Below are 52,094 nucleotides of genomic sequence, written 5' to 3' on the forward strand. Positions count from 1 at the left end.
CAAGGAAGGACTGGTCTAGGAAGCTTGATGATGCTCTCTGGGCATACCGGACAGCATTTAAGACTCCTATTGGTATGTCCCCTTATCAGTTGGTCTATGGTAAAGCCTGTCACTTGCCAGTTGAGCTGGAGCATAGAGCTTACTGGGCAATCAAGTTTCTGAACTTTGATGCTCAAGCTATAGGAATAAAGAGGATGCTTCAGTTGAATGAGCTTGATGAATTCAGATATTCGGCCTATGAGAATGCCAAGCTTTATAAGGAGAGAACTAAGATATGGCATGATAAGAAGATTGCCATCAGAGTCATTGAGTCAGGTCAAAGAGTGCTTCTGTTCAATTCAAGGCTCAAACTCTTTCGCGGGAAGCTGAAATCCCGGTGGTCAGGACCATTTGTGGTAACCAGAGCATCACCGTATGGTCATGTGGAGATTCATGAAGAGAATTCTGATAGAAGGTTTACAGTTAATGGCCAGCGGTTGAAGCACTATCTTGGAGGCAAGATTGATCGCCAAAGGTCCACTCATCTGCTGAACTAGTAGAACTGACCGTCAAGCTAGTGACGTTAAAGAAGCGCTTGTCGGGGAGGCAACCCGATGTTTTTGTATCCTTTAGCTTGATTTCTTTTACTTTTATTTTGTTATTTGTTTGGTTTTATTTGAGTTTCTACTATTTTTTCTTTGTTTTACGTATGTTTGGATCATGTAGAGTAATTAGAACAGAAACAGGTACCTGAAGACAGAGTTTCGGACACTCTGGAGAAGCTAGGTTCAGACTGGGTGGCACCTAACTTCAAAACCTCAAGTTAGGCACCACATTCATGCCAAATTTAAAGATGCTTACTGGAGGGGTGGCGCCTAACTTCACCACTTGAAGTTAGGCGCAAATGCTGCGTACAAGTTTGGTGTTACTCTCGGGAAGGGTGGCGCCTAACTTGGCTCCATCAAGTTAGGCGCCACACCAAGCCATAGAATCATATTACATACTGGAGGTGTGAAGTTAGGCGTAAGGTTCACAAAGTTAGGCGCCGTGTGGTGTACAAGCATGAAGCTAGGCGCCAAGGTTGAGATGCCAAGGGAAGCTAGGCGCCACATGCTTCAAGTTAAGTGCCCGGTTGGAGGTTGCACTCAAGTTATGCCCCATACCATTGCCCCCACTATTACCTAACCAAATCACCAAATTTTGCACCAAATCCCTTCCAATCAATTCCAAGATACCTCCTCCTAACTCTACTTTCCCCTTTTCCAAGCCTTTCCCAACCATTAACCTAAACCCCGTGAACCCAGCCCCTCCTCCCCATAAATTCTTTGTCCGAATCCCTTGTCCCCTTCCTCATCCTTCCCCAAGACTAGCCCGTGATCCCTGCCTATACCCCCCCTTCACGCTTATTTCCTGTTTCCTTTATCCCTTCCCCATACACGTCCGGAGCCCACCCCTTCCCCAAAGATTCATGCCATTCCCAATGCATTCCCATTACTCCAACCAACGGAACCCAACCCCAACTCCTCTATATAAGCCTTCCTCCATCCCACTTCAAGTCACGCAACCACAATACTTCCCCAACTCCTCATACAAAGGCAGCCTTCGTCTTGCACCCCTCTCTCTACACCACAACCCTCCAACCCCCCCACTATAAGCCACATACGTTACACCCCTTCCACCAACCCCATTCTGTCCATCCCCTTTTCTTTTCTTCATCCTTTTTCGTTTTCATTCAGTCCAAAAGAAAAAAGGAAACTAAAAGAAATTTTCTCTCAAGGACACTACTTTTCACTTCAAGAATACTGACAACAGTTCACTTCCTCTATTAAGCAGATGAGAATCACGCAGGATAGCTGCTGGCAGCAGTACATTGCGTCTATTGAGGAGATGAGGGTGACACAAAATAATCGTTGGGAGTATCTCACTACCACCCTTGATCAGATGAGAGCTGCTCAGGACTCTCAGCGCCAGGAGATTTCCCAGCTGAGACAGGATTATAGCCGCCTGAGAGGATCATATAGATCACAGCCAGAGGAGAGAGATCCCCACCATGGAAACTGAGGTGGTTGAGTTCCTTTCATTCTATATTTTCTTCCGTTCTTATTATGTTATATTCTTGTTTTCTGCTATTTTGTCTTAGTGTCTACATGATCTTTGGTTAGTTCAATTCCCAGGTTCTAGTTTAATTTTGCTAATTTTAATTCTGTTATTTGCTTTTAATTCTAAAAAGTTTTCTCATGTACCGCTCATTGAGCTTGAATCTAAAAAAAAAAGAAAAGAAGTGATGTATTGCATGAGAAATTGAGTTTATATTAAAAGTAGTCTTATTTACTTAAATGTGGTGGTATTATCTGTGATTCTGAATGCATGATATGAACAGTGCATATTTGAGTTTAAATCAAAGGATGTTGATGCATAAGGAACAGGAATTTAGAGAACTATTATAAATTCTTTGAATTAAATAAAAGCTTAATCATTGAAGTAAAAGAAACAACAAAAGAAAAATAAAAGCAAGGTCCAAGGCTCTGAGCATCAATGACTAGGGAGGTCAGACATGATTAAAAGCTCAAAGAGTTGTTTCCCTAGTCATATGCTTGTGGTATAAATGTGTCAAGTAATCCTTGAGATAGAGCACTAAGAGTCGAGATCAAGTACATTTAACAGAGTATGCCAAAGGCTTTGAACACCACTTTCTCGGAGTAACTGAAAGAAAAATCAGAACCAAAAGAAAGTTCCCCAGTTAAGTGCTTGTGGTGTTTTGTGTCAAGTAAAGCTTGAGACAAAACATTTAAAGTCACGGCTAGGCTCAAGGTAAAAAGCACCAAAGAAAAGAGAATGAAAGAAATTTTACTGTGTTCAAGGATTAAACCAAGTATAAAGGCCAAAGAATTCATAATATTATCCGAATTCTCGTTCCAAATGACAACGACATTCCTCTGATTCAAAGGATAGTGAGATGCCAAAACTATTCAGGATTGCAATGTATAAACCCCACTTTAAGAAGAGACATGAGCTTAATTGAACACTCACTTCTCATGCAAATTCAAATCCGGAGCCTATATTAGTTTTGGTTGCTTGAGGACAAGCAACAATTCAAGTTTGGTGTTGTGATGCGTGAGCATCTTTTCTATCTTTTCCTAGTGAATTTGCATTCAAATTGTTGAGTTTAATCAAGATTTAAATATCTTTTAGACACTATGGATGCTACTTTGAGTTGTGTGCAATTCTTTTTATTTCAGGTAGCATTCAAATGGATTTGATGGAGTTTCTGTAGAAAAAGAGAAGAAAGTGAATGATGCTATCAACCCTAACCTCCCTGCACTCCAACAGAAATAACTCGAGTTACAAAAGTCCAATGGACGTTATTCCACTGGCATTGGAAAGCTAACGTCTAGATCTTTCCAACAATGTATAATAGTGCACACTTCTTCTCCAGAAATTCGGCCTTGGTAGCGCCTAATTTGGAAAATCCCAAGTTAGGCACCAAAGGAGACTCCACACGCCAAAACCATGCTACAAGGGTGGCGCCTAACTTGGCTTTTCCCAAGTTAGGCACCAAGACAAACTCAAGGCATCCAAACCATGCTGCAAGGGTGGCGCCTAATTTGGAATTTTCCAAGTTAGGTGCCAGTTCAATGAATCAAGGTGGTCCTAGTGCTCAATCAAAGAAATGCTACGAAGATCTTTATTTATTTTGATTAAAACCTTTATTTTATTTACAAATAGGAAAAGATATTATTTAGTTTTAGAAAATATATTTTACATTAACTAGGATTAGATATAAAAGGGAAAAGAATCAGCCCTTCGGGCTCTCCTTTTTCTCTCATACCTCATTTCGCACTTTACAGTTTTTCAGAACCCTAGTTTTCTCTCTGAACCATGAGCAACCAAACATCCACTGTTAAGGTTAGGAGCTCTGTTTATTCTATGGATTAATACTATTACTTTTCTATTTTAATTCATGTATTGATTTCAATTTCAAGAATTATTTTCGTTCTTTATCTTATGAATCTGGGTGGAACGAAAGTATGACCCTTATTCTATTTGAGTTTTTGTAAAACTTGGAAAAGCTCTTTACTTGAACAACAGCTTGAAAATAATTTCTCCAGAATTTCTAATTATCTGGACTTAACGGGATACGTGACATATAATCCTCTTATATTTGGGTAATTAGGATTTTATGTGGCATATAAACTAGAATTGAACTTAACCCTCTAATTGGAATCAAGTGACCGAAGAATTGGCGGTTGATGAAGGTTATAAGAGACTAAAAAGGTCTAAGAAATTAGGGTTTAGTCACATATAGTATTGAATCTTGCATGATTAAAGTAGTTGGTAAGAAAAGTTAATCCGGAAAATAAATATCTCTGAAGCCTTAACTATTTTACTCATATATTTCACAACCCGTTTACTGCTTGCTTTCTAATATTCTGAATTTACTGTTAATACTTTTGAACTCTCAAAACACCATTTTCTGTTTGTCTAACAAAGTAAATCACGCAATCATTATTACTTAGTCCATCAATCCTTGTGGGATCGACCTTCATTCACTTGAAGTACGACTTGGTACGGCCCGGTGCACTTGCCGGTTAGATTGTGGGTTATAAATTCCGCACCAAACACCACAGACAAGGTCAGATCTTTTGAATTGGAGAATGAAGCTCAGTATTCTAGTTTTAGCACCACAAAACCTCAATCACCGCAAACCTAACTGGATTTCATGTCACATATCCAATTAGACCAGGCAATTTACAGTTTAGGAGATGTATTCTCAAGCTGTAGTTCAATACTATCCGATGAGGGACTCGCAAGAACTCATGTAGAAAAAGGGGTTATACTTCCATTCCACCCCATATTCATCTAGATGAAGAATGACAAAACATCATAGAATAGAATCAAACATATATTAAAATAGAAAAGTAATCATATTAATCCATGGGAATAAGCAGAGCTCCTAACCTTAACCAGGAGGTTTAGTTACTCATGCTTTACGGAGAAAACAAAAGAAATGTTAAAAGGATTTCTCTGTGAATGCCTCCCTGTATCTGAGTGATCTCCTCTTTAAATAGGAAAATACTAACCCTAAAAATGTTAATTTTAATTTAAAAGTTACAAAAAATAAGACTAGATAAGCTAAGAAGTGCTAAAATCCACTTTGGGCCCACTTTGGTCATGTGCTTCGGTCAAGCCTGGCGTTCAACTTGGAGAATGGGCGTTAAACGCCCCTTATGGGGTTAGCTTGCTGTCTTCTGCTCCCTGGCTGGCATTGAACGCTAGTTTTGGGCGTTCAACTTGGGAGGTTAGTCTTTCTTGGGCATTAAACACAGAGATGGACGTTTAACGCCAGTTTTGGCAGTCATTCTGGAAAAGAAGTATAAACTATCATATATTGCTGGAAAGCTCTGAAAGTTAGCTTTCCAACGCTGTTAAGACTGCATCAATTAGACCTCTATACCTCAAGATATGCTCATTTGAATGCACAGAGGTCGGGATTGACAGCATCTGCTATTCTTTCTTCGTCTCTGAACAAGATTCTACCAAATTCATCCAAAAACCACCTAAAATCATAGAAATAATACAAAAACTCAAAGCAGCATCCAAAAGATGAATTTTGTACTAAAACATACTAAAAATGAATAAAATATAACCAAAAACACTAAGAAAATGCTATGAAATAGGGTATAAGATGCTCACACATCAAGGTGGCTCAAAATTTGTTGAGATATACGACAAACTTCATGAATTTCGTGAAGTTTGTAGAGGGAGCGGTGAACCTTGTGAGAATGTCAAGGTTCGCCAAGGTGAATGGTAAACCCATGCCAAAAGCTAAAAGAAAATAAATCTAAAAAAATAAAGTGAGAATTATATTTTTGGTTAAATAATTTTTTTATATTTTATCCTAAAAAATCCTAGAAAAAGAGGAGGGAGAGAGATGCGATAGTGAGGTGCGAAAGTATTATTTTGATAACTGTACAAGAAGTCTCTGGTATGGGTTGTGAGATGGATCGGGAACTGGCAGGTTGAGGAGGTTGACGGATCATCTGACTGGAGCAATTAGGGGGCGGTACCTGCAAAGATACTCCGACGCCCAAGTCAGAATGGATCTAAGAGGTATAAAGTGTGTAGGATGAATGACGTACCTGAGGGGGCCTTTGGCTCCCCTTTATATAGCTAGTGAAAGTTATCTCATCTTATCTTATTTAGCTAAGATAAGGGAGGTATTTGAATTTGAATATTGGTTAGAACATGAGGAGGCTAGTTTGGGCATTCTAGAGAGAGGGAGTGGGACCAACCCTGGGTATCCGGGCCAGAGGCCGTTTTGGGTGCGGGACCCGAGGGTCGGGTCCATAACAGTTACCCCCACAGCGGGAGAGCGAGCAAGGTCGATTTCGTCGCTGGAGGATTTGTGTTTGTCGTTTGTGGCTTTATGTCATACTGCTAGAACAGGAGCCTGGGTCCAGAAAGTTGGTCAAGAGGCCGTTCCATTGTGGGGCTTAGGAACTGGGCCCGTAAGCTAGGGAGCGAGCGGGCTTGGGGTCATCGCTCTCCATAGTCGTGATTTGGGAGGCTCATAATCCAGTTTTACCGGTCAAGGTCGGGAGTCGTGGGAGTTTTCTGGTTGTTCCGTGGTTCAGTGTTAGAGACCGGTTTGACTTTTGGTCGGTTTGGGCATCTTATGATATGCCCGTTGTTGTTCCTAAAGGGGAGTTTGTCAGTTACATTTTTCCAAGCGTCATGTGGCATTTAATGCGAGGGGACGTTTTGGCCTTCCCTTCCATTTTTGCCTTTTGTCTTTTCCTTTTTTGAAAGCATTTGGAAAACCGTTTCTCTTCTTTGCTCTCTCTTGCTTCACATGCTCTCTAGATATTTTTTGAATTTTACTATTTCACTTGAATACTCCAGGCGTTCGTTCTGTGCTTTGCGCCATTTTTCGACTCTCTGTTTTTATTAGGTTGGTGCTCTTCTCTTTATCTTTTGGTTTTTGCTTTGTTTGTTCGACTTGTGCTTTGCATTTTGCTCTTATGTTAGGATCGAGTTTCAGATAGGGGTAGTAGGTTTGTTTGGAGGGGATGAGAACCACTGTTTTTAGGCGTAGTTTTAGATTATGGTAGATGGTAGATTTGATGTTTTGTGTTTTCCCACCGTTTTTCACTGTATGATTCTGGTAGGTTGACGGTGGTGCTCCCTCCTTTTTTAGATATGTCTCGGCAGAAGAGTGAGGGTGTTGGTGCTCAGTAGTCCCAGCCAGTGGCGTCCCCTCGACGTACTACTGGATGACGTCCAATGTTTGGGGGACGCCGTCTCAGATAACGGAGGCGGATCTCCAGTGGCTCCGTGACCAGGGAGCGATATGTGTCGTTTACGACTCAACCTAATCGATGCATATTTGGCTTGTTTGAGGACTCTTTTCACGGGATCAAGAGGGAGTATTTTAAGGTGTACTCTGCTGGGGGGCACCATCCTTTCTGGTTGACTTTGGAAGGAGAGCGTCGGTTTGCACCGTATTAGAACTTTGGTGCCGGGGCGTCGTATTTGACGCGGGTCACCTATGAGGGGTTCGTTGATGTCCTTTGTCACATTTTTGGGGAGCGTCCTTTGAATCCTCAGAATGTCATGGGAGATCTGACAACGTGCCAAACTTATATCGGTGTATAACTCTTCTTTTATTCTTCTTTATTTTTCTGGGATTGAGACTTACGTTTTTCCTTTTGATTTTTTCAGTTCAAATGGCCAGTAGTCTGAGTACCTTGGCGAGATTGAAGGCCATAATGGACCAGGAGGCGGGTTTGGATGCTTCCCATTCCACTTCTTCTACCCGACCTTAGGAGGACTCCCAGACTATCTTTCAGGAGGTGGTCTCGTTTGGGGGTCCAGCTTCCGCTGGTCTGATGGTTGAGGGGACCGAGGAGTAAGTCATTATGGTTTCAGCTGCCGAAGCATCTTGAAAGCCGAAGAGGCCGGTGGAGGGTAGCAGTGAGAACTTCGAGGAGGAGGTTCAGTGCCCTCTGTGATGGATCGGAGCTTTGATGCTCTGGCTTTCATTGATCAGCATCTCCTCCCGGGTAGTGACGAATTTTTTGTGGATTGCAACGTCGCCGGGCAGGCGAAGTCAGTAATGGCCTAAGTGAGCTTTCTAGACGCGAAGCTGCGTCAGGCCCACGTTGACATTGGCAAGCTAAAGAAGGAGCTAGAAGTGTTGGAGATAGCTCGGCTGAAGGCTGTCAAGGATGCTGAGGGTGCCAGGGCCGAGTTGCTTCGTCTTTCCGAGCTAGAGACTTCGCTTTTGACCCAGCTGGGAGGAGTAAGTGGAAGCAGGCTTCAGATGCTGAATCCCAGGTTACCATTTTTCTTGCCAAAGGGAGGCTCTGCGGGCTGAGGTGGCGAGCTTGAGGAAGGAGAAGGGGGAGCTGCTAGCCGATGTGAAAGGTGCAATATCTGCTACCGATGAGATAATGAGGGCCCAAGCTTTGGTTCTTGCGCCGAAAGCGGATGTGTCCGTGATGGGGGCGTTCAAAACCTTCTGAGATGACCAGATCGTCGATTTGGAGTAGAGCATTTTCTTATTTTCTAATGTTTGTAAGTTTGTAGACCATTTTCTTGGCTCAACAATTTCATGTTGTAAGACTTCGTTTATGGTGGGCTGCTTTGGCCATTTGTATGATACTTGCCTTTTTAATGTTTTTAAGCCAATTTCATGACTCGTGTATTTCGCTTTAGGGCCGTCTGGGCCATGTTTTGTGACTTGTTTATATTGATAGGGCCGTTCGGGCCACGTGAAGCCAGTTTTGTGATTTGTTTGTTTTGATGGGGCTGTCCAAGCTGTGTTAAGCCGGTTTTGAGACTTGTTTATTTTGATAGGGCCATTTAGGCCATGTTTAAGCCTTTTTGTGACTTGTTTATTTTCATGGATATCTGTGTTTGTTTGGCCTTGAGGGTGATCGATTCCTGGGGGTAGCTGTGTGGGGTTCATGCTGTCGATTAGGGTAGTATTTAAAGAAAAGGGGAAATGAGTTTTTTTATTAAGATGTTGGGCCTCGTTAAAACCTCCCAAGATGGGTAGGAAATAGTATCCGATAATGAGAAAAAATGAACAAGAAATAAAAGAAAAACAAGGAGAAATTAAAATACGATTTTTTCCAGTTTGAGATTGATGTTCCTAGGTGAAGTAGTGTCGTAGATTGGTGGCATTCCAGGTTCTCGGTATCTAGGTTTTGTCAAGTCGTTCGAGCTTGTAGGCTCTTTTTTCGATTACCGTTTTTATCCGGTAGGGGCCTTCCCAGTTGGGGATGAGTTTCCCTTCCCCAGGAGTGGGGGGGATCGATGTTGTTTCGTCGTAAGACGAGGTTGTCGGGTTTGAAATCCCGTCGGATTAGGCCGCGATTGTACCTTATGCTTATTCTTTGCTTTAAGGCTAGCTCTCACAGGTGGGCTATGCTTCTGACCTCATCTGTGAGGTCCTGCTCTGCTTCTTCATCATTTCTCCTTATGGTTCTTCGTGGGCTGGGGTCCCTAACTTTAGCCGGGATGACGGCTTCCAGGCCGTAAGTTAGCTGGAAGGGAGTTTCTCAGGTTGAAGTTTGGGGGGAGGTTCGGTACAATTTGAGGACCGATTTGAGCTCGTCGGCCCAAAGTTCTTTTTCTTAGTCGAGCCACTTCTTAAGGCCTTTTACTATTATTTTGTTGGCGGATTCGACTTGCCTGTTTGTCTGTGGATGTACCACTGAACTGATCGGTGGGAGATGTGGAGTCCTTCTAGGAATTCTCTGAATTACTTGTCCGCAAATTAGGTTTCATTGTCTGAAATTACATCCTCGGGAATCCCAAATCGGGTAATGACATGTCTCAAGAAGAACTTTTGGCATTGGGCAGCCATGATGGAGGCCAGAGGTTCGGCTTTGATCCACTTAGTGTAGTAGTCAATGGCAACGATGAGGTGTCGGAGTTGTCCGGGAGCCGTGGGGAAGGGGCTGACGAGGTTGATTCCCCATGTTCCAAAGGGCCGATCCGCCGTTATGGTGCTTAGCTGGTGTGGGGCGGCTTGGTGGAAATCGGAATGGATTTCGCACTTGCCGCATCTTTTGACTAGTTAGAGGGAGTCCTTTATGATGGAAGGCTAAAAGTAGCCTGCTCAGATGACTTTTTGGGCCAAGGTTTTCCTTCCTATATGGTGGCCACAACATCCTTCGTGGATTTAACGAAGTATGTAGTCTGTGTCGCCGAGTTCTACGAATATTAGGAGAGGTTGCGAGAGTTCGCGCTTATAAAGCTGTCCCGCTATTGTGGTGTAGTTCTCGAATTTTCGTTTCAAGTGTTTTACTTCCTTGGGATCCTCGGGTAATGTTCCGTTCATGAGGTATTGAAGAATTGGGGAGGTCCACGAGTTTTGGCTTAAGATCGAGAGGTCGACCGTGGTCGTGACCGAAATGGACGGTGTTTTGACGACCTCCTGGATCAGTGACCGGTTTCCCTGGCCTGGCTTGGTGCTTGCTAACTTTGAGAGTAAGTTCGCCCTTGTGTTCTATTCTCTGAAAATGGGTTGGATGGTTACTCGCTCGAACTTGGCGATTAGCTCTTTTACTTTTACTAGGTATTGTTGTAGCAAGGAGTCCCATGTTTGGTAGTCTTTGATAATTTGGGAGCTGACTACCTGGGAGTCGCTGCGGATTTCTAATGCTATCAACCCGACTTCTTTTGCTAATGTCAGTCCGGCTGGGAGGGCCTCGTATTCGGCTTGATTGTTAGATATCGAGAATTTGTATCGAATGGACTTTTCGATGACGATTTTGGTTTTATTTTCCAGTAACACTCTTGCTCCTCTCGAACTGGTGTTGGATGAGCTATCCACATGTAGTTTCCAGAGTTTTGTGGGTTCGTTTCTCGGGGTAATTTCGGCAATGAAGTCGACCATAGCTTGTGCTTTGATGGCGTTTTGGGATTTGAATCCAATCTGGTATTGTGATAGTTCAAAGGACCACGCGAGCATCCTTCCTGCTAAGTCTGAATTTTGTAGCACCTGCCTAACTGCCTGGTCGGTTTGGTCCGTGATAGGATGGGCCTGGAAGTATTGTCGGAGGCATCGCAAGGTCGTGAGTAGTGCAAAGGCAAGTTTTTCATGCCGAGAATAGCGTGTCTCCGTGCTTTGGAGGACCTTGCTTATGAAGTATATTGGCTCTTGTACCTTATAGTCGTTTTCTCGGACGAGTGCCGTAGCTAGTGTCTCTGCCATTATGGATAGGTAGAGGTAAAGTGTTTCCCCCATTTTGGATTTGGAGAGTACGGGGGGTTCTGCCAGTACTTTTTTGAAGTGTCGAAAGGCTTCTTCGCGCTCAATTTTCCACTTAAAATTGATGCCCTTTTTCATGAGTTTGAAGAAAGGAATGGCCCTTTGTGCCGAGGATCCGAGGAATCGGGAGAGGGCGGTTAGTCGTCCAGTTAGTCTTTGGATGTCCTTGAGATTTGGGATGTTCATCTCAAGGATGGCTCTGCACTTTTTTGGGTTTGCTTTGACCCCCGTTGGGTGATCACGAAGCCCAGAAATTTTCCAGCTTCAATCCCGAACGTGCACTTTGTCGGATTGAGGCGCATTCGATGTTTCCTTAAGGTATTTAACATGAGTTCGAGGTTACAGATGATTTCTTCGCCGGTTAATGTTTTGGCAAGCATGTTATCAATGTAGACCTCCAACTTATTTTCGGAGAGGGCTTGGAAAATCTTGGGGACAAGCCTTTGGTAAGTGACTCCCGCGTTCTTTAGTCCGAATTGCATGACTGTGTAGCAGTACGTGCCGTCAGGAGTTACCAAGGTTGTTTTGTCTTCATTGGGACAATGCATAGGTATTTGATTATACCCCGAGTAGGCATCTATAAAGTTGAGATATTGATGCCCTGAAGTGGCGTTGACGATTCCGTTGATGTTCAAGAGGGGAAAGGTGTCTTTGGGGAAAGATTTGTTCAAGTCGGTGTAATCGACACACGTTCGCCATTTGCACTTTGCTTTTATGACTAATACGACATTGGCTAGTCAGGTCGCGTAAGGTAATTCTCGGATGAAGCCTACTTCAAGCAGGGCTTTGACTTGTTTCCTGACTTTGGCTGCCCGGTCTGGTAACATTTTCCTTCTTCTTTAGATCACGGGCTTGGCCTTTGGATCCACGGCCAAATGATGGGACATTAGGTTGGGATTTATACCCGGCATGTCGGCCGAAGTGAACGCGAACAGGTCCCTGTTCTGCTTTAGGAGTTCGATTAGGTCCCCTTTCAGGTCATAGGGTAAATTCTTGTTGATGAATTCCTTGGTTTGCCCTATTTGTAATTTTTTCAAGTCTCCTTCATGGGACTTCTTGCAAAAGGCCAGGCTGGTGTTGTTGCACTCTACCACGACTTTTCGGTCCCCATGAATTGTTCCGATGGTGCCATTATCGGCTGGAAACTTCATGAGGAGAAATTTGGTAAAAAATAACGGCAGAAAGGTCATTGATTGTTTTCCTTCCGAGAATGATATTGTAGGCAGCAGAATCTTTGAAGACTATGAACTCGGAAAGGATGATTTTCCTTTGGTTCCCGATTCTGATAGTGAGTGGTAACACTATGGATCCGTCCGGTTTCAGGAAGTTGTCCCCGAGTCCGGTTACTCCGTTGCGGTGAGTTTGCAAATATTTTATTCGGAGGCCTAGCTTGTCGAAGACTGCTCTAAAGAGGATGTTGGAGTCCACTCCAGTGTCAACCAGTATTCTCTTTACGAGTCCGGTCCCGACCCTGGCCGAGATGACGAATGGGGCTTCTTCTGCTGAGGTGCCGTGTTGGCAGTCATCGGGGGAGAAGGTAATTGCCTCTACGGCCGGGGGTGTTGGAGCTTGGTTTCTTACGGCCAGGACTTTAAGGTCCTTTTTCAGTGCCGATTTTAGCTTTTTTGGCGCGTGCTTTCCGGTGATGATGTTTACGATTATGGTAGGGTTGGACTCGGGACTTTTCTGTGGTGTTTGTCGTAATGTCCTCCGGTTGCGGCCTTCGTGGTCTGGGGTTCTTTCCCTTTCCGTTCTTCTGGGTTCCCGAATGATTTTGGCGAACTCGGGGAGTTTGTCGTCTTGGATGGCTTGTTCGAGGGCGTCCTTCTGGTCGAAGCAGCCTTCGATTTTATGCTCGTATCCTTGGTGATAGTCGTAATACAGGCTTTTGTTGCCATTGTCCACTCTTTCAGTTGTCCTGCTTTTGGGAGGATCCCGTTCTACTATTTGGTGGTAGATTTCTGTGATGGGAGCGGGTAGGGGGTGTAGCTCGATAACTTTCCCACCTTGGGTGTTCAGTTGGTGTTTGCTGGTTTGAAGTGTTCTTTCTGGGTTTCTTTTGGTGGCGGGTTATTGCGAGGTGCTGTGTTGTGGTGCTGTCGTTTATTGACAGCCACGACTTGCCTCACCTCTTCGTCATTGATGTATTCCCTTACAACGCTTTGGATTTTGTGCATAGTCCAAACCAGCTTGGTAGTAAGGTGTTTTTGGAAGTCTTCGTTCATGAGGCCATTGGTCAGGCAGAGACTAGCGACTGAGTCCGTGAGCCCGTCGACTGTGAGGCACTCATCGTTGAACCTATCGAGGTATTTCCTAGTAGATTCGTCTTCTCTTTGAGTGATTTCGAGTAAGCTGATGGGGTGCTTGACTTTGGTGATTCTAGTGGTGAATTGGGCCATAAACTTCCTAGAGATGTCATGAAAGCTGGCTATGGAGCCGTTTGGGAGGGCATTGAACCATTTGATTGCGAGACTAGCTAAGATTACTGGGAAAGTGATAAACCACTATTTTATGGTTTATCTTGTGCTCAATTGAGTGGATTTCATCAACTCTTTACCCACTTATTCATATTAATTGCATGGTTTTACATTTGCCTTCCCAATTATGTGCTTTGATTGAAAACATGCTTCTTTGATCTTATATTTGCTTATTATTAATCCTCTCTTATAACCATTAGATGCCTTGATATGTGTGTTAAGTGTTTTCAGATATTATAAGGCAGGAATGGCTTGGAGGATGGGAAGAAAGCATGCAAAAGTGGAAGGAATGCAAGAAGTTGGAGAAATTGCTAAGTTGTCCAGCCTGACCTCTCTGCACTCAAACGGCTATAACTTTAGCTACAGAGGTTCAAATGATGCGGTTCCAGTTGCGTTGAAAAGCTAACGTCCGGGGCTTCGATTTGATATATAATATGCTATAGTTCCCCTGATGCTACGTGACGCGACCGCGTGATCCATGCGGCCGCGTCGCAATAACGGAAATCCAGCGTGGAAAAATTCGAACCCAGCGAATTCTGGACTGTTTTTGACCCAGTTTGCGGCCCAGAAAACACAGATTAGAGGCTATAAAGTGGGGAAATGCATCCATTCATGAGAAGGCTCTCATATTTACAATTTTAGGAGTAGATGTAGTTTTTAGAGAGAGAGGTTCTCTCCTCTCTCTTAGGATTAGGATTTAGGATTTTTCTTAGTTTTAGAGTGACTCTCAATCCCAAGTTCTTTATTTTTATTTATTTTCCCAATTTAATTTATAAACTTTTCCATGTCATGATTTAAATATTTTATTTAATATAATTTGAGGTATTTCAGACTTATGATTGCTCTCTTTAATTTATTAATGCTCTGTGTTTATCCAAATTATTTTCATTCAAGTAGATTCTCTTCCCTTTTGGCTTTGGTTGAGTCATTGGAGACACTTGAGTTATCAAACTCATTGTTGATTGAAAATTGGATTTCTTCATCTCATTAATTCAAGTTCCAATAACTCTAGCCTTTCTCAAGGAAAGACTAGGACCTGAGGAATCAGAATTAATTCATCCACTTAACTTACCTTCATAGTTAGAGTTAACAAGTGGGAGAAAAATCCAATTCTCATTACAATTGATAAGGATAACCAGGATAGGACTTCCAGTTATAATACCTTGTCAAGAGTTTAGTTTACAGTTATTTATTTATTTTACTTGTCATTTAAATATATCTGTGCCCATTGCCCAAACTCAACATTCCCCAAAAACACACTTTTTCATAATCAATAAAAAGAACACCTCCCTGCAATTCCTTGAGAAGACGACCCGAGGTTTAATACTCGGTTATCAATTTAAAAAGGGGTTTGTTACTTGTGACAACCAAAACGTTTGTACGAAGGGATTTTCGTCGGTTTAGAGACTATATCTACAACGCGACTGTTTTTATGACATTCTTTACGGGCAAAAATTCTAACGCAAAATGGCGCCGTTGCCGGGGAATTGCAAACGTGTGCCTTATTATTGGTTATTGTAAATATTTTATTTTTGCTTGTTTTTATTTTTATTTTTATTTTTGCTTTTTTCTTAAGTTAAGAGGTTATTTGTTTTTATTTAGTCATTAAAAAAAAATTTTCAAAAATTTGTTCTTATTGTTCATCTTGATCTTCAAGTTGTTCTTCACGTTCATCTTGACCTTCAAGCTGTTCTTAGTTGTTTTCTTCGTTTTGATCTAAAAATTTGAAATTTGGTGTCATATTATTGTTTTTCTCTTTCCTCATTAAATTTAAAAATATTTTTAATTAATTTTTTTGAAAAAAAAATTTCAGATTTTTATTTTTAAATTTTTATCTTATCTTATCTTATTTCAAAAACAAATTTAAAAATTTTCAAAATTTTCAAAATTTAAATTTAAAAATTTTCAAATTTCAAATTTCAAATTTCAAAAATTTAAAATTCAATTTTCAAAATTCAAATTTCAAAATTTCAAATTTCAAATTTCAAAATTTAATTTTTAAATTCAAAATTTAAATAACCTTTTAATTTAAATTTATTTTTATTTTTAATTTTTATTTTGCTACTATGAACTCTCACCCCTTTGGCTATGAGTCTGGTTACAATTATGTTGTAGGAAGAAGAAATTACAATGAGAACAGGCATCAAGGTTGGAACAATCAAAGATGGGAGGAGCCACAAGGGCTTGATCAACCCTCATGGCAACAACCACCTCCAATGGACTATCAACAACCACCACCATATACCTATAAACCCTTTCCTCAACATAACTTTGGACCACCAAACTCACAAGCCCCTTTCCGCCATTCACCTCCATATGACCCTAACCCACATCCACCATACCAACCACCTTATGAACCAAATGAACCATACATAGATCCACCCCAAACCTCCATGGAGAGAGCACTTACCGATCTAAACTCTACTATACGAGCTCTCGCCGCCCAAATCAGACCACCAAATACCTTTAACAATCAACCCTCAAGCTCTAGTGCACTTCCTTTTCAATCACAGAATGATCTCCCCATCCCACCACCACCTCAATATTTGCCATCTCCATATCCATCAATCCAAGAGCACTATGATCCTACCTATGATAACCGAGTGCATCAAGAGACAAAGGATCGTTTCAAGAAAACAGTGGATCGATTTTAGGCAACCACTCAACAACTGGAGCAAGCATTAATTCAATGGGCTTCTAGACGCTCAAATATACAAGGATCAGCCACAGCTCCATGTGGACAGTCTAGTGAAGAGCATAGCATGAAGGAGATACCAGAAACCCCAGTGGACAAGACAGAGAATGAATTCGTACTAGAACAAGTAGAAGAAGTTGTCATTGTTCAAGAAGAAGAGTTGGTTGAAGACTTAGGAGATGCAGAACCTCCATGGGAAAGTCCAGTCATAGGACTCCCTTCCAAGACATTTGAAATTGATGCTAAGGAGGGTGTACAACCTCCAAGGCATATCATAGTTGAAGACTTGGAAGAGGTTGATCAAGAGATGGAGATTCAAGAAGAAGAAGCACAACCTCCCATGCCCCTGGAAAGCAATGAAGAAGAAATTGAATTGAAAGAGAGCTACCAAGAGGAAGAGGTTGAAATTGAAGAAGCTTGCAAAGAGGTGGTAATTATCAAAGAAGAGCACAAGGGAGTAGAGCTTGCAATTTCATTAAAAATACCTCCCCCTAAGTTGCCATCATCCTTCACAACATTCAAGTGGGTAAAATTCATATCCCATAGCTTTCTAATCCCACTTGAATATGGGCTACTGGAGACGGATGGTCAACTTAGAGCTCTTTGTGGCATTAAGAGTAAGAGGAAGATGGCCAGTGGTAAGAATTGTCCTGCAAGGTTCATTATGGTTGGAAGCTTTAAATTTAAACGCAAAGGTTGGTGTAGAGCTCAATTGAATGGGTCTAGGAAGCTGTTTGGTAGCTGCAGTGAGAATTCAAATTACTTATCACTCGGCTGGAAAAATACAGATCCCGACAAAGATGGGTGTAAAAGCAAGATTTGGGATCCTGGAATCTGTTCTGACATCCAGCACCCCGGGAGCCTAAGAATCTTTTTAAAGCTGCTCAAGGGTTTTACATGCCTAGTTTGGGACCCCGAAGGTTACTGGAATCACAAACACTGGTGGAGATTCCTGGATGAGTTCAAGCATAAGCCACCAAAACAGGAAGCTCATCAAATGTCCAACTTAAGGACTTTAACTAAAAGTGCTAGGTGGGAGACAACCCACCATGGTATGATCGTCCTTTTTCATTTTTATTTAGTTTTATTTGTTTTTAAATTTTATTTTATTTTGTTATATTGAACCTGGAGATTTGCATCACATTCATATTAACACTGCATTCTGCATTTTTCAGATTACAAAAAAAAAAAAAAAGAGCACGCGATGCGACCGCATCAGTGACGCGTCTGCGTCGCAAGGAGATGGGAGACAATATTAATATGAACAGAGAGTTACACAGGAGCAACGCTGGAGGCGTGCCAATGGCACAAATCGCCCCACGCGACCGTGTCGCTGACGCGAACGCGTCATATGGGAATAATGGCCTCCCACGCGACCGCGTGACCCACGCGGCCGCGTGACCTGAAATCGGCGTAAAAAGGGTGTATGGCCGAAAGTTGAGCTGGAGTTGGGCTGGACTCATGCTAGTAGCCCAAGCCTCACCACGCGAACGCGTGCCCCACGCGTCCGCATCATATCCCCATGATGGTCACTCACGCGATCGCATGCCCCACGCGATCGCGTCAACCAAAATTTTGGCAAAAAGAGTTTCGAACAGAGAGTTGCGCGACCACGAGGCTGCACTCGCGCCAATCGCACAAAACAGGCCACGCAATCGTGTGACCCACGCGTCCGCGTCACCTGACCTTATCACGCACCACGCGACCGCGTCACTCACGCGTCTGCGTCACAGGCGGCGCACAGAATATCCAGATCAGCCAATTTTCTTATCTTTTCTTCCCTAATCCTTATTTTTCTTCTCTTTTCTTATTTCTTTCTTCTTCCTTTCTTATTTTCTTTCACTTCCATTCTATTTTATTTCATTTATTTGCATACTTTCATTCATTGCATTATTTTCATTGGTGTTAGAATTTTATTTGAGTCATTATTCCTCATTATATGTTTGACAATTATTATTATCTTCTTTAAAGGATTGCTTGCATGTTCACTGTAATACTTTCTATACCTTCTTCACCATGCATGCTATGTGTTTGTGAAAAAGCTCATATGGCATTATGCATTTCTCTATGTTATTCTACTATTCAATGCTTGCTTTTCATAAACTCCCTTTACTATTTTAATTAAATATAATTGTCAATACAAACATGGTAATTTATTACAAGTAATGCTTGGACTATGCTACTCATGCCATTTTCCGGCATGCCAATAAACACCCTGCATCCACTTATCTTTCGATGCACTGGCTATTTTTCATTGCTGACTTTTCACATGTACTCGAGAGCATGTGTTAATGTCAATTACATCCTAATGTGCATCCATCACCACTCTTCCATTCTCTTCCTTGCTATATATCTATTGAATTTTAATTTACTTTCTCTTCCCTTCTTCAGGATGGCCACCAAAGAAGGAAAGGAGAAAGCTACTCCCAAACCGCCGGCAAGGAAAGAAACAAAAAAAGAGCCCAGCTGAGAAACCACAACCCCCATCCACTTGCACATCTCAGCATGCACCGAGGACGGTGCAATCTTTAAGTGTGGGGAGGTCGATACCGATCTCCATGGGTTAGTTATTTCCTGACTCAACACCAAAATTTTTATTTTATTTGTTTGTTCATTGTTGTATTTGCATGTTTGATTGCATATTTGTTTGATTTTTTGCATATTTTACCACCTGGTTGAAGTAATATTTTCTTTTTCAAGAAACCTTTTAAAGTATTTCACTAATTTGAATAAAATTTTTTTGTTACACTTGTTTGAAGAAATATTATATTGGAACATGGTTTAGAGCTCGAACACACAAAACCTGTGAGATTTTGAGCCTATTTGAATTGGTTGCATTTTATCAACCAATATTTTTTTTTTGTGTGTTTTTCTCTCTAAAATTGTGATCTTTGTCTTGCTTAATTCTATATTTCCATGGTTTGATGTATGCATGCACTTATATGATTGAGGCCTTTGTTTCACTGAGCTTACATACCCATATGGCCTTAACCCTTCATTATCCCTTGCAAACCAATTTTGAGCCTATTGTACCCCTTTGTTCTTTTTATTTAGCACATCATTAACTCTAAGCGAAAAACAATAATGTCCTTAATTTGAATCCTTGGTTAGCTTAGACTAGTGAGAGTGCTTATGATTTAAGTGTGGAAAAAGTAGGTTTGGAAATATTTGGTTTAAGAATGGGTATTATATATCTTTATGAAAATGTGAAAGAAATGTTTAGAACATGATTCATGCATTCAATAATTTAATCATATGCATTTAAAAAAAAAACAAAAGAAAAAGAAAAAATATATATATATATATATATACATATACAAAAAAAAAGAGAGAGAAAAAGAAAAGAAAAAGTGCAAATAAGAGAAAGGGAACAAAATGTCCCAAAGTAAGTGGTGAAAGCAATGCATATGTACGATATTTAGAATTAGAATGCATGAATATGTGGAAAACATGGTTAATGGATAGTTAGGTCTTGTATTATGATTACATGGATTGTTTAAGTTAGGTGGAAAGTTTAAGTTAATTAAGGATTCAGATTTTAGTCCACTTGGCCAAATACAATCCTACCTTGACCCTAACCCCATTACAACCCTTAAAAGACCTCCTGATTTGTGTATTTATGCATTAAATTTATGTTGATTGTTAGATGAAGAGCAAGCCTTAGAAAGCAAGGTTAGTAGAGAATTCAGAGAATCGAACCTAAAACACTTGAGTGATTAGAGTGTATACACTACCAGTAAGGGTTCGATGCTCAATTCCTTGTTCCCTGCTTTCATAAGCTATTTTCTTCTTACAAGTCTATTTGTGCTTCGTCTTTATGATTTGAATTAGTGAAATCCAGTTCATATTTGTTCTTGAAAGATTTGTTTATTTTTAACCAAGTATGTAGAATCATTTCACATTTAGTTGCATACATATAGATAGGATTGCATTTCATACATTCTATCATTCCTCTTCACCTTTATAGCTTCTCTTGAGCTTAGCATGAGGACATGCTAGTGTTTAAGTGTGGGGAAGTTGATAAACCACTATTTTATGGTTTATCTTGTGCTCAATTGAGTGGATTTCATCAACTCTTTACCCACTTATTCATATTAATTGCATGGTTTTACATTTGCCTTCCCAATTATGTGCTTTGATTGAAAACATGCTTCTTTGATCTTATATTTGCTTATTATTAATCCTCTCTTATTAACATTAGATGCCTTGATATGTGTGTTAACTGTTTTCAGATATTATAAGGCAGGAATGGCTAGGAGGATGGGAAGAAAGCATGCAAAAGTGGAAGGAATGCAAGAAGTTGGAGAAATTGCTAAGCTGTCCAGTCTGACCTCTCTGCACTCAAACAGCTATAACTTTAGCTATAGAGGTCCAAACGACGCGGTTTCAGTTGCGTTGGAAAGCTAACGTCCGGAGCTTCGATTTGATATATAATATGCTATAGTTCCCCTGACGCTATGCAACGCGACCGCGTGATCCATGCGGCCGCGTCGCAATGACGGAAATCCAGCGTGGCAAAATTCGAACCCAGCGAATTCTGGACTGTTTTTGACCCAGTTTGCGGCCCAGAAAACACAGATTAGAGGCTATAAAGTGGGGGAATGCATCCATTCATGAGAAGGCTCTCATATTTATAATTTTAGGAGTAGATGTAGTTTTTTTAGAGAGAGAGAGAGAGGTTCTCTCCTCTCTCTTAGGATTAGGATTTAGGATTTCTCTTAGTTTTAGAGTGACTCTCAATCCCAGGTTCTTTATTTTTATTTATTTTCCCAATTTAATTTATGAACTTTTCCATGTCATGATTTAAATATTTTATTTAATATAATTTGAGGTATTTCACACTTATGATTGCTCTCTTTAATTTGTTAATGCTTTGTGTTTATCCAAATTATTTTCATTCAAGTAGATTCTCTTCCCTTTTGGCTTTGGTTGAGTCATTGGAGACACTTGAGTTATCAAACTCATTGTTGATTGAAAATTGGATTTCTTCATCTCATTAATTCAAGTTCCAATAACTCTAGCCTTTCTCAAGGAAAGACTAGGACCTGAGGAATCAGAATTAATTCATCCACTTAACTTACCTTCATAGTTAAAGTTAACAAGTGGGAAAAAAATCCAATTCTCATTACAATTGATAAGGATAACCAAAATAGGACTTCCAGTTATAATATCTTGCCAAGAGTTTAGTTTACAGTTATTTATTTATTTTACTTGTCATTTAAATATATCTGTGTCCATTGCCCAAACTCAACATTCCCCAAAAACACACTTTTTCATAATCAATAAAAAGAGCACCTCCCTGCAATTCCTTGAGAAGACGACCCGAGGTTTAATACTCGGTTATCAATTTAAAAAGGGGTTTGTTACTTGTGACAACTAAAACGTTTGTACGAAGGAATTTTCGTCGGTTTAGAGACTATATCTACAACGCGATTGTTTTTATGACATTCTTTATGGGCAAAAATCCTAACGTCAGAAAGCCCTGCACCGGACTGCATCGGCGGCTCCTTCCAGATTCATCCTCGCCTCAAAGGCCGTTAGGTGTTCCTGGAGATCTTTGGTCCCGTCGTATTTCATGTCTGTAGGCTTGTCAAAGCCCTTTTGAAGCTTGACTCTTAGAATACTTTCGGTGAAAGGGGTGGCTCCCATTATCATATGTTTGCTTCTTGCTCGCTTGGTTTTCCGGTGCTGCCATCGGTCGTCTTCTTCACGTTGGTGTCTCTTGCTGTGTCGTCGTTCCGGTGATCTGTTATTCCTAGTTTCACGGTGAGATCGGGTTTTAGAAGTCGCATGGCTTCCGTGTTCCGCGTGATATCGTTCCTTGGTCATAACCCGACTTTCGAGGTCTTGCACCCGGAGGCACATTTCTTGGATTATTTGGACTGCCTTTTCTCCTAGGCAGTCGGGGGCCCGGGTTTCGGAGGGTGGGCAGTTGTCTTCTCTTGGTTGTTATTGGGGTGGGGTTGGTTGGCGATGTACATCACTTGTTATCTTTCCATGGGTGGGAGGGGTGCTCTCCTGGTGTTTGGGAGTTGGGTTTCGTATGTGTGAGTTGTGGTGGTGGCTTGAGAATTGCTCCTCGGGGTTATTCACTATGCCGCCACGACGTTTCAGTTCCCCACAGATGGCGCCAATGTACAAGAAGTCTCTGGTACGGGTTGTGAGATGGATTGGAAATGGATCTGCAAAGACACTCCGACGCCCAAGTCAAAATAGATCTGAGAGATATAAAGTATGTGGGATGAATGACGTACCTGAGAGGACCTTTGCGTCCCCTTTATATAGCTAGTGAAAATTATCTCATCTTATCTTATTTAGTTAAGAGAGGTATTTGAATTTGAATATTGGTTAGAAAATGTGGAGGCCGATTTGTGCCTTCTAGAGAGAGAGAATGGAGCCAACCTTGGATATCTGGGTCAGAGACCGTTCTAGGTGCGGGATCCGATGGTCGGGTCCGTAACAATAACAATGTTGGCAATGATGATCATAGCCAAAGAATTGAATATGAGAAGGATAGTGAGATGGTCTCTTAAAAATTAACAGATACAAAAAAAATAAGAGCTAAATGATGATGAAGAATATAAAAAAAAATTTAATAAAATAAAAATTTAACTTTATTTTAACTATTAAAAAATTAGCGATAAATATAAAATTAAAACATATTTTTAATATTAAAAATAAAAATAAATTAAATTAAAATAAAAAAATCTTAAATTTTTTAAAATTTTAAAAATAAAAAAAAATATTTTATCTTATATTTTTTTAATATATTATTTTATTTAATTCTTTCTTTAGTTTTTGTATATTGATACCTATCTATGGGAGTGAATTTTTTTCGGTGGAATAAAATTGGATATTGTTTATTGATTAATCTCATTTTTTATTATTTTTTTTTATTTATTTTTGATCTCACTTATAAAATTAAAAATTAGAGATTAAAAATTAGAGATGACATTTTATTCTGTGTTAAAAAAACTGGGATCCATTTCCGCCATCCATCATCCCAGTATCCAACAACTCATCAATTATCATCCCTCTCTCCCAGCTACAGGGCCGTCATCAACACTCAACATGACCAGATTGGAGCTAGTCTTCATTTCTGCACCAGCCATGGGAAACCTCGTTCCAATCGTCGAATTCGCTAACCTCCTAACTAAACACCACCCTCGATTCTCTGCGACCCTCTTCATCATAACCATGTCACAGCGACCACTCCTCAACACCTATGCCCAATCCCTCGCTTCCACCTCGCCAACCAACATCCGATTCCTCCGCCTCCCCCCCGTAGACCCTCCCGCACCCGATGACTACCAATCTTCCGTCGGATTCCTCTCTCTCCTCATACAGAAACACACGAGCCACGTCAGAGACGCGCTCCTTCAACTCACCCCAACTGAGTCAACCGATTCAACACGCGACTCGGTGCGACTGGCCGGTTTGTTTGTCGACATGTTCTCCACCCACATAATCGACGTCGCCGCCGAGCTCTCAATCCCTTGCTACCTCTTCTTCGCCTCGCCGGCGAGCTTCCTCGGCTTTATGCTTCACCTTTCCCAATTCGACTCGGAGGAAGAGTTGTCCATCCCGAGTTACAAGAACCCGGTGCCGAGATGCGTTTTGCCCAACCTCGTGATGAAGGGGAACGATGGGTTTTCTTGGATTTCACAACATGCCAGAAGGTACAGGGAAACGAAGGGCATTGTGGTAAATACGTTTGAGGAGCTTGAGCCTCATGCAGTTCAATCGCTCTCTCGTGATTCAAAGTTGCCACCGGTTTATCCAATTGGGCCGATTCTGGATCTTAATGGGTCGGCCCAATGGAATCCAAACCCAACCCAATATAAGCTTATCATGGAGTGGCTGGACCAGCAGCCTCTGGCATCTGTGGTTCTTCTTTGTTTTGGTAGCTTGGGAAGTCTTAAGGCAACTCAAGTTGAACAAATTGCAATTGGGCTTGAGCGGGCCCGAGTTAGATTCTTATGGGCTTTAAGGGAGCCCCCGAAGTCCCAATTAGAGGACCCAATGGATTTTGAAAACCACGAGAATGTGTTGCCAGATGGATTCTTGGAACGAACGGCTGGGATTGGTTTAGTGTGTGGTTGGGTCCCACAAGCAAAGTTATTGGCTCATAAGGCGATTGGGGGTTTCGTGTCGCATTGTGGTTGGAACTCGATATTAGAGAGCTTGTGGTATGGTGTGCCGATTGCCACGTGGCCATTGTACGCTGAACAACAAATGAATGCGTTCGAGATGGTTAAGGAGTTAAGTTTAGCGGTTGAGATTAGATTGAATTATAGAATGGGTGGGGATCTGGTGTGGGCAGAAGAAGTGGAGCGAGGTGTTAGGTTCTTGATGAACGATGCTGATGAGATCAGGAGAAAGGTAAAGAAAATGAGTGAGAAATGTAAAATAGCATTGATGGAGAATGGATCGTCTTACTCCATGCTGATGTCCCTGATTGAAGAGTTGACAAGTTGATCAGCCCATTGTATTTATATTTGATTATCATTTATCAAGATGCACTGGGATCTAAATGTGTTCATTCGGTATATCAGAGCATGTAGCATTTTTTATTTTATAGAAAATAAGCTTGATTTAGGAGATGCTAACATCACCTTTACAGCTGTACTTGCCTCCCTCTAATCTGATTCGGGCAGATGATTACCCAACTCAGTACAGGATGTTATTTTCCCGCCGAGTTTATTATGCAGTATGAGATGTATATTTTTTATTTACTTATATACATATTTTCATATTACATTTTAAATTTTATTAATTTAAACTAAAATAAACTAAAACAGTGACAAGTATATTTGAAAGGAAAAGATAGGAATGAAAGGAATACAACAGGTTACCAGCCCTATTATTGCATTTAGCGGGGTAATTGGATCAAGTTAATTTTAACAATAGTAAATAATCATTGCGTACTTTTGAAATCAAGTTGCCAAAAGGATATCGTGTTTGTGTTCCCAGTTGATTATCACAACCTTTAGAAGTTATTGGGTTTGAATTGTGCAGCACGTAGGTTACCAATAAGGAGTTTTATACAATTGTAGCTTCAATGCAACAACTTGCACATATAAGTTCAAATTACATAAAATTAATAGATTAGTTGCCATAAATAATTTGCCCGGTAATTCACGTTATTAAACCAAACTCCATCCAATATTACACAAATCATTCAAAATAAATAACGTTACGTGAATCACCCAAAGCAAATTTTTATATAAATCGAAATCGATAGGCTAGATTTATGTTTGTACATAAATTGAAACAGCCATGTTTAAAGTATATGTGCTTCTAGTAAATCTAATGAGACTGTTTCGATTTATATGTAAATGCAATGTTACCTAATAAATCTAATTGGACCGTTTCAATTTATTTTAAATCATGTTGTTTTGATTTATTCAAGAGCTAAACGATATAAATTATGTATTTACCCAAGCCACTGGGATATTACAAATTTTTATGGTACTCCTAATACTTTTTAAGTCATTTTTTCAAATTGTTTTGCATGGAATAAATTTTTTTTAGTATAACTTAAATAAATTTATTATAAAAAGTTGTTGAAAAATGTATTTATTCAAATTTTAAATACAATATTTTTCTACATAATTAATAATTTAGAAATTAAAATAATTATTTTATTTTATGCGAAATAATTAAAAAAATATTTTTTTTTACCAAAGATAAGAGACTCAAACCCGCAACCTCTTAATTGAATATGTAGAGATTATAAATATAAATATTTATATATGTATTCAAATTTTAAATAAAATACTCTACGTAATTCATAATAATTTAAAAATTAAAAAAAAATTTTTTCATGCATTACCATTTACCAATAAGTTGTAGGGCACTTACAGATTCAATATATAACACACTATTATGATAATACTTGGCTAGAAAACAATATAGAAAAAGAAGCCTTCAATTTTCCTTCAAGACCTCATCCACTTGGCTAGAAAACAATATAGAAAAAGAAGCCTTCAATTTTCCTTCAAGACCTCATCTTCCAGGCATACGTAAAGAAAAATAATAATATATACAGTGACAACAACATTATATTATTATAATAATAATAAATTAAAGAAAATGTATGTGAAGCGAAAATAATCCAATGTTATATGATGTATTAATTAATTATTTCATAGAATAAAATAATTTTTTTAATTTTTAAATTATTATTGATTATCTAGAATATTTTATTTAAAATTTAAGTATATGTATAAATATTTATATTTAAATTTAATATTTTTTTAATTATTTTACATGAAATAAAATAATTGTTTTAATTTTTAAAATTATGTAGAAGAGTATTGTATTTGAAATTTGAATAAATACGTTTTTTAACAAATTTATTTAAGTTATACTACAAAAAAATTTATTTCATATGAAAAATAATTTAGAAAAATGACTTAAAAGATGTTAGGAGTACTATAATAATTTGTAATATTTTAGTGGTTTAGGTAAATACATGATGTATATCGTTTAGCTCCTGAATAAATCAAAACAACATGATTTAAAATAAATCGAAACAGTGGGTGTAGATTTACTGCACATACATTGCATGCATAAATAGGGGTGGTAACGGGTAGGGTAGGGACGGGTTTTTGCTCTACCCGACCCCGCCCCGCCGTACAACAACTTGCATAGAACCCGCCCCGCTTCTACCTGCGAGTAGTAAAATGTTAAAACCTAACCCGCCCCTACGGGTACCCGCCCCGCCCCTACCCCCTCATATAATTATTAAAATTCAATAAATAAAATTAAATTTCAAAATTTATATAACCATCATCACATACATAACATAAATTAAAGTAAAAATTTAAATATGATACCATATTATTAATCATTTACTAATTATTTTACATATATTATATATATTATATATTAAAATTATATATATTATATATATAGCGGGGCAGGTAGGGGCGGGTATTACCTAAACCCGACTCGCCCTGTCCCTCCCAAGAACCCACCCCGCTACCGGGGCAGGTAATTACCCGCCTCGAGCGGGTAGGGGCGGGGTGGGTACCCGCGGGTTCGAGTGGTATTGCCATCCCTATGCATAAATCGAAACGGTCCAATTAGATTTACTAGGTAACGTTGCATTTACATATAAATCGAAACAGTCTCATTAGATTTACTAGGAGCACATATAATTCTAACATCGCTGTTTCGATTTATGTACAAACATAAATCTAGCCTATCTGTTTCGATTTATATAGAAATCTACTTTGGATGATTCAAGTAACGTTATTCATTTTGGGTGATTTGTGTAATATTAGATGGAGTTTGGTTTAATAACGTGAATTACCCTAATTTGCCACGAATATGCTATTATTTAGCAACATATACTTTTTTTTTCACTTATTTTAAGTCCAATCACACTAGGTAACCAACATGGGGTTCAATCAACTCCTCTTAACTCTTATTGGGTTGTACCCCAAAGTCCATTACAAAAAAATCCCCTCATTTATCGATTCTTACCCTAATTTAGACTTTATCCCCCCTTTTCACCACAACCACGCCATTTACTTCTCCCCTCTTTCACCAAAGCAGCATCGCTCACCCTCCCTCACACGCCGTTTTCGTCGCTGTCGACAACACATCTCAGCGGGCTGCTGCCACTTCCTACACAACTTAACGTCATCGTCACCGCCCGTGAGCATGTCGTCGCCCTTAACAACGCATCTCAACGCTGTCGTTGCCGCTTCCGATGCACGTCAACGTTGCCGCACAACCTCCTCCTCTTCAGAAACCCGCAACGTCGCACCACAACCTCCATCTTCCATCAGGCCATGTCTCATCCGCCTCTGCCCCCACGCTGCGTCGTCACGTCTCTTCCGTGCCCGTCTCCTCACTACTTCACGTCGTCTAAATAAGCAAAGCGTCGCACCGCCTCTGTTTCCCTCAGCCAAGCCACGCATTTGTTCTTCTTGTGCCCCTTGTAGTTAGATATTTTTTAATGCAGGTTTGCAGGTGTTCCTTCTTTATTGATGGAGGTTTCTTTGCTCTTTAAATGGATGTTTCTTTGTATTGTAGATGAATGTTTCTTATTATAGGATTGCATATGTTTTTTTTTATTCGGTGGGCGTTTCTTTACTCTCAATTGGATGTATAAATTTTGGGATGTTTTTTCTTTTTATTACTGGATGTTTCTTTTATATATTAGTGGATGTTTCTTTTTGTAGCATGTGGATATTTTTTCATACGAGTGGATGTTTTTTTAGTGCACTACAAAAACGTGGCGGTGGTCTGCGTGATGACACGACGACGGCGAAAGTAGCTCGAGGGGGTGGAGAAATGCCGATTAAGAATTTCTGAAAAGTATTTTATAAAACAGCGTTGCAAGCACAGCCTCAATCGACAAAATTTCCACTATCAATTTAGAATGTGTCACAATTAATAATAAATAACTAGGAGTAGAATCCCGAGTCGTTTCCCTAAGAGTTAACACAAGATGCAAATTATTGGTTAGCATTTTCCTAAATATTTTTTTGAAATTGAGAACGAAAAATTAAATAGCTAGAAATTAAAGCAATGGATAACTAGCAAGAGTGGATAATTAATCAAAATAAAAGGCCTTAGGCAGGGAAGATCCTTGTTGTCTTTTCCAAGTGTAAAAATAAAGGTTCATTGCTCCCACTTAGTTATCCTCCAACAATTGAAGGAAAGTCAAGTGGACTTCACTAACTCTAGCTCACAAGTCCTAGTCACTTCATGGGGAGGACTAGAGTTGGTGAGAATTGAGTTAGCCAGCAATTTCCAATTACAGATTAATACTTGGGTATAACAACTCAAGGGGTTCCAATTACTCAACCCCTACCCAAGTTTGGGAGATTTATTCCATTAACATGAATGCCATTTTCACAAACACATGGTGGGCGTAAATAAAAGACATGATAATTATGAGAAATTAATTAAATCAAAATTAACACTAACAATAATTAACAATGATCAACCAAGCAATAAAAATGCCCATAAAAATAATTCAATGCATTAATAAAATTCAAAAGTAACAAGATCCAAAATAAATTCAAAGCAATCAAATGAAAAAGAGTAATAGAGGTATTGGAGAAGAAAACTATAAGGACAATGACTCCAATTGAAGGTAGTAGCAGCTCTCTTAAGATCCAATTCAAAACAAACTAAGAATATCAAAAAACCTAGAGAAAAATGGATGTTTCTCTCAGTAGAATTCAAAACTAATAAAAAACTAAAGTGAAAAGTGAAGTGTGTTATCAGCTCCATCCCAGCATCTAGTCTATGTTTTCGGGCTTGAAACTGGGTCCAAATCAGCCCAAAAATCGCACCTAGCGAGTTCTATTAAGTGCAGCACGTGACGCTCTGTCACGCGTATACGTTAGCCACCCGTACGCGTCATCTGAACTTATGCGCTGGTCACGTGTACGCGTCAGTCACGCGCACGCATCAGCCATGCGTCCGCGTCGCTCCTTGACGAAGAGCAATTGCATGGGCTAGGAATTTGATGATCAAAATGGAATTGGCGTTGTAAGTATAGTCCAAACCCAACAAATTGATCATCAATCAAATAATAAAGTCAATACAAAATAAACCGAGAGTATTTAGCTCCCGGTTTGTTATTCCCTAGGAGTTGCAATGAAATGTACATTTATTGGCTATGAAGGTGAGAGAGCATGGGGATTGTGAATGCAAGAGAGAGCAAGAAATGTAAATAGCAAGAATTGAAACAAACATGCAAGGAATTAAATAGAAAGCAATTAAAGCAATGGAAATGGAAATTAAGTGCTAAAAAGGACTCTTGGCAAGAAGCGGGTAATCTAGGTTTACTATCCTAGTTGTGGACCACAAACATGGCAATAGTTTGGAATCAATCCAAACTAGTCAATCCTATTTGAGAATTAGTCAAAGGGTGTAATTGATCTCAATCCATAAGTCCTAGTCAATTCACTAATTACTTAGTGAAAGACTAGCGTCAATGGAAACCAAACCAATTAACTATTCTCACACAATGCGGAATGGACATCTACAACTCAATTCAACTCAAACACCCAAATTTCTCAACCAAGAGTGTGAAAACTAAACATGCTAGAAATTAAACATCAAAGCAATAAAAGTCAAAGCAATTAAATGCAAGAAAAGGAAACTTCAAATGCGAGAAAACATCTTGGCAAGTAATTGAGAGCTAAGACTACCTATCCTAGACATTGACCACAAACATATGATGATTATGAAGAGTTAATCCTACTTAGTTAACCTTACATCGAAGATAAGTCAAATAGGCATAGTTAATTCCAATCCCTAAGTCCTATGTCAACACTAGGGGTCACATAGAGTCAAGGGAAACCAAATTAACTAACTACTCTAATATATCAAGCAAGAATGGACATCAATGACTCAAGGATCACCAAAGTCAACAATTCCAAGCCAAGAGTGAAAAAAACTATGTAAAAACTAAGCCAAGCATTTTATCAAACACTTGGTGTGCATGAGAATAAAATAATATTAAATTGTAATAAAATAAATTCTAAAATTACCAAAGCAAGAAAGTGACAATAACAATTAAAGGAAGTAATAAATGACATGAAAACATAAATTGCATTAATTAAAATTAAAGTTAACAAGAGTAGCCATGAACATAAAAATAGCAAAATAAAGGAAATAACAAGGGAAATGAAGAAGAAGGAAGATGTAATAACAATAAATGACAAGGAAAAGTAAATGAAAACAAGGATTAAACATAGAAATTATAAGAAATTAAACTAAAGAATCCTAATTCTAGAGAGAGGGGGGAGCTTCTCTCTCTAGAGAACTAAAGTAAAAACATAGAAAACCTAAACCTAATTGTCCCCCCTTTCTCCAAGCTTCAATTCTGCATGAAATAGCCTTGAAAAACGAGCTGGACTTGGGTCCTGGAGGCCCAGAAATCGCCCCCAGCGATTTGCATTAATGAGGTCACGTGCAGCTTTCCACGCGTACGCGTGGGTCACGCATACGCGTCGCTGCCCAAAATCTCACCCACGCATACGCGTCGCATGCAAATCTCCCTTGTGTGTACGCACGCGCACACTGCTGAAAAGCTCCAAATGCTCATTTCTTCAAGGATTCTCCCCCTAGCATGCTTTTCTCTTCACTTCTTCCATCCCATACTTGCCTTGGAAACCTGAAATCCCTCATCAAATACATCAAGGCATCGAATGGAATAAGAGTGAAATAAAATTAGCTATTTTAAGGCCTAAAAAGCATGTTTTCACAATTAAGGACGAATCTAGGGAGAATTACAAAACTATGCTATTTGAAGGAATAAGTGTAGGAAAAGTTGATGAAATCCACCCAAATAGAGCAAATAAATATCATGAAATGTGGATTCATCACATCCCCACACTTAAACAATAGCATGTCCTCATGCTATACTAAAGGAAAAGAGAAGGGGAATGAACTTTTATTCAAAGCAAGGAAACTACCTATATGCAATTTACCTATATGAATGCAACCACTTAGTCAAAATAAATAAATTTCCAAGAATACATATATAAACATAAGGGATAAAACAATCTCAATCAAGTCCAATTCATAATTGATCAGAGTTATTGAAAAGCACAGATAAACTTGCAAGAAGGAGATAATCAAAGGTGGAAACATGCAATTGAGCAATTGAACCCTCACCGGATGTGTATCCGCTCTAATCACTAAAGTGTATAGGGTCAATTCACTCATTTCTCTTCTAATCATGCTTTCTAAGATTTGTCTTTTATCTAACAATCAATAATTATTCAATGCATGCATACAAGTATCATGAGGGCTTTTCCATAGTTGTAATGGGGTTAGGGTAAAGGTAAGGTTATATGTGGTAAAGCGAGCTTGATATTTTCATCTTTGATTAGCCTAAGCTCTCACCAACCTACTTAACGACCTATACAACTCAAAGCAAGCCTAACTACCCATTCCTCACTTTTCTTACACACTAATGCGTTTCCTTTTTAATCACAACTCATATGCATGATTATTGTTACTTTGCTTTGGGGCACTTTGTCCCCTTTCTATTATTTTCTTTTCTCTTTTTTTTTTTTTCAAACTAACATATGTACAAAAGTGTCAATGCATATGGTTTAAGTATTTAATGCTTGAGCATGTACCCAATTTCCAAGATTTTTAACAAGGCACAAAAATCCACTTTTACCTTAACCAAAGTTTCCAAACTTCCCCTCACTTAGATGATACACACTCTCACTAGCCTAAGCTAATCAAAGATCCAAATAAAGGACATTTATTGTTCTTTCACTTTAAGGTTAGTAATGTGCTAACTTTAAGAACAAAAAGGGGATTGAAATAGGCTCAAAGGTGGTTAACAAAGGGAGATAAGAGGGTAGGTGATGACATGTCATCATGTCATATTTTTCTATACTTTTTCATACAAAAATTGATGATTAGTGCTTAAATGGTATATTTCTTTAATCTTTTGATTTGATAAACTTTGTAGGAAATAAGTAGAAAAAGAAGCAAAGAAGCACAAATTAAGCTCAATTAAGCTCAAAAGGAGCAAAGAGGATTTGCAACCCTAACCTCTTCACACTCCAACAAGAATAACTCGAGCTACAAAGCTCCAAATGAGGTGATTCTAGTGGCATTAGAAAGCAGGAATCTAGAGCTTTCCAAGCATATATGACACTGCGTGGTGGACACTAAATCTGAGAAAGAAAACTTATCCCAAAAGTACAAAGATGAACATAGTATCAACCTGCAGTAAGGCCAGCTGACCTCTTCACCTTCCAAGGAGGATAACTTGAGTTGTAAAGCTTTAAATGATGCGCTCTCAAATGATTTGGAAAGTAGACATCCAGAGCTTTCCAACGATATATAATAGTATGTGGTGAACATTAAGTTTGGGCTTCAGAAGCTGGCGCTAACTTTGGCCTCCAATGCAGCGTTCACTAAGTGAACGCCACGCTCACTAATTGAGCGTTTTTGGCCTCCAAACCAGCATGACCATGCTTTCTTCAAAGGACCATAACTTGAGCTACAGATGTCCAATTGATGCGCTTCCAGTTGCATTGGAAAGCTGATATTCAGAGATTTCCAACAGTATATAGTAATCTATATTTGGCATGAAATTGAAGCACAAGTGATAGGAATCTTTAAGGCCCCAAAAACACATTTTGGCCAACGTTCACTTTCTTAACATTTTCGGGAATTTCAAGCCTTGGGGAGGAAGCATCAAAGAGAAACGCTCAATAAGTGAACTCAGCATTCACTAAGGAGAGCACTAGTGAGAACCAAAAGAGCCAGCGCTCAATAAGTGAACTTAGCGTTCACTAAAGCAACGCTAAAGGGAACAACTGGCGCACCAAATGCACACTAAAGGAGTGAACATGGAGTTCACAAAGTGAACTGAACGCTCCACTGGGAGCACCAATTGCATCCTAATCCACTTGAACCAAGCCAAACAATCCGGATCCAACCTCTCATTCAAATCCAAACAAGCAAAGCCCAATATCATCACTCAAAGGCACAAGAGATAGTTAGAATAGGAATTTTATTTAAATTGTAATTTGTTTTCAATTTCAATTTTATTTTCATTTTTTGTAAAGCCTATATAAAGACATCAGTTTCATTTCAAAAAGGAAGGCTAGCTCTGCTAGAGAGCAATAGGAGTAGGAGTAGGAGTAGAGTAGAAGGCTCTTTGATACACTTTTATTTTTCTGCACTTTCTACATTTTAGTTCTATGCAAAATTTTAATTTTTACAATTCTCTGCTACAATTTCCTTCTCCGCAATTCTACTTTCTGCAACTTTACATTTGAGTTTGTTGTGAGCTGAATTTACTTTTTGTGCAATTTAATTCCTCTGCAATTGTTCTAAGCTTTGATCTACTGCTTCATTTAATTTCTAGCACCCAATTCCCTTTACATTTGCTACAATTTACATTTCTTGCTATTTAACTTTCAGTCAATTTACCTTCTGTATTTTATCTTCTCTGCAATTTACTTCCTGCAAGTTAGATCTTTTGAATTTATTTTTCTTGTTCTTTAAGTTTCTGTCAAATTTACTTTTGGCAATTTATAATTCTTGCAATTCACTCTCTGTTAGTTCAATTTCATCCAATTCACCACTGTCTACTTGATTAGAAATATCATCCACTAAAGTTTCTTGATCCATCAATCCCTGTGGGATCGACCTCACTCTTGTGAGTTATTACTACTTGATGCAATTCAGTACACTTACCGGTGAGTTTGTGTGGAAATCTAATTTTCCCTCATCAGTAGGCTATTTGGGACAAGTGAGCTTAATGAAAAGATGGCCTCAATCACAAACATGCATATATACATCAAACAATAGACATAAAGAATCAAACAAATCAAAGATTACAATCATAGAAAGAGAATAACACACACAAGAATGAAAATAGTGGTTATATGATGTAACCACACAATTAGGCTCAAAACTCACATGGTTGTGTGTTCATAACTCAAAAACATGTTCTACAACATATTTCAAGCAAGTTTCAATTAAAAGTTCTAACTCAAATCAATTAGGATGTCAATGCCCTATCAAGAATGTTTTTCTTGGAAAATTTCATTAAATTAACTAAGCTTATTATATGTATGCAAAGAGATGCAATAACTAAGAAGCATGCAGTTAAAGCTCTAAAATATATACAAGCTAAGAAAATAACTTGTGCAAGTGTTTAGGATTAGAGTATGTCACCCAAGATGGTCGATCGGTGACGACCTCCCTACACTTAAAGATTTGCACTGTTCGCGATGCAACTAAAGGTGAGCAACGGGGGGGGGGGGGGATAAAGTGACTTCGGATTGCCACCTTCAGCTGGTGGATCAATCGGCTGTCGCGTGTTCTTTCTCCCACTCCCTTTGTTGCTTACGATGAATCATTCATGAAAAGCAGAAATAACCCCGTAAGACAAGTAAATGGAAAAGCAACAAGGAAGCATGTATTTGTTGGAATGAGGCAATAATCACTAAAATGAGTGAGTGAATAAGTTTGTGACATGAATAAAATAGGTGTGTGAATTCAAAATTGTGCACGATTTAGAACACACACACACACACTAGCATGGATAACTAGGTCACAAGTATACAAAATAACATGCACTTCACTCATCCTAGTGTGCTTGAAATACTTTAAAAGAGACTTGTAGGTTAAGATAAACAAAAAATAAGCATGAAGGTATTCAAGCAAGAATTAAGGAATTGTAAAATGGATAATGGAGCACACCTAACTGACATAAAGTGGAAGACATGACAAGCATAGTCCAAAACGCTTAAAAAGCTCAAAAAGTGTCATTAGGCAAGCTTATAATCTAGTTCCACAATTCCTAATTTCAATGCATCAAATAGGTGACTTATTAAAAATCAATCCTAACAAGCATCACCTAAAAAAATGCATCAAGAAAGAATAAATTGCCTAACTTAGATAATAAAATCAAATTACATGGTGATCAAACATGCAATTTAGAAATCTAACAAACATTCTCAACGGCAATCGTATGAGTGCTTGGTATGCATAAAATTAAACATTAAGAGCTTAATACTAAGCAATAATTTATTAACTCAACAATGATATCCAACAATGATAGCGATAACAATATCAATATTCCAGCAGCAAAATCTCAACAAAATCAATAAATCAACTCAATCATCCAATACTTAGCACAAAAATTGAGAATTAAACTAACTAACTAAGCAAATAACTAACTAACTAACTAACTAACTAACAAACTAACTAACCAACGGTGAGCATGGTGGGTGGTAAACGGTGGTTGAATAGGGGAAAGAAGAGAGGAGAAGAGAAAAGAAGAGAAGAAGTAGAGAGAAGAGAAGAAAAGAAGTGTATAGGGGTGAAAACAGGGGCGTGCGTATGCACAAAGAGGGGTGCGCACGCACAGGGGGTCACACGTATGCGTCAGCGACGCGTGCGCGTGGAATGGCGAAGAAAGCATATCGACGCGCGGGCGTCATGGACGCCTGCGCGTGGAAGAGGGAAAAAGCAAGGTGACGCGTACGCGTGAGACACGCGTATGCGTCGATGAAAAAACTCAAATGGGCTTGCGTTCGCACTATGTGTGCTGACACTGCCACCAGAGGCCATATTTTGAGGTGTGCGTGGGCACAGGGCTGTGCCCACGCACAAAAGGCCGAAAATTTATTTTTTTAGGAAGGATCATGTGTGCGCGCGCACACAGGACCGTGCGCGCGCACAGAAGCTAAAAGGGTTATGGGTGCGCACGCATAGGCTATGCCAACGCTGCGAACAGAGGGCATAATAATGAGTGTGCATGCGCACAGGTTGGTGTGCACGCACAGAACGCAGAAAATAGAAGTCGTGTGCGCACGCACAAGTACGTGCGTACGCACAAGTGCGTGCGTATGCACAGATGCCCTGTTTCCAAAATTTTTTTTCTTTTAAAATCTAAGGTACCAAGCCTTAGCTCAAGCAAAATTCAGCCCCAAAACATCCAAAACATCACAAAATCATGATCCAAACCAAAATTAACATAACTAACTCAAAATTAAACTAATTCTAATATAGTCAATCAAACAAAAATGCAATGGAAGCAAATTTTAAACAAGGAAAGGATAAGAATAATGTTACCATGGTGGGGGGTCTCCCACCTAACACTTTGGTTTAATGTCCTTAAGTTGGACTTATGGAATGTTCTCATCAAAGTTGGAATCCCACCCAAGCTTGTGCCTCTAAGGCAATTGAAATTCCCAAGCTTGTGCACCCAATCTTGTTGTGAATTTCTTTCATTCCATCTAGGTACGCAATAGTAACACAACTCACAATGCAATGGGTGAGAATTCATAAGATAAAAAGAAAATAAGAACCAAAGATAATAAGAACAAGTAATATGAATTCCTAAAGCTAGCAAAAACAAGCAATCAACCAAAAACCAACTATTCACATATTCATATATTAACGTATTTACATTAACCAAAAGCAAGCAACTTATGTACAATCAACCAAAATTAAGCTATTCACACTATTCACAATATGTACAATAGCCAACAATAAGCACCATTACAACTCCCCGGCAACGGCGCCAAATTTGACGAAGAGCAATTACATGGGCTAGGAATTTGATTATCAAAATGGAATTGGCATTGTATGTATAGTCCAAACCCAACAAATTGATCATCAATCAAATAATAAAGTCAATACAAAATAAACTGAGAGTATTTAGCTCCCGGGTCGTTATTCCCTAGGAGTTGCAATGAAATGTACATTTATTGGCTATGAATGAGAGAGAGCATGGGGATTGTGAATGCAAGAGAGAGCAAGAAATGTAAATAGCAAGAATTGAAACAAGCATGCAAGGAATTAAATGGAAAGCAATTAAAGCAATGGAAATGGAAATTAAGTGCTAAAAAGGACTCTTGGCAAGAAGTGTGTAATCTAGGTTTCCTGTCCTAGTTGTGGACCACAAACATGGCAATTGTGTGGAATCAATCCAAACTAGTCAATCCTACTTGAGAATTAGTCAAAGGGTGTAATTGATCTCAATCCATAAGTCCTAGTCAACTCACTAATTACTTAGTGAAAGACTAGCGTCAATGGAAACCAAACCAATTAACTATTGTCACACAATGCGGAATGGACATCCACAACTCAATTCAACTCAAACACCCAAATTTCTCAACCAAGAGTGTGAAAACTAAACATGCTAGAAATTAAACATCAAAGCAATAAAAGTCAAAGCAATTAAATGCAAGAGAAGGAAAGTTCAAATGCGAGAAAACATCTTGGCAAGTATTTGAGAGCTAAGGCTACCTATCCTAGACATTGACCACAAATATATGATGATTATGAAGAGTTAATCCTACTTAGTCAACCTTACATCGAAGATAAGTCAAATAGGTATAGTTAATTCCAATCCCTAAGTCCTATGTCAACACTAGGGGTCACATAGAGTCAAGGAAAATCAAATTAACTAACTACGCTAATATATCAAGCAAGAATGGACATCAATGACTCAAGGATCACCAAAGTCAACAATTCCAAGCCAAGAATGAAGAAAAGCTATGTAAAAACTAAGCCAAATATTTTATCAAACACTTGGTGTGCATGAGAATAAAATAATATTAAATTGCAATAAAATAAATTCTAAAATTACCAAAGCAAGAAAGTGACAATAACAATTAAAGGAAGCAATAAATGACATGAAAAGATAAATTGGATTAATTAAAATTAAAGTTAACAAGAGTATCCATGAACATAAAAATAGCAAAATAAAGGAAATAATAAGGGAAATGAAGAAGAAGGAAGATGCAATAACAATAAATGACAAGGAAAAGTAAATGAAAACAAGGATTAAACATAGAAATTATAAGAAATTAAACTAAAGAACCCTAATTCTAGAGAGGGGGGAGCTTCTCTCTCTAGAGAACTAAAGCAAAAACATAGAAAACCTAAACCTAATTGTTCCCCCTTCTCCAAGCTTCAATTCTGCATGAAATAGCCTTGGAAAATGAGCTGGACTTGGGTCTTCGAGGCCCAGAAATTGCCCCCAGCGATTTGCATTAATGAGGTCACGTGTAGCTTCCCACGCGTACGTGTAGGTCACGCGTACGCATCGCTGCCCAAAATCACACCCACGCGTACGCGTCTCATGCAAATCTCCCTTGTGCATACGCACGCGCACTTGTACATGCGCACACTGCTGAAAAGATCCAAATGCTCATTTCTTCAAGGATTCTCCCCCTTGCATGCTTTTCTCTTCACTTCTTCCATCCCATACTTGCCTTGGAAACCTGAAATCACTCATCAAAGACATCAAGGTATCGAATGGAATAAGAGTGAAATAAAATTAGCTATTTTAAGGCCTAAAAAGCATGTTTTCACAATTAAGCACGAATCTAGGGAGAATTACAAAACTATGCTATTTGAAGGAATAAGTGTAGGAAAAGTTAATGAAATCCACCCAAATAGAGCAAATAAATATCATGAAATGTGGATTTATCACATCCCCAAACTTAAACAATAGCATGTCCTCATGCTATACTAAAGGAAAAGAGAAGGGGAATGAACCTTTATTCAAAGCAAGGAAACTACCTATATGCAATCTACCTATATGAATGCAACCACTTAGTCAAAATAAATAAATTTCCAAGAATACATATATAAACATAAAAGCTAAAACAATCTCAATCAAGTCCAATCCATAATTGATCAGAGTTATTGAAAAGCACATACAAACTTGCAAGAAGGAGATAATCAAAGGTGGAAACATGCAATTGAGCAATTGAACCCTCACCGGATGTGTATCCGCTCTAATCACTAAAGTGTATAGGGTCAACTCACTCACTTCTCTTCTAATCATGCTTTCTAAGATTTGTCTTTCATCTAATAATCAACAATTATTCAATGCATGCATACAAGTATCATGAGGGCTTTTCCATGGTTGTAATGGGGTTAGGGTAAAGGTAAGGTTATATGTGGTAAAGTGAGCTTGATATTTGCATTTTTGATTAGCCTAAGCTCTCACCAACCTACTTAACGACCTATACAACTCAAAGCAAGCCTAACTACCCATTCCTCACTTTTCTTACACACTCATGCCTTTCTTTTTTAATCACAACTCATGCATGATTATTGTTACTTTGCTTTGGGGCACTTTGTCCCCTTTCTATTATTTTCTTTTATCTTTTTTTTTTCAAACTAATATATATACAAAAGTGTCAATGCATATGGTTTAAGTATTTAATGCATGAGCATGTACCCAATTCCCAAGATTTTTAACAAGGCACAAAAATCAACTTTTACCTTAAACACAGTTTCCAAACTTCCCCACACTTAGATGATACACACTCTCACTAGCCTAAGCTAATCAAAGATCCAAATAAAGGACATTTATTGTTCTTTCACTTTAAGGCTAGTAATGTGCTAACTTTAAGAACAAAAAAGGGGATTGAAATAGGCTCAAAGGTGGTTAACAAAGTGAGATAAGAGGGTAGGCTATTTGGGGTAAGTGAGCTTAATGAAAAGATGGCCTCAATCACATACATGCATATATACATCAAACAATGGACATAAAGAATCAAACAAATCAAAGATTGCAATCATAAAAAGAGAATAACACACACAAGGATGAAAATAGTGGTTATATGATGTAACCACATAATTAGGCTCAAAACTCAAATGGTTGTGTGTTCATAACTCAAAAACATGTTCCACAACATATTTCAAGCAAGTTTCAATCAAAAGTTCCAACTCAAATCAATTAGGATGTCAATGCCCTATCAAGAACATTTTTCTTGGAAAATTTCATTAAATTAACTAAGCTTATTATATGTATGCAAAGAGATGCAATAACTAAGAAGCATGCAGTTAAAGCTCTAAAATATATACAAGCTAAGAAAAATAACCTGTGCAAGTGTTTAGGATTAGAGTATGTCACCCAAGATGGTCGATTGGTGATGACCTCCCCACACTTAAAGATTTGCACCGTCCGCGGTGCAACTAAAGGTGAGCAACGGGGGAAATAGTGACTTCGGATTGCCACTTTCAGCTGGTGAATCAATCGGCTACTGCGTGTTCTTTCTCCCACTCCCTTTGTTGCTTACGATGAATCATTCATGAAAAACAGAAATAACACCGTAAGACAAGTAAATGGAAAAGCAACAAGGAAGCATGGATTTGTTGGAATGAGGCAATAATCACTAAAATGAGTGAGTGAATAAGTTTGTGACATGAATAAAACAAGTGTGTGAATTCTAAATTGTGCACGATTTAGAACACACACACACACTAGCATGGATAACTAGGTCACAAGTATACAAATTAACATGCACTTCACTCATCCTAGTGTGCTTGAAATACTTTAAAAGAGACTTGTAGGTTAAGATAAACAAACAAGCAATAAAGAAGCATGATGGTATTCAAGCAAGAATTAAGGAATTGTGAAATGGATAATGGAGCACACCTAATTGACATAAAGTGGAAAACATAACAAGCATAGTCCAAAAAGCTTAAAAAGCTCAAAAAGTGTCATTAGGCAAGCTTATAATCTAGTTCCACAATTCCTAATTTCAATGCATCAAATAGGTGACTTATTAAAAATCAATCCTAACAAGCATCACCTAAAAGAAATGCATTAAGAAAGAACAAATTGCCTAACTTAGATAATGAAATCAAATTACATGGTGATCAAACATGCAATTTAGAAATCTAACAAACATTCTCAACGGCAATAGTATGAGTGCTTGGTATACATAAAATTAAACATGAAGAGCTTAATACTAAGCAACAATTTATCACCTCAACAATGATATCCAACAATGATACCAATAACAATATCAATATTCCAGCAGCAAAATCTCAACAAAATCAATAAATCAACTCAATCATCCAACACTTAGCACAAAAATTGAGAATTAAACTAACTAACTAAGCAATAACTAACTAATTAACAAATTAACTAACTAACCAACGGTGAGCATGGTGGGTGGTAAACGGTGGTTGAATAGGGGAAAGAAGAGAGGAGAAGAGAAAAGAATAGAAGAAGTAGAGAGAAGAGAAGAAAAGAAGTGTATAGGGGTGAAAACAGGGGCGTGCGTACGCACAAAGGGGAGTGCGCACACACAGGGGTCACGCGTACGCGTCCGCGATGCGTGCGCATGGAATGGCGAAGAAAGAATATCGACGCGCGCGCGTCATGGACGCCTGTGCGTGGAATAGGGAAAAAGCAAGGTGACGCGTACGCGTGGGGCACGCGTACGCATCGATGAGAAAACTTAAATGGGTTGTGCATTCGTACTATGCGTGCTGACGCTGCCACCAGAGGCCATATTTTGAGGTGTGCGTGGGCACAGGGCTGTGCCCACGCACAGAAGGCCGAAAAATTATTTTTTTTAGGAAGGATCATGTGTGCGCGCGCACAGAAGCTAAAAGGGGTATGGGTGCACATGCATAGGCTGTGCCCACGCTGCGAACAGAGGGCATAATAATGAGTGTGCGTGCGCACAGGTTGGTGCGCATGCACAGAACGCAGAAAATAGAAGTCGTGTGCGCACGCACAAGTGCGTGCGTACGCACAGATGCCCTGTTTCCAAAATTTTTTTTCTTTTAAAATCTAAGGTACCAAGCCTTAGCTCAAGCAAAATTCAGCCCCAAAACATCCAAAACATCACAAAATCATGATCCAAACCAAAATTAACATAACTAACTCAAAATTAAACTAATTCTAATATAGTCAATCAAACAAAAATGCAATGGAAGCAAATTTTAAACAAGGAAAGGATAAGAATAATGTTACCATGGTGGGGGTTCTCCCACCTAACACTTTGGTTTAATGTCCTTAAGTTGGACTTATGGAGTGCTCTCATCAAAGTTGGAATCCCACCCAAGCTTGTGCCTCTAAGGCAATTGAAATTCCCAAGCTTGTGCACCCAATCTTGTTGTGAATTTCTTTCATTCCATCTAGGTACGCAATAGTAACAAAACTCACAATGCAATGGGTGAGAATTCATAAGATAAAAAGAAAATAAGAACCAAAGATAATAAGAACAAGTAATATGAATTCCTAAAGCTAGCAAAAACAAGCAATCAACCAAAAACCAACTATTCACATATTCATATATTAACGTATTTACATTAACCAAAAGCAAGCAACTTATGTACAATCAACCAAAATTAAGCTATTCACACTATTCACAATATGTACAATAGCCAACAATAAGCACCATTACAACTCCCCGACAACGGGGCCAAATTTGACGAAGAGCAATTACATGGGCTAGGAATTTGATTATCAAAATGGAATTGGCATTGTATGTATAGTCCAAACCCAACAAATTGATCATCAATCAAATAATAAAGTCAATACAAAATAAACCGAGAGTATTTAGCTCCCGGGTCGTTATTTCCTAGAGTTGCAATGAAATGTACATTTATTGGCTATGAAGGAGAGAGAGCATGGGGATTGTGAATGCAAGAGAGAGCAAGAAATGTAAATAGCGAGAATTGAAACAAGCATGCAAGGAATTAAATAGAAAGCAATTAAAGCAATGGAAATGGAAATTAAGTGCTAAAAAGGACTCTTGACAAGAAGTGGGTAATCTAGGTTTCCTATCCTAGTTGTGGACCACAAACTTGGCGATTGTGTGGAATCAATCCAAACTAGTCAATCCTACTTGAGAATTAGTCAAAGGGTGTAATTGATCTCAATCCATAAGTCCTAGTCAACTCACTAATTACTTAGTGAAAGACTAGCGTCAATGGAAACCAAACCAATTAACTATTCTCACACAATGCAGAATGGACATCCACAACTCAATTCAACTCAAACACCCAAATTTCTCAACCAAGAGTGTGAAAACTAAACATGCTAGAAATTAAACATCAAAACAATAAAAGTCAAAGCAATTAAATGCAAGAAAAGGAAACTTCAAATGCAAGAAAATATCTTGGCAAGTAATTGAGAGCTAAGACTACCTATCCTAGATATTGACCACAAACATATGATGATTATGAAGAGTTAATCCTACTTAGTCAACTTTACATCGAAGATAAGTCAAATAGGCATAGTTAATTCTAATCCCTAAGTCCTATGTCAACACTACGGGTCACATAGAGTCAAGGGAAACCAAATTAACTAACTACTCTAATATATCAAGCAAGAATGGACATCAATGACTCAGGGATCACCAAAGTCAACAATTCCAAGCCAAGAGTGAAGAAAAGCTATGTAAAAACTAAGCCAAGCATTTTATCAAACACTTGGTGTGCATGAGAATAAAATAATATTAAATTACAATAAAATAAATTCTAAAATTACCAAAGCAAGAAAGTGACAATAACAATTAAAGGAAGCAATAAATGACATGAAAACATAAATTGTATTAATTAAAATTAAAGTTAACAAGAGTATCCATGAACATAAAAATAGCAAAATAAAGGAAATAACAAGGGAAATCAAGAAGAAGTAAGATGCAGTAACAATAAATGACAAGGAAAAGTAAATGAAAACAAGGATTAAACATAGAAATTACAAGAAATTAAACTAAAGAACCCTAATTCTAGAGAGAGGGAGAGCTTCTCTCTCTAGAGAACTAAAGCAAAAACAAAGAAAACCTAAACCTAATTGTCCCCCCTTCTCCAAGCTTCAATTCTGCATGAAATAGCCTTGGAAAACGAGCTGGACTTGGGTCCTGGAGGCCCAGAAATTGCCCCCAGCGATTTGCATTAATGAGGTCACGTGCTGCTTTCCACGCGTACGCGTGGGTCACGCGTACGCGTCGCATGAAAATCTCCCTTGTGCGTATGCACGTGCACTTGTGCGTGCTCACACTACTGAAAAGCTCCAAATGCTCATTTCTTCAAGGATTCTCCCCCTTGCATGCTTTTCTCTTCACTTCTTCCATCCCATACTTGTCTTGGAAACCTAAAATCACTCATTAAATACATCAAGACATCGAATGAAATAAGAGTGAAATAAAATTAGCTATTTTAAGGCCTAAAAAGCATGTTTTCACAATTAAGCACGAATCTAGGGAGAATTACAAAACTAAGCTATTTGAAGGAATAAGTGTAGGAAAAGTTAATGAAATCCACCCAAATAGAGCAAATAAATATCATGAAATGTGGATTCATCACTCCTCACTTCTCAAGTCTTTAAGTTCTTGTGTTCCTTCCCCTTTAACATGCTTCATCTTCATCCTTTAAGCCATTCATGTCCTATAAACCTGAAAACACCTAGCAAACACATCACGGCATCGAATGGTAATAAAGGAAAATTAAAAATTAGCAATTTTAAGGCCTAGGAGGTATGTTTTCAATCATAGCACAAAATTGGGAAGGAAACTCAAAAGCATGCAATTTACATGAATAAGTGTGAGTGTAGCTGACAAAACCCACTCAATTCAGTCCAAAATCTATCATAAAGTAGTGGTGTATCAAATATTCCCACACTTAAATATTAGCATGTTCTCATGCTAAGTTCATGTGAGCCAAAAGAGTGAACGGAAAATGGTGAGACTTATGCAATGCAATTTATCTATAAGGATGCAACTACGTGCTAAATGCTTCTACCTACTTGGTTAAAAGTAAACAAATTCTCCAAGAACACACAAATTGAATTTCACTAATTCGAATCTCAAAATAAAGTACAAGTAGGCTTGCAAGAAGAAAGCTCATGAAAGTCGGGAACAAAGGCTCGAGCATCGAACCCTCACTAGAAGTGTATACACTCTAATCACTCTAGTGTTTGAGAGTCGATTCTCTTGGTTCTCTACTAATCTTGCTTTCCAAGGCTTGCTCTTCTTCTACCAATCAACAAAAATTTAATGCACAAATACACATATCAAGAGGTCTTTTCACGGGTTGTAATGGGGTTAAGGTCAAGGTAGGAATGTATTTGGTTAAGTGGACTAAAATCCGAATCCTTGATTATCCTAAACTTCTCACCTAACTTAAGACATTCCATGTCATTACAATGCAAATTCTAACTATCCGTTGATAACAAATTCATGCACCTAGATGTCTTTTGAGTACCAATTATATGCATTAATTCAATTATTAGCCTTGGGGCATTTTGTCCCCTTTTTATTGCTTTCTCTTTTTCTTTCTTTTCCTTTCCTTATTTATTTATTTATTTTTTCTTTTTTTTTTCAGTGAGTTAATTCACATGATTAATGTGCTGGATACATGAACAAGTGTCCAAACTATTTTCACATTTTCATATAAGAATATAAAATACCCAATTCCCTAACCAAGTAATTTCCAAACCCAAATTTCCCACACTTTGTTCATATGCACTCTCACTAGTCTAAGCTAACCAAGGATTCAAATTAGGGATATTTATTATTTTTCACTTAGAGTTAATGATGTGCTAAAATAAAGAATAAATGGGGTAAAATAGGCTCAACATTGGGTTGCAAAGAGTTATGAAAGGGTAAGGCCATATGGGTATGTGAGCTATAGTGAAACAAGGCCTCAATCACGTAAGTGCATGCATACATCAAACAATGGAAATATAGAATCAAGCAAGACAAAGATCACAATTTTAGAGAGAACAACATACACCAAAATAAAATATTGGTTGATAAGATGCAACTAATCAAGTAGGTTCAAAATCTCACTGGTTTTGTGTGTTTGAGCTCTAAAACCATGTTCCAAATATAAATTCCTTCAAGAAATGTTCAACAAAAAAGTTTTTCAAATTAGTGAAATACTTTAAAGCAGTGTCTTGTAAAAGAAATTATCACTTCAACTAAGTAGTAACTAAATGCAAGCAACTAACTACTCATGCAAGTTATCCTATGTAACACAAGAAAATTAAAGTATTAGTGTTGAGAGAGTTGTTACCTTCGGGAGTCAGTTACCGACCTCCCTACACTTAATGCTTAGCACGGTCCTCTGTGCCATTAGTGATCCACAAGGTGGGTCTGGGATCGCCACTTCCAATGGCTAAATGATGGAGGGACAGGGGCGCCTCCATGTCCGTATCTTGATCGCTCGCCTCGCCATCAATGGAAGTAGAGTTCGAGGTGTCGGGTTCCTCCATAGGTAGGTTAGAACACCCAATGAGCTCCTTCAAGTAGTCATAGCGGCGCTTGTTTCGTCACTCCATCTGCTCAATTCTCTGGCCTTGCTGGTCTACCTTCTCGATGAGCTCAAGGAACAACTGGTGGGTGGATGGTGGTAGTGCATGTGGTGTTGATGATAGTGGAGCAGAGGATGAAGGTACAAGAGGTGGTTGAAGAAGAAGTTGCTCAACCAAGGGATGGAGTTTCTAAGGAAGACAATGTTTTGAAAGAGGCCAGTCCCATTCCTTTTCCACACCTTGCTAGGAGGACTAAAAAGCAAGTGGAGCTAGATCCAAAGATGGTGGATATCTTCAAAAAGGTTGAGGTAATTATTCCCCTTTTTGATGCTATTCGTCAAGTTCCTAAGTATGCTAAGTTTCTAAGGATTTGTGCATGAATAAGGAAAAATCCATGATTTAAAAACTATTCCATTGGGTAGCTCGATTTCTGCTCTGATGGGTGCTATACCGGAGAAATGTGGTGATCCCGATCCTTGTATGGTTACTTGCACTATAGGTGGTATGCAGTTTGTGGATTACATGTGTGACTTAGGTGCTTGTGTCAGTATTATGCCATTATTTGTATATGATGCTTTGAAGCTTCCACCGTTGAAAAGGTCGGCAGCCCATTTTGTTTTGGCGGATAAGAGCATAATCTCTGTGGTTGGCATTGCGAAAGACGTCTTGGTGAGCATTAAGGGGTTGATTTTTCCTATTGATTTCTACATTCTAGAGATTCCCCCTAATGACTCAGGAAGACCATCATCTATCTTGCTTGGGAGGTTGTTCTTGAAGACTTCTCAGTTTAAATTAGATGTCTTCTCGGGTACATATTCCTTTGAAATAGATGGAAGAGCAGTGAGTTTCAACCTTGATGAAGATATGAAGCATCCACCGGAAGATCACTCTATCTTCCAGTGTGATATTATTGATGAAATTGTGGCCGAAGTCCACCAAGATACAGTTGATGAGAAGAACATGGTTCAAGGTGCAAGTGTGGGGAAGCCCCCTGAGTATAATGAAGACACCTTGCCACCTCCAGTGGTTCCAGATGATCAGGTGCCAAGCCATGAGCTGACTATGGAGTTAAAGCCCCTTCCACCTCACCTCAAGTATGCTTATCTTGAAGATAATCAAAAGCTCCCAGTGATCATTGCAAAGGAGCTTACTTCCCAACAAGAGGAACGGCTGCTTAATGTACTAAGAAGATACAAGAAAGCTATTGGATGGACTTTGGCGGACATAGTTGGTATAAGCCCTCAAGTTTGTGAGCACCACATTTTTCTCGAAGAGGGAGCCAAGCCTATTCGTCAACCTCAAAGGCGGTTAAACCCCACAATTCTAGAAGTTGTGAAGAAAGAAGTAACCCGACTACTTGAAGCCGATATTATCTATCCGATCTCGGATAGTGAATGGGTTATCCTAGTACAAGTGATTCCGAAGAAGTCCGGCGTCACAATAGTGAAGAATGAGAATGGGGAACTCATGGCTATAAGGATGCAGAATTCCTAGAGAGTGTGCATCGACTATAGGCGCTTGAACTTGGCCACTCGCAAGGATCACTATCCACTGCCTTTCATCAATAAAATGCTTGATCGCCTGTCAGGTAAATCACACTATTGCTTTTTAGATGGTTATACTGGCTATTTTCAGATCCATATTGCTCCAGAAGATCAGGAGAAAACAACTTTCACATGACCCTTTGGAATGTATGCATATAAAAGAATGCCTTTTGGTTTATGTAATGCACCAGCTACGTTTCAAAGGTGCATGATGAGTATCCTTTCGGATCTTCTTGAGCATTGTATGGAAGTATTTATGGATGACTTTAGTGTCTATGATGATTTTTTCGATCTTTGTTTGGATAATCTTGCTAGAGTATTAAAAAGATTTGCTGGTTCAAACCTTGTGCTTAATTTTGAAAAATTTCCTTTTATGGTACAACAAGGTATTATTCTAGGCCATGTTGTTTCTAATACTGGTATATCTGTTGATCCTGCAAAGGTTGATGTCATTTCTGGTTTACCTTACCCCTCTTTTGTGAGGGAAGTCCGTTCGTTTCTTGGTCATGCAGGTTTCTACCGGCGTTGTATCAAGGACTTCAGTAAGGTTGCACTATCCCTTTCTCATCTTCTGCAGAAAGACATAGAGTTTGACTTGAGTGAAGACTACATAGAAGCATTTGACAAGCTGAAGATTTCTTTGACACACGCCCCTATTGAGAGAGGGCTTGACTGGAGTAGGCCGTTCGAGATTATGTGCGACGCATCTAACTATGCGGTAGGAGCGGCGCTGGCTCTGCGCGAAGGTAAGGATCCCTATATTATTGCTTATGCTTCTAAAACTTTAGATGGTGCTCAGTCTAATTATACTACCACTGAAAAAGAACTTTTAGCCATTGTTTTTGCTTTGAATAAATTCCGGGCTTATTTACTTGGAACTAAAGTGGTAGTAAATTCAAACCATGCGGCTTTGAAATACTTGCTAGCTAATAAAGAGTCAAAACCAAGGTTAATCCATTGTATATTGCTATTGCAAGAGTTTGATTTAGAAATCAAGGATAGGAGTGGTTCCCATAATTTAGTGGCGGACCACTTGAATCGCCTGAAACATATTAAAAGTGACTCCACTCCTATCAATGATGCATTTCCACTTGATAGCTTGCAAGCAATATCTGAGGTGGTTTCTTGGTATGCACCCATAGCTAATTATTTGGTTAGTCGCACCTTTCCTCCAAATTTTTCTAAACATCAAAAGGACAAGCTTAAGAGCGAGTCCAAGTATTACATATGGGATGACCCATATTTGTGGAGATGTGGTTCTAACCAAATAATTAGAAGGTGTGTTCCACAATCCGAAATTCAGCCTATTTTAGAGGCATGCCACTCTTCCGAGAGTGGTGGACACTTTAGTCCTCAAAGAACTGCAAGAAAAATTTTAGACTGCGGATTTTGGTGGCCCACACTTTTTAAGGATGCTAATCTTTTCTGTGACTCTTGCCACTAATGCCAAAGGTTTAGAAATATATCCAAGAGGGATGACGATGAGCGGATATTTTATACGCTTTTTGGGATTAATTTCATATAGATTTTAGTATGTTTTAGTTGGTTTTTAGTTTATTTTCATTAGTTTCTAGGCAAAATTCATATTTCTGGACTTTACTATGAGTTTGTGTATTTTTCTATAGTTTCAGGTATTTTCTGGCTGAAATTGAGGGAGCTGAGCAAAAATCTGATTCAGGCTGAAAAAGGACTGCTGATGCTGTTGGATTCTGACCTCCCTGCACTCAAAATGGATTTTCTAGAGCTACAAAACTCCAAATGGCGTGCTTCCAATTGCTTTGGAAAGTAGACATTCAGGCCTTTCCAGAAATATATAATAGTCCATACTTTGCTCAAGGATAGATGACATAAACTGGCGTTCAACGTCAGCTCTCTGTCCAATTCTGGCATCCAGCGCCAGAAACAAGTTGCAAGTTGGAGTTCAACGCCAGAAAAGGATCCAAAGCTGGCGTTGAATGCCCAAAACAGCCCCAGGCACGTGAAAGCTTTAGTCTTAGCCCCAGAAGTGGATTTCTGCACTATCTGTTATAGTTTACTCATTTTCTGTAAACCTAGGTTACTAGTTTAGTATTTAAACAACTTTTAGGGACTTACTTTGAATCTCATGACATTTTAGATCTGAACTTTGTACTCTTTGACGGCATGAGTCTCTAAAATCCATTGTTGGGGGTGAGGAGCTCTGCTGTGTCTCGATGAATTAATGCAAGTATTTCTGTTTTCCATTCAAACATGCGTGTTCCTATCTAAGATATCCATTCGCGCCTCCTTATGGAGAAGGTGATGACCCGTGACACTCATCACCTTCCTCACTCCATGAATGTGTGTCTGACAATCACCTCCGTTCTACATCAGATTGAATGAATGTCTCTTAGATTCCTTAATCAGAATCTCCGTGGTATAAGCTAGATTGATGGCAGCATTCATGAGAATCCGGAAAGTCTAAACCTTGTCTGTGGTATTCCGAGTAGGATTCTGGGATTGAATGGCTATGACGAACTTCAAACTCACGAATGCTGGGCGTAGTGACAGACGCAAAAGGATAGTAAATCCTATTCCGGTATGATTGAGACCCTGCAGATGATTAGCCGTACGGTGATAGCGTACTTGGACCCTTTTCACTGGAAGGATGGATGGTAGCCATTGACAATGGTGATCCACCAACATACAGCTTGCCATAGGAGGACGTGCATGCGTGAATCAGAAACAGAGGAAAGCAGAATTTCAGAAGACAAAGCATCTCCTAAACTCCAACATATTCTCCATTACTGCATAACAAGTAACTTTTAATTTATGCTCCCTTGTCCATTTGCAAGTCAATTGATAACCACCAATTAATATCCTGACTGAGAATTGCAAGATAACCATAGCTTGCTTCAAACCAACAATCTCCGTGAGATCGACCCTTACTCACGTAAGGTATTACTTGGACGACCCAGTGCACTTGCTGGTTAGTGGTACGAGTTGTGAAACGTGTTATTCATAATTCGTGCACCAAGTTTTTGGCGCCGTTGCCGGGGATTGTTCGTGTTTGAACAACTGACGGTTTATTTTGTTGCTTAGATTAGGAAAAATTTTTCTTTTTGGCTAGAGCGTTGGTCTAAGTCCGTGGCAGTTTGGTATACTCCTTTTTTTTAAAATCTTTTTCAAAAATAATAATTTCTCTATTAAATTTTGTGCCAAATTTTAAGTTTGGTGTTTTATTGTTGATTTCCCTTTGGTTTTCGAAAAATTTAGCTTGGTTTTCTAAAAATTTTAAGTTTAGTGTTCTTTCTTCTTGTTCTTGTGTTCTTGTGAGTCTTCAAAGTGCTCTTGAGTTTTCCTTGTGTCTTGATCTTAAAATTTTTAAGTTTGGTGTTTCTTGGTGTTTTTCCTCCAAAATTTTCAAAAAAAAAAAAAAACAAGGAGCATTAGATCTAAAAATTTTAAATCTTGTGCTATCTTATTGTTTTCTCTCTCCTCTTTAAATTCAAAAATATCTTTTCTCTCTATCTTAAAGAAAATTTTCGAAATTTACCTTTAAAATTCAGATTTTTTTAAAAATTTAAAACCTTTTTCAAAAATCATCATA

The 52,094-nt window shown here is 38.8% G+C and overlaps 1 protein-coding gene and 1 pseudogene across 2 annotated transcripts; one reads left to right on the forward strand and one right to left on the reverse strand.

Moving 5' to 3' along the window:
* Positions 1-10,498: 10,498 nt before the first annotated feature.
* On the reverse strand, positions 10,499-11,449 carry LOC148570743 (uncharacterized). The gene has a single exon (XM_088507155.1). It carries the CDS (start codon positions 11,447-11,449, stop codon positions 10,499-10,501), a length of 951 nt encoding a protein of 316 aa, XP_088363281.1.
* An 11,765-nt stretch (positions 11,450-23,214) lies between these two features.
* LOC107633252 (UDP-glycosyltransferase 43 pseudogene) lies at positions 23,215-25,193 on the forward strand (annotated as a pseudogene). The gene has a single exon (XR_015907120.1). The product of XR_015907120.1 is annotated as a UDP-glycosyltransferase 43 pseudogene (transcript).
* Positions 25,194-52,094: the final 26,901 nt, after the last annotated feature.

This window comes from Arachis ipaensis, chromosome B3 (assembly GCF_059453495.1).
Source record: "Arachis ipaensis isolate K30076 ecotype BB chromosome B3, ASM5945349v1, whole genome shotgun sequence".
Classification (NCBI taxonomy): Eukaryota; Viridiplantae; Streptophyta; class Magnoliopsida; order Fabales; family Fabaceae; genus Arachis; species Arachis ipaensis.

Bases quoted from the DNA above. Each gene is read 5' to 3' on its own strand.
- LOC148570743 (XM_088507155.1), bottom strand. From the start codon at position 11,449: ATGAACATCCCAAATCTCAAGGACATCCAAAGACTAACTGGACGACTA.